Raw genomic sequence first — 72,089 nt, 5'->3', positions numbered from 1 at the left:
GGTTGAAAGCTTTTTGCTACATCCTCATGTGTGTTTTCAAGTTTTTCTCAGTAAAATTCCCCTCCCCACCACCAATATCATTGTTTACTGGCCATTGGCACATATCATTACCTGCCAGAGTTGAACACATTTCCTTTGGGAAATTACTATGAATCTCTCAGCCACCTATGTATTTGCTTCAAATACCATTAGCTTTTTTCAATTTGTGAATGGGTACAAGAAGTTGCCTGATTTTAAGTCCTTGCATAAGGACAACTGTATGTGTGTATATGTATCTCCTCAATATTTATTCCACTCTGTATGCATCCGAAGAAGTGGGCTGTAGTCCACGAAAGCTTATGCTCTAATAAATTTGTTAGTCTCTAAAGTGCCACAAGTACTCCTGTTCTTTTTGCGGATACAGACTAACACGGCTGTTACTCTGAAACCTGTTCCTCTGTTGAGTCACCCAGTTCTAAAGTGCTTGAACTCCCACATGGAAGTTCAGTGTAATTACTGCTGCTTACTTTTAACAATGATAAATGGGTGTAGGCATCTCTCTGAGCCCTGGGAACTGAGATCTAGGACAGAAACAACCAGCAGGGATATCTGTAGAAACACTGAGCCTCTGAGAGAAAGCTTCAGATGAGGTTTATGATGGTGATTATTTGAGTTACTAATAGAATCAGAGCTTAGGAAGCAAGCTCAGTGGCAGTGGCGCTCAGACTGCCCAGCTCTAACAGAATAAAATAGAGAGGCATCAGGCGCTCAAGGCAGAGGGTGAGCTACAGTATAAATAAAAAGAAGTTCTTACTTTCAACCCTTCTTCTTCTACAAGTGAAGAGTTATAACATCTTAATTTAATCTAAATATATCCCCCAAAGGCCAATCTCCTCAGTCCTTTCAACATACCATATCTCTTTGTGGTGTATTCTGCAATGACTGTTTTATCTAGGGAAGGGAAATAAAGGGAATAGATCTTTATAATCTCAAAGTTTTTTTCTGTGCTCAGACAGCTGGAGAGGATGAGTAAATTCAACAGTTCCCCACTTCAGCAAGAAGTTCTCTGTACTTCTTGATATGCTCTTACTCTACATCCTCCTACATAATAAGCTCAACACAGGATTTGATTCCCGAGTTACACATCCATCTTTAAGCTTCAGAACAAAGCATATAACACAGGACCTAGGAAAATAGTTCAAAATAAAGCTGGCATTTTGAAAAATAGTGATTTGTTAATGTTATGCAGGACACAGTATAAGGGCCCTTTAATCAAAAAGGGTAAGCACTCCTGGATTCAAAGGAGGGGGTTCTGATCTCACTTATACTGGTTCAAATCAGGGGGGAAAAAACAAATGAAGTCAGTGAGTTACACTGCTGTGAAATCACTGTCAGTTAGATCATAATCTAACCCAAAGTGTTGCTTCAGTACCTTCTGAACAGTTTGTAGCACAGTGGACCAGAAACTCATTTTGGACCACCTCAGTGCCACTAGATGAAGTGAACCAGTGGGTGAAGAATGAGAGGCAGTAAAAAAAAAAAAATGCAATAAATAGTAACAGGAAATATCAAAGGCAGAGGTAATCTCAGAGCAGGAAGATGAAAACTCAGTCTCATTTAATTCCTCCCTCTCATCTCACTGTGCTGCTGATTTCAGAATTACATGTTAGAGTAATGCCATGTGCATGTTATTCTGATTGTAAAGATGCAGCAATGATGATGAATGAGATAGCAAAAGATTAATGAAGGTGATGTGCAATACTGAAGTATACTTGAAAGAGAGTAGTCTTTTATGGAAGAAACATAATACAAGGGCTCTATTTTGAAATCCTTATTCATGTGAGTAGTCCCATTAACGACAACTGGATTACTTATGTGAGTAAGAACTATTTGCACAAGGAATGGTTTACAAGACCAAGCCTCAATCATTTGACAAATTTCATTTTCTTCCCGCTGAGTGCAGCTTTCCCTTTGGTTCTACTCCCATTTAGCCTGTTCCTGAATTGTAGCCATATATGAAAGGTTTTGACATCCTAACAATGTAATGTTTTTATGTGTAGGAAATATGTCTAGGATGCAGAGGATAGACAATAGCTTAACATGTCTTTTTGCCATTGTAGACCTAGTCAACTATTACAAATTGGGAGAACTTCAGGAAGTTTGAAGTTTACATTTCAAGCCTAAAAATGTGGATGTTTATCCAAACCCTTCCCAAACTCATCTCAGCCTGGTTTCCTCTGGTCTAGGAGTTCTGCAAGAACAGCTCTTCTCGTGGTATTTTGGTACTTCCTATTCTTGCCATCGCAAGATACATATATATCTGTACTTCCTAGCGATGGCAAAAATTTGAAGGGGAAGTACCAAAATACCACAAGAAGAGCTGTTCTTGCTTATTAACACAATGGAGCTTCTGAAATCTATTTAACAAACAGTTAAATTCTGCCTTCTACTCCTGGATGAATACAAGGATTTGACACATGGGGTCTCGGGAACTAGAAAGGATTTTTCCTCATCCCAGATAATGGAGTAATAAAAATGATTTCACTGCCTCGCCCTCTCCTAGACCAACTTTGCTGCCAAGTCTTCTTGCATTGGTATATGCAGGGAGCATTCTGGGACCTTGTGTGGCTACAGAGAAGGGATAAGATTTGCTCCAAATAGCTGAAATGTTAAGAAACTTTTGGTAGAGGACTGAAATTCTTATTTCAGAATGATCATCATTCACATACACTGTTAACCATGAAATGTTACAACTGGTGCCCCCTGTCTGAAAAGGGTCCCATGTGCATTCAGCTGTATGTGTTTGGGGGTGGGGGAAGAATTCTTAATTAATTCAAACAGAAAAAATAATACTTTCTGAAGTACGGCCAAATACTTAGGAGACATGAACAAACTGCTTTTTATATATGAATACTTGAGGGGTGAAAACTGGTAGCGTTGTACAGGTTTTGTGCTCAGATTCCCTTTACAGTGCTCCCATCTAACATGCTAATGAGATGAGACATCAGATAAGAAGCAACAACACATCCTATATTTAGATTGATAAAAGAGCCTCATCTCACTCACTAACAAGGCTTTCCTTCCCATGTTAAATCTGCTGGTGCTTTTGAGAGGCAGCTTGGATCATTATTTTCTTAATTTTTTTCCATAAACTCCAGATGGCTACCATCCCACTAAAGCATTTTTCTTTGTCACTATATTATGCTGCAGCATGCACTGGTCAATAATGAATACTTAAATAATTTTTCTGGTTGCTTTGTTTTTTTCATTTCTAAGTAACAATTTCAAGTTGAATGAATCTGTTTAGTTACTCTAATGAGCATTATCTTTAATGTAAGCCAATGGGAGAAGGAAAACTAACCAAGAAATCATTTTCTTAAAGGGATCAGAAGAACACAGAAAGAGGTAACAATATTCCTTCTCATGAATAATAGTGTAGCTCTTTCTTCTGACACTGTTTCATTTTCGACACCAGTGCTGACCCTCTGCAAAGTGGCAGATTAGGTTCCCAGTAGAGAAGAAATCAGTGTGACATGAGGGTTGACTATATTCTCAGTGTCATCTGGTTTATATACACCAGTCCTGAACAGAGGCAGTCACAAACGGTATGCAGGCTCTTCTCTGCACCAAAATCTTAGCCCAAACATCCATGTTCAGTTCTCAAGATGGCACTCTGCCATCAAATTTGCCTTGAAATACAGAGAATAACACAAAGAGACAACCTTCTGCCATCTGGCACAGCTTATCTCAAAGAACTACTGCATAACAAAACAGTATTAGAGCTGGTTGGGAATTTTCCAAAGAAACAAGGAGCTGAAAGTCTAAAATTGTGGGACCCACGGATGAGCCATAAGCACCACTGCTTGGACTCCAGGATTAATATTGTTTCAACATTTAAAAAAAAAATTCTGATTATTTCAAAATTATATTTTTTTCAGATTTCCTTTCCACTTTACATTTAAAAATTCTGCTTTTAATTCCAAAATGGAATTAAGTGTCCTTCAGATTTTCAGAATGTCCCATTGAACAGAAATTCTGTCTTTAAACCAGTTCTACAATACAACATTTCTTCAACTACTAAAAACATTCTTGTAAATTAAGAAAAAGTTCTTGTAATACTATGTAACATCACCATCCAGTGACCCCCACCATAACATTAAGGAGAAAACAGAGGAGTCTGCAATTGTACCTATAGTGACGCATCTATCACCTATTCAACAGCTAATGTCAATAGTATCTTCTTTATTTGAAGCCAAACAATGTTTCTTCATTTGTGTAAATTGACCCCAAAGGTAAAGAGGGAAGCTCAATTTATTGTAGAAATCAAACAACCAAGTGTTCCAAAAATACAGCACATGCTTGTCACTAGTAGTATTTAAGTGTTACACAGACACTTATCTAGGGACAAAAGGACCTTGAGGAATAAAATGAGTCTTTTTGCTTAATGCTATGACATTTTCTCACTTTGATCTTTTAAGGGAATTCAGGAGAGTTATTTGACATATGTAAAGATGTTTACTAAACAGGAGAACAATAAATAAAATCTTACAAAGGCAAATGTCATGTTTTCCTTTACTCCATTATGTTCCTTCAAATGTGTAAAACTCTAGCATGTCTCCTTGTAATGACCTAACTGATAATCTGCATGTAGAATTTTAAGGAGTCATTAGTGACAGAAATAATTGATTTAGCGCAGAGAAGTTGGCACCAGTACTTCATGCTACCTTGGCCTTATTCTAATCATCCTGTCTCGTGTCTAAAGAAATAGGATGTTACGTTACAGGTTAAGTTAAGCAAAATGAAGAGCTCTCACAAGTCATTATTCATTTATTTATTTTCAGTAGTGCTTTTGAGCCCCTGTCATGGACCAGAGCCCCCATTGTTCTAGGTGCTGTACAAACACATAACAAAGAGATGGTCCCTGCCCCACTCTGAATAGGTGATGGACAGACATTCAGGATTTCATAATGACCTTGAGCCTTTTCCTTACAAGGTGACTGAGGTCTGACCCAACTAGCATCTTAATCTAAACTGGGTTAGGTGGTCGCACCTCCAAGTAGGACCAGGCAACCAACTCCCTTGAATTGGAGATTGACCAATCTATAGAGACACTACTGCTACTTGAATGATCCAAACCATGGGTAGGGTTTAGTGGATGGGTGAGATAGTGCAGCCACAGGCCTGTTACCTTATGAGACATTCTCACTGGTGGGTGGGAAGGGAGTTAGCCTACTGTTAAAGTTAGTGAAGTGGGAGAGGTATTTTACTCTATATTTGCATATATATTTTCTGTTGCTGTGTCTCCCAAGTTTATGACTGTGTTCCCATTCCCCTGTGTTCCCTTGTTTTATACAGTCTCAGACTGCTTGTGAGTGGGGAAGTTCTGCCTGTTAAGTGAATGCAGGGACCATGTACTTAGTTTTCTGAGGTTTCTGAGCTGGTTTAGTCATTGTCAAACGAGACCCTTGCTGCCCTGCTTCCTCCTGTTAACCACTTGGCAGATAGTCATATATGGAATAAACAGCTATTGGAAGAATCATTTGCTCTGTCCATATCCAAATGGAAACCAACCGGTTGCATTCACAAATTCAAAAAAAATGTGCTAGTTTTCAATTAGCTATGAAAATTGCTGATCAGTAGAAAGAACGCTGCTAATACCTTCTAAAGAGATTTTTAAATCCTTTGATTAATGCAAATCAAAATTCTTAATCAAGAAACAATTCTAAAAATACCTCCAACTCACAGACATTATAAAACTCAGACCCATAGAATGCCATTAAAAGATCTTTTTAGAAAGGATTCTCTTTAATAATCTTTGCTTACAAAGCAAAATATTTTACAAAATCTGTTCAGTTTTGATGGCAAAAAGGAAATGGATGTAAATCTGGATGTGGTTAATAAGAATTGGTCCAAAATCCATGAGCAAATTTTAAAAAGTACTAAGCACTATTAAGCAGTGTTTTATAAGAGAATACTCTCCACCATGCACATTCAGTCCTAAAAATGTTAATTGATTATTGGTGTTGGGTTTCTTATCACAGCGTGCTACTTTTATGTTGCTGCTAAGATATTGTGATAAGGAGGCAACTGATGGAGAATACTGATTTGTAGAAACGTGGGTGAGATCCTTCAAATCCCAGTCACTGAGACACAGACCCACCAGTTGCCAGGGGTCTGCCTAACCACCTCCCTGTGCCATGTACTCCTCAGTTCAGTTCTCCGAAGTTGCATACTGCTATTGAGGGGACACCAGGGAGTTAGTCAGCCACATGGACAGAGTACTGCACAGATTTAAAGTACTATTTGTTCAACTTTACCTGCATTCAGCTTCACTCTTTGCAAATGAAACAGGTTTATGGATTTGTATGTAATGAAAACCAATCCAAACCCTAGGCCATAAATTGAAACAAATACAAACTGAACTACTGAAGTTTTGAAAAAAACCTGGCCCACTTCTAAAAACCAATTTTCATTTTTGCATGCATCTGAGCTTCCTGATTCAAGCTGAGCCTGGAAGCAGAAGTGCTGAAATATCCCAAAGTCACTGCTTATAGTAGTTTCAACCTGACCAGAAACATCAGGTACTAGAAATCTCACATCAGGTGAGAGATCCTTGTCTAATTAAATTAGTTTGAGCCCAGCTCTGAATACCCAGTAAGCTTGGATAGTTCCGGTGAATATGTTTCTAAACTTTTGGGTGCATGTCTGAATCAAATCTAATAACTACTGTAGGCTAGATGCTGCCTGGCCCTTCTGTGGGTTCATGGTGTGAGGTAGAAAAGATTGTCAGGAGCCTGCCCTCCCCTTGTAAGTGATGCTTAAGGTGCAGGTAATCCTTGGATGCCATACCTACTGCCTTAGGAGTGCACATCCACCCAAAGAAGACAAGGAGAAGGTGAACTCATGGCTCTGCCCTCCCCACAACCCAGCCATAGTATACAGTGCGAAAGATAAGCAACACCTCATAAACGGTTGTAGTAATGTGGGTAAAACTCTCCTGGCATGCCAGGGAGTTCAGGGCATCATTGTGTTCCTGTGGTTCCTCACAGTGGCACTGGGCTATCCTTAATCTGGGTTGAATCTAAGTAGAAAACAAATAAACAAACAAACCAAAAAGCAGGGAAATGCACACCTAAGGCAGAAAAGCAGGATCACCCAGCTTTTTCTGTAAGTATCTACCTTCCAACATATCTAGGGCTTCTGATTTTGGTTTTAACCACAAAACATCAATAACACAATAAATAAATAAATAAAATAATTAAATCTGTGTGTTTATCCAAAAAACACCAGAAAACCAGCAGCAATTGTTATTTGTCTCTAAGGACTTGTCTAGGTGAAGCAGTAACGTGGACTACACCGGCATGATTTCTAAAATGCACTAACGTTTTGTGTATTAATTGATCAATGTAGATCTTACTGGTGCTCATCAAAGATTCCCTGGTGCACTTTTACATAGTGCTGTTTGAAACTAGGGAACATTACGAAGAGATTACTCACTAGAGTATATATATTGCTCATTAAAATTTATACAAAGAGACAGCCCCAGACCCAACCCCTCCCTGCAATTTTTGGATATCTAGATAAAACACTTTAAAATAGCTAAAAATAAACTCCAAAAATGAAATTAATAAACCCTGGAAGACAGAATCCCTAACCATATCATATGTCTGGAATAGCTTCATCACTGCTATTGTTTCTCTGCTTTTTTGACTTCTCTAAAATAGGAAATCTCCACAGCATTGCGAGAATATGGAAACAGGCTATAGAAGTCCTGCTGAAAGTGGCTGTAAATCTAGTAATTTGTTAAAGGGATTTTCCATTCCAAACTGGTCATTTTACACCACTTAAATTAAAGCATGGTACTGAACAATGTCTTTTGTTCAATTCTCATGTTATGGAGATTCTAGCTGATGTTAAGACCCTGTGCATTACACCAAAGCTAAGGATTCCTCTGGCAATGAATATTTTGACTGGGGTAACATCAATCCTAATTCTATGGGAGCATTCCAGAGATGGGAAGGGGTACAGTAAGAGTGCAGTGTGGTCTGGGGACCCCAAGCAGCATAATGGTCTTTCGGAGTTCATGACAATTTATATGATAATTTAGATAAATCCATTTTAGAGCCTACTTTAAGTTGCACCTGAGGCCAAACAAGCCCAGAGCCAGTTCCAGAACTGGAGGGAGCTATAGGGAAAGGTACAAGGAATGCTGCTCCAGAGCACTTGAGGACTGAGTCCCAACTCTCCTAGGTTTTACCAGTTTAATTCCACTGATTTCAAGGGAGTCATTCTGGTGTTAATGAGAGGAAAATATGGCCCAGAGTCAAGATTTTATTTGAAAACTTCTATAGAGATTCATAACATCAAAAACTACTTTAGATAAATGAACACAATCCTGAACTCTCAGTTTTTGAACTATAGTGGATAGACTATATATATTAGCCAATCAATAAACATACAGTGAAATACAGTAAACCTACAACTAAACATTTTGTATGCTGTCTGCAAGCACTGTCTTTGAAATTGCAACACATAGGAAAACAAAAACCAGAAAATGGTGAGCTCCCAAAGTGCACACACTACCTGTCTGCTGAAAGCAGAAGAAACTTGCTTTGGGGAGATATCTAAAGTAATGAAAAGACCTTTTGTATTTTACTTTTTTTTTTTTAAATCAAGTTTCTTCCCCCAAAACCATCTGCCATGTAATCAGATTCTGTGGTCATCACAGACCGTTTCAGTAAAATCAAAGTACAGATGGTGGCTTATTACAAAACAACATAGCAGGCTTAGAATAGATGATACATTTGGTCATTTTTGCACACAAACTCCCTGATTAAGTATGAAAAATGTGAATGTTTGTTTATCTTGGAAAAAGTGCTATTACTTATCAAGCATGACCAATTAGGTATTTCTAAACAGTTACCCATATAATTAAGAAAAACAGCCATCTGTAAAGTTAGAAGTTTTGTCTCTCCTTTTTTCTGATCCACATGTAAATGTAATTTCTCTAATCTGATTTACTCACAAGACAGTTACCAGACAGAGCACAGAAGCTGATGATAGAAACTGGTCTAATTTACTTTAACTTTTCCTTATTTTCCACTTACATTTTTCTTATGACAGATGTTGGCTGCTAATAAGAGCAGACAGGAGGAAATCTTCTCAAAATATTTACCACTTCATCCTCTACTGCACTTGAGGGATGTACAAGACTGAGAAAGCAACAAAAGTTTCTTTTACATTATTATACAGTGTTTGATAGTTTGAATTTTAAAATTCAGAGAGAAAAACAAACACATGTTCGGTCCATTTCTGAATTCTGTAAGATTAAAGCAAAGATGGGACATGGAAATAGATCTATTTTGACTCTTTTCAAGTAATAACAAACAGATAGGACTTTTTTAATCCACAACCCCTGGTGGAGAAGTAAGCGTGAGAAGAGGCAGAGATGCCCCATGCCAGTGGGAGTCCCTAGAAGCAGTTCAACTCAGCTAGAAGTTATTTTACACTTGGAGAACACTCACTGAAGCAAAGGCTGAAACACACTTGCACCAGAAACTCTGTGCACCATCATTTACATACAAATACTGAGAGCATCCATGCACAGAATTCATATGGACTCAATTTTACACATTAAGGGCTCTCATCCAGCTCTTGCTGAAATCAATAGGACTCTTCTAATTGACACAAATAAGAGCTGGATCTGGCTGCCAGGGAAAATCCTGATATGATTTCACTGTGCAGGATTTTGTAAAACCACATAAATGTGAGCTCAGTCAGCTCTTCTTGGTGCAGGGTAGCTAGAAATCTTCCTTGTTACTTTATGAAAATCTAAAAGAGTATTTCTTTTTCTTTCTTAAACAACCCTAAATTTAGCAGGATAAAATAGTTCCATTTAGCACTGTAACAGCACCCTTCTGGCTCCTCCACAAAATTCAGTCAGAGACCACCTCAAGTGTATGCACCAGTGCTCTTTTATTCCTTTGTGCTAGTTCCCACCACCAGCTATATACACTTTCTTCAGGCCAACACCCTGGGGGATGGCTAGCTTTCCCTATCAGCAGGGACCTGGAGCCTTGCACTCCTCCCCCTTCCTGTTCCCACCCCCCTTAGTTGCCCCCTGCCAGCTTTATATGGCCAGCTGGCTGATTAGGCCCGCAGGTGCTGATACTCAAGTAATCAGGGCATGGTCTCCCCTGCCAGCCCCAACTAATCCCCTTAATTGGAGAGGGGCTAACAGGAACCTGGCCAGGCTCTCCTGGCCAGCACCCTGTAACAAGCATCAAGCTTAAATTTTAATAGTTCAGTTTAGGTCACCAAATCTGAGACCTCCAGGTACATGAAAAAACATAATAATGGTACATTTTCCTGAAAATATTAACTTTACCCCCTAAATCAAAGGGAGGGAGAGTCCGTCCTGCTCCACCAAGGAACAAAGAGTTTGACCAATAAGACTTCAACAACATTCTCAAAACAAAACAACAACAACAAAAGCCATTCAGAATACCAGTCGCTAATCTTTTAAACCCAGAAACTGAATCAAGAATGGTTATATTTGTACAGGAGGTACACATATAAAAAGCCATTTAAAAAAAATCAGGAAGAATGGTTAAATGATCAGATCCCTAAAAATCTCCTTCTTTAACACCCCAGAATGCATACAGTGTATTTCTTTCCGAAATTACTCTCAAGAAATTTGAACTTAATTTCTCAAAAGATACATTCCTTAGTAAGTGTGCCATCAAGTGGTTTCAAATTTAGAATTAATCTTTTCCTAGTTTCCATATCTAAAGTGGTTTGAAAATTCCTTTAAAACCATAACAAATAAACTTAATGTCCTAGCACCACCCATTTCAATTTGGAAGTTAATAGTCTTAATTCATACAAAATAGTTAAAGAAATGTTATCAGATTCACTTTCTACAAAAGCAGTTGTTCCAGAAAGACTCTCCAGCTATAAAGAGAAGGAATCCATTTCGGAGAACATATAAGCATCTTTGGTCATGCCCCAGCTTCACATGAATCCAGCCTGAATTGATCAAGCATTATTTATATTAATGGAGATTTTCCAGTGTTTTTCTTTTCCTTCAGATCATTACCATTCATTATTTACTAGCTACAACTAAACTCAAAACATTAAAAATAAGTTATACTTAGAAAAGCCATGTCAAAACAAAACAAAAAAACCCTCCTCAAAAAACTGGAATTTCAAAGCAAGTGAATTAATTAAAATAGTACCATTGTCCTTATCCTATCCAGAGGACTGATTCTGAGGATTTCTACTTCAACCTCTCTATTCCTCAAAATTCTCATATTACAAAAAAAAAAAAAAAAAAATCACAATACAAAAAGATCTGTCAGTAAACCAGGAGCACATATTATGGTCTCAGCTCCTATTAGCAACCAGTCACATCAACCAATGAAGGTTGTGTCTAGGGATGCAGAGGGGTGAATCCTAATGTGCTGCCTCACACAAGTTTTGGAAGGGAGTGAAATCCGTGGAGAAGCAAACAGATGGCACGATGGAAGAGTAGGTCAGCCACAACAGCCAAGAATACAAGGGAGTGAATCCTTTCTTTATGCTCATTCTAAGCAAAGAAGTAGCATGAGAGGGGAAGCAAGTAAGGGCCACAATAGAGGTACACTTCAGCAAGCCACGTTTAAAAAAAAAATCCGAAAAGTTTCAGATAGTCTGGATAAGAATCAGAAATTTTGGGTGCTTATCCCAGCCAAATCACTAAACTGTTTAAGAGTCACCTTTCAGGAGTTTTGCAATTTATTCATCTGAATTGCTCATCAACAGAAGGTCATATTAAGTTCAGTCATACAGATAGTACATTATGTAAATTATAATTATGCTTTCCAACCAAAGCCCTAGTTCAGCAAGGTAAATTTAAATATGTGAGTAGTCTCACTGAACTCTATGAATACTTTTGTGCTTACATGTAGCCAGATGCTTAAATGCCTGTCTGTATTGGGGCCAAAACATGGATGTGAACCAAAGGGAATATACAAAGTATAAGTGAACCTGATGTACCAGTTGCTCTTTGAACAATCATCTAAAAGTTATAGGATATTGACATCATTCTTTTGAAAGAAATTTGGAAAAATGTGTTTTGGGGTTCAGTAATGTTAAAGGAGCCTGTGAAATGCTACTGAAAAAATGTTAATGACTACAAAAGTCTAATAATGTAAGAAAACATAGTTTACTTAGAATACAGAAACTATCAAATGAAATAGGAAGTTGGCATCATTTTTTGGCAGAGGGAGAATAAGTCTTCTTTAAGTCTTGGATTTTTAGAAGACTGTGTATTATTGAGCAGTTGGGGTGAGAGAAACACAAGGTGGTGACATGCTGCCTGTTAGACAACAGCATAAAATGTTTCATAAAGTTATTAATCATTCTGAATAATTAAGATGGAAACTATAACATTATTCATAGAATCATAGAATATCAGGGTTGGAAGGGACCTCAGGAGGTCATCTAGTCCAACCCCCTGCTCAAAGCAGGACCAATTCCCAACTAAATCATCTAAGCCAGGGCTTTGTCAAGCCTGACCTTAAAAACCTCTAAGGAAGGAGATTCCACCACCTCCCTCGGAAACCCATTCCAGTGCTTCACCACCCTCCTAGTGACCCCTCTTGCAACTTGAGACCATTACTCCTTGTTCTGTCATCTGGTCCCACTGAGAACAGTGTAGATCCATCCTCTTTGGAACCCCCGTTCAGGTAGTTGAAAGCAGCTATCAAATCCCACCTCATTCTTCTCTTCTGCAGACTAAACAATCCCAGTTCCCTCAGCCTCTCCTCGTAAGTCATGTGCTCCAGCCTCCTAATCATTTTTGTTGCCCTCCACTGGACTCTTTCCAATTTTTCCATATCCTTCTTGTAGTGTGGGGCCAGAACTGGACCCAGTACTCCAGATGAGGCCTCACCAGTGTTGAATAGAGGGGAATGATCACGTCCCTCGATCTGCTGGCAATGCCTCTACTTATACAGCCCAAAATGCCATTAGCCTTCATGGCAAGAAGGGCACACTGTTGACTCATATCCAGTTTCTCGTCCACTGTAACCTTTAGGTCCTTTTCTGCAGAACTGCTGCCTAGCCATTCGGTCCCTAGTCTGTAGCAGTGCAGGGGATTCTTCCGTCCTAAGTGCAGGACTCTGCACTTGTCCTTGTTGAACCTCATCAGGTTTCTTTTGGCCCAATCCTCTAATTCGTCTAGGTCCCTCTGTATCCTATCCCTACTCTCCAGCATATCTATGGGGGAAGGGATTGCTCAGTGGTTTGAGCGTTGGCCTGCTAAACCCAGCGTTGTGAGTTCAATCCTTGAGGAGGCCACTTAGGGATCTGGGGCAAAAAATCAGTACTTGCTCCTCCTAGTGAAGGCAGGGAGCTAACCCTGATGACCTTTCGGGGTCCCTTGCAGTCCTATGAAATAGGTATATCTCTATATATTACTACTCCTCCCAGTTTAGTGTCATCTGCAAACTTGCTAAGAGTGCAGTCCATGCCATCCTCTAGCTCATTAATGAAGATATTGAACAAAACCAGTTCCAGGATTGAACCTTGGGGCACTCTGTTTGATACCAGCTGCCAACTAGACATGGAGCCATTGATAACTACCCGACAATCTAGACAGCTTTCTATCCACCTTATAGCCCATTCATCCAGCCCATACTTCTTTAACTTGCTGGCAAGAATACTGTGGGAGACCATATCAAAAGCTTTGCTAAAGTCAAGGAATAACACGTTCACTGCTTTCCCCTCATCCACAGACCCAGTTATCTCCTCATAAAAGGCAATTAGATTAGTCAGGCATGACTTGCCCTTGGTGAATCTATGCTGACTGTTCCTGATCACTTTCCTCTCTTCTAAGTGCTTCAGAATTGATTCCTTGAGAACTTGTTCCATGATTTTTCCAGGGACTGAGGTGAGGCTGACTGGCCTGTAGTTCCCCGGATCCTCCTTCTTCCCTTTTTTAAAGATGGGCACTACATTAGCCTTTTCCCAGTCATCCGGGACCTCCCCGATAGCCATGAGTTTTCAAAGATAATGGCCAATCGCTCTGCAATCACATCCGCCAACTCCTTTAGCATCCTTGGATGCAGCGCATCCAGCCCCATGGATTTGTGCTCATCCAGCTTTTCTAAATAGTCCCGAACCACTTCTTTCTCCACAGAGGGCTGGTCACCTCCTCCCCATGCTGTGCTGCCCAGAGCAGCAGTCTGGGAGCTGTCCTTGTTTGTGAAGACAGAGGCAAAAAAAAGCTTTGAGTACATTAGCTTTTTCCACATCCTCTGTCACTAGGTTGTCTCCCCCATTCAGTAAGGGACCCACACTTACCTTGACTTTCTTCTTGTTGCTAACATACCTGAAGAAACCCTTCTTGTTACTCTTAACATCTCTTGCTAGCTGCAACTCCAAGTGTGATTTGGCCTTCCTGATTTCACTTTTGCATGCCTGAGCAATATTTTTATACTCCTCCCTGGTAATTTGTCCAATCTTCCACTACTTGTAAGCTTCTTTTTGGTGTTTAAGATCAGCAAGGATTTCACAGTTAAGCCAAGCTGATTGCCTGCCATATTTATTATTCTTTCTACACATCAGGATGGTTTGTTCCTGCAACCTCAATAAGGATTCTTTAAAATACAGCCAGCTCTCCTGGACCCCTTTGCCCCTCATGTTATTCGCTCAAGGGATCCTGCCCTTCAGTTCCCTGAGGGAGTGAAAGTCTGTTTTTCTGAAGCCCAGGGTCTATATACTGCTGCTTTCCTTTCTTGGTTGTGTCAGGATCCTTAACTCAACCATCTCATGGTCACTGCCTCCCAGGTTCCCATCCACTTTTGCGTCCCCTACTGATTCTTCCCAGTTTGTGAGCAGCAGGTCGAGAATAGCTCTGCCCCTACTTGGTTCCTCCAGCACTTGCAGCACTTGTCCCCTACACTTTCCAAAAACTTCCTGGATTGTCTGTGCACTGCTGTATTTCTCTCCCAGCAGATATCAGGGTGATTAACGTCTCCGATGAGAACCACTTAATCCAGAGACTCTCAGGTTTTTCTGCAGTTTCATACTGGAGCTCTGAGCAGTCATACTGCTCTCTTACATACAATCCAACTCCCCCACCTTTTCTGCCCTGCCTGTCCTACCTGAACAGTTTATATCCGTCCATTATTTTGCCTATGGAATAAAGTTCATCATCATCTGCTACAAGGATGATGTCTGCCAGGGGGAAAAAGTTATTGATGAGACTTAAGATGGCTGAGGAGTCCAATCTGTGCTCTACATGTTTTTCCACATATATGTCAAATGGTTGCTTGACGAAAGCACAACTGCTGGCCAGGATGCTGTACCCTTTCCTTCCTCCTCTGCCATTTCTCAGCCTCATGAACAAATCAATTCTCTTCAAAAGGGGATGTGGCTTGATGTATGATGAAACTCCATTGCATTCTATTGCCAGCCAGCTCTTCCCAATTTGTGTCTCAATGCCTCCCTTCTTAAGAAATATTTTCAGGGTGTCCTTGTAGCATTTCCTCTGTCCCCCGTGAGTCCTCTTACCATGAGTATATTGAGAAAAGAGGAGTTGCTTTGGAAGATGAGTATCAGTCATCCTCACACAATGGCCAGCCCAGCGAAGTTGATGTTTCATAATCTTCACCGCAACACTTGTGATGTTAACTGCAGAGAGAACACTGGCATTGGTGTGATGATCTTCCCATCTGATATAGAGAATCTTCCTAAGGTAGTGCTGGTGGTACCACTCCAGATGCTTAAGAGGGCTTTGCTATGTCACACATGACTTGCACCCATTAATAAGAGTGGGGATGACTACTACATTGTAAACCAGGACCTTAGTTTCCATCCACAGATCTCTCTCAATAAAAACACAACAAAGCAACTTTCCAAAGGATGCGCTGGCACAACAAATTCTGTGTTTGATCTCCACATCAAGATTGGCTATCAAGGAGAAGTGGCTACCAAGGTAAGGGAAATGCTCAATGTTTTCCAGGGGTTCTTCACCAATGACAATTTGTGGGAGATTGGGACAACTTGTGCTGGGGCAGGTTGATGGAGCACCTTAGCCTTGCCAATATTGAGGGAAAGTCCCAGGCTATGACAGGCATCTGGGAAAAGATATAGTGTGGATTGCAAGTCAGCCTTGGTATGCAAGAAAATAGCACAGTCGTCAGCATATTGAAGGTCAGTGATAACTGTTGTGATTATCTTAGTTTTAGAATGAAGATGCTGTAGGTTGAAGAGCTGGCCATCAATGCAATACTCAATCCCATTCCAGAAGAAAGGCAATCATAAATGAGAATCAAGATAACGGCAAGATAGATGGAAAAAAGAGTTATGGCAATAACACAGCCCTGCTTAACACTATCTGGGCCTGGCCCCTTGGTGTTTCTAGTCTGAGTGATGGCACCCTAAACTCCACTGGCTGAAGGTGGCTGCTCAGGATTGCTGCTCTGTGCAGAAATTTCCTTCCAATGTGTTTGGATATCATTGATTTTTGTCAGGTAGGTCAGAGAGCCTCTCTACCACAACAATGTAATGGTCCAAGATGAGGGGAAGGAAATGGTTATTTTCAGGGAATTTGAACTATCTGAAGGCTACTTAACTGTAGTTTCAATTTGATAATTTATTTTTCTATATTTCCTCTCCTAAAGGGTCCCATAGAAACATGGTGTGAAATCCCAGCCCAAGTTCAAGTCAATGGGAGTTTTGTGTAACTCACTATATGTTCTGATAGCCAACCTGTATTTTCCCTTTCTAATTTGCATTCCATTGTTCCTAATTATGCCCCTTTATGTCCTATGCCCTAAATACTTTTCCTTCCTGCATCATGTTTATATTGCATAATAACATCTCAGCTTTCTACTCCTCAGCTGAGCTATAAATACAGATATTTTAATTTCCATGCATATGTCAAGTCTTCCAGCCCTCTGCTTATTGTTTGTTGCTCTTAAAGCTACTTCCAGTTTGTCAAAACTTGCAGATAATGTGGTGCCTACAATGGAATGAGATATTCCAGATGGGTTGCATCAACATCATACAGAAAGCAACTGATCCAGAGTCACATAGGACATAAGACAAGATGTGATACCTGAGTATGCAGACCCAAAATGGCATTAGCCTCTTTTGCTGCGATATCATATAGCAAAATCATTGATGTTCACTATCAGCCCTAAGTCTCTTTCAGCATCACAGTTTCCTAGGTTTCTTGCACCCATTGAGAAACTAGATTTCAGATTATTTTTTCCACAGATGCATTATCTTGTATTTTTCCTATTTAAATCTCATGCTAATTTCTGCCCATGTTTCCAACCTCTAAGGTCCCTTTGTATTATTACTTTATTCTCACAATTTGCAATTCTTTGCAGTTTAGAATCCTCTGCAAATTTCACTTAAATGCTTCTTACTCATTTTTTAACAAACAATTTGTGAAGATGTTAGATACTATCACAGCCAATGTGGATCCCTTCAGTTTCCCACTAGTATCTCCCTCTAGCTTAATACACTGCCTTTTATCATTCATTGTATTTCTTCTATAGCAGTTTTCTTCTAAATTTCCATATTTCAAGGGTGTGGCTAAATTCCAGCATGGTACACTAGCATATATAGTCACATGATGATCGCTAAATTCAGCTGGAGATGTGCAATTAAATCCCCGCATGACAAGTTGATATATAGGGGTTAGAGTTTACTATATAAAGTAGTTGACTAAACAATCTAGAGTAATGAGTTAGAATTTTGTTGGTAGCTATTAGCAATTCTGCTGTGAAGCAGCTGCTTGATTTAATTGGCAGACACTTGTTCTTTTCATTTACAGGCAGAATTAGCACCTCTCCCCTTGCCAACAAGTTAAAGATTGTATGAGTTCTGAAATAGGCACTACTTAACATGGTTCATAATTAATGCAGAAAAATCCCTCCTCACATAGTTAGCCCTGCCTAGTATGGGCACTTAAAAATGAGAAGGTAATTAATGCTCAGCACATGATTTAGCTAGCAGGAACTCACTTTAAATGAATCCTTGGAATCTCATCCTCTGCCCCCCCTCTACCCTCCACAACGGTTTCTATTTTTTAAAACTGAGCAAATTCAACTGAGTCAAATTTTGGAGAAAGTAGTTTAGATGGGGAATATCAGCCACGTTACAGGGGGGGAATGGATCAGCATTCACGTTGCACTCCCCATCCGTACCCAGCCCAGCCTGGAAAAACTAATGATCCAACCAGCAGACCAAATTCAGTGATGAATCCTGGTCATGTGCGACCTGAGGCATGTTGCACATACGCTAAGAAGTAATGTTACAGAAACTTTAAATGATGACTGATACTACCCAATTGAATTGTGATGTGTAAGCTCCAAATTTCTTCATGATTTTATTACTATTTCCCCTTCAATCCCTGCTGTACTCTATAATATATTGTGTTATTCTTCCAGCAGTGGCTGGTCTCCTCTTAGTTCCTGCAGAGAATTCTTCCCTTCTAATCATTAAGCTAAACATAGGCTGGAAGTTGGACAAAATGAACTTAAGGTTACATTTTGAAAACTGGATGCCTAAGTTAGGCACATAACTCTAAAATGTGCATTGGGACATAAAAATTGCATTTTTCCATAGTGCTCTTACAAGTGCTAATTCATTTGAGATTGTGGAAAAGGACTATGTACATGCCTAGTGTCTGGCTTGGGATGTGAGACAACTAGGTTCAAGTCCCTGCTCTACCTGAATGAGAACTATCTGGGGTGAAAAAACTCTACTCTGAATTAGGCAGTGCAGGGAATTGAAGCCAGGTTACTCACAACCCAAAGCAGTACCCTAAATACCAGACTCTAGAGCACAGGCATGCACACACACTATTTTGACACAATTTCATTTTTACCAACATTCTAAAGGCGAATAAAAACAAGTTTTGATACTGCAAAAGTTGCCATGTAACAAAATTGGTGTCATCTGGTGAGCTGTAATAAAGACCCTTGTGTCCAAGGACCTCATACATAAAGTCTGTCATTGACCATTTTGTCAAGTCCTAACGCCACAGTGGTCTAGTGAGATGTTCCATGATTTCCTTTCAGTTAGTGTTATATCCTGGATACAACTGTAGTCTGATGAACTATAATTTTCAACAGCTACTGATCCTGCAATCCCCCTTCAGATTTGTTTACACAGTCATTGTGCAGGAATTATTGTTGTTGGGAGCTGTAGTTGCAGTGGAACATAGGGTGTCTCTTGCTAATCCTCTAGCCACTATCAGGTTACAAAAAATCCGGGCAAGATAAGATCTTTTGGTCTTGTAAACTCAGAAGTACAACACTTAAGAAAATAAGAATGGCCATACTGGGTCAGACCAATGGTCCATCTAGCTAAGTATCCTGTCTTCTAACAGTAGCCAGTGCCAGATGCTTCAAAGGGAATGAACAGAATAGGGGCAATTTTGAGTGATCCAACCCTTGTTGTTCATTCTCAGCTTCTGGGAGTCAGAGACTTAGGGACACCCCAAGCATGGGATTGCATCCCTGACCAGCTTGGCAAATAGCCATTAATGGACCTATCCTTAATATCTTTCCTAGAGCAAAGTTTAATTTTGTAATTTGGTGCAGGCCTCATATGTTTTCAGTCAGGTAAGGGAATCAAGGAAGATTAAAAGGTCATCAAAATGTTTTCCAATTACAAAAAGCTGTATTTTTAACTAGTTTGGGTAATACTGGAAAAAAAATGGCATCCAAAAGGTGAACTGAAGGACAATCACAGTGATGGATTTAACATCTTTGTATTATCTCATCCATTTACTGAAAGGCAACAAAACAGCCCAAACTTCCAAAAAGCAGCACAACCCTCCTACACCTCAAGTCTGGCCCTATATTTGCCATGACAGAAGTTTGGCTAACAACAGCAAAGGTAATATCTAGTTTGTGAATGCCCAATAAGGGCTTGTTCTTTGGGAGCAGGCTATTTAATTGTCTCCTTGTTGGAAAAGAAATAGACTCAGACTTTAAGGCCAGAAGAGACTATCATGATCATCTAGTCTGACCTCCTGCACATTGCAGGCCACAGAACCTCGCCCACTGACTACTGTAATAGACCCATAACATCTGGCTGAGTTACTGAAGTCCTCAAATCATGATTTAAAGATTTCAAGCTACAGAGAACCCACCATTTACACTAGTTTAAACCTGCAAGTGACCTATGTGTCATGATGCAGAGGAAGGCAAAAATCCTGAAGTTTCTCTGCCAATCTGAACCAGGGAAAATTCCTCCCTGACCCCAAATATGGTGATCAGTTAGACCCTGAGCATGTGGGCAAGACCAATCTGCCAGACACCTGGGAAAGAATTCTCTGCATTAACTTATTTAATATTTGCACCTAGCAGTCACAGATTGCTTACAATGGCATGTAGCCTGTCTCATCAAACTATCCCTTCCATAAACATATCAAGCTCTGTCTTGAAGCCAGTTAAGTGTTTTGCCCCAACTACTCTCCTTGGAAATGAATGAAGTCAGACTCAGAATATTCCTTCTTAGTTTATTTTTATTTACATTTCAAATTGTGAATATGGATGGCTAAACCTTGCAAAAACAAACAGCAAAATGGACACAGATATAGCATCACATTCAGAGCTCCAGAAGAAGAGCTCTTTATTCATGTTCTTCAGCCAAACACTGACAAGATACAGCATAGCACAGTGAATTTACTGATTCAATATTTTCACCACTCTTGTTTACTATACAGCTACTACACAGCACGTGGGCCTCTTCACTTTAAAGTCTTAGTATTAAAATCATAGGGTTTTCCCCAAAGTTACTGCTAAAGATTTAACAAAAGATACACATTCTATTTGATTTACCTTAACTTTCATGTCTTTAGTCTCCCACATTTTCACTTATTTCTGAACCAATTTCTTGACAACTCTCATGTGGGAACAGTTGCCAGCATGTTTTGATACTGCCAGGGAAGGAATGCAAAGGAAAACTCATTTTCGTTCACCACCTTAAAATTGGAAATGAATTGCTGTGTGTTCTTTTGAATAGGATTTACAGTGTAATTTAAGAAGAAGATTTCATCTGCTGTTCTTGTTAACTTCTATATGGTCACCAGTCTTGTCTGACACAGTAGACAGCTAAATCTCCCTCCAGAGCTGGCTGTAATCTTAATATGTCAAAAAGACAACCAGGGACCATTTAAATGTTACATTTTCCTTTAAACAGTATTACACTGAAATATACAGAGAGGCATCTGTTTGCTGTTCCTGTTAACATCACTACAGGGCTGCATCTTTCACACGTCAACAGTGCTACCATCTCTTTTGGAGGCTGTAGCATGTGTCAGAACTTGAACATAAGACCCAGGTCAGGAAAACAAGATTAATTTTAACAGGAATATCTGTTAAATCAAATGTGCTTTGTGGTTATTTTAAATGAAGGCAACTTTTACAACGTTAAGAAAATATTTGTAATAATAAATAATTTTTGCTACATCACATGAGCTTTTTTCCATTTTAGGTTTAGTAGGTATTCTGTAGTGCAGGCTCTTTCTCTGGGAGATTCAGATACTTGCATATACTTGTAAAAAGTTCTCATGGTGCTGCACCCTACTCTGCAAACCATTTTCTGAATCAGGACTAGTTTGTTTACAATTATCAATTCAATAGATTCTTAATGAAGAGTAATCATTTGTTTAAAGAAGAGTTTTCAATTTCACTGAGCAGATGGGCTACACAGCAATTGAACCTTGCACAGTGCATTGACATACAGTTCTAAACCCAATGCTTCCAGGGGGTTATTGAAAATTACAGGGTTTTCTATTAAATTATAATTCTAATGGACAGCAGGTCAGATATTTTACTTCAAAGGAAGAAGGAAATCAAGGAAATCATTCTACAATATTGAGAAGAACACAGAAAATAAAGATTTTCTGGAGGGTTTTTTTTTTTTTTTTACATTTTTATTTGTTTATCCTTTAGAGTATACTGAAAAAATAAGTAAAACAAACAGCATAAGAAAAAAATGGATTCCACTTATCCCTATTTGTAGACTGCAGCCTCCCGTGTCACAGAATGGGGAGATTAATATTACCATTAGGGTGTGTGTATGTATATATACGTATATATGTGTATATGTATATATATATATGGGCTGTCAAGCAATTAAAAAATATAATCGCAATTAATCACACTGTTAAACAATAATAGAGTACCATTTATTTAAATATTGTTGATGTTTTCCACATTTTCAAATATATTGATTTCAATTTCAACACAGAATACCCTATGTACAGTGCTCACTTTATATTTATTTTTCTTATAAATATTTGCTCTGTAAAATAAAAGAAATAGTATTTTTCAATTCACTTAATATAAGTATTGTAGTACAACTTCTTTACCATGAAAGTTGAACTTACAAATGTAGATTTATGCACAAAATCTAACTGCACTCAAAAATAAAACAATGCCAAACTTTAAAGCATACAAGTCCACTCAGTCCTACTTCTTGTTCAGGCAATCGTTCAGATAAACAAGTTTGTTTACATGTGCAGGAGATAATGCTGCACATTTCTTTTTTACAGTGTCACCTGAAAGTGAGAACAGGCATTTGCGTTGCATGATATCTACGTGCCAGTTGTGCTAAAGATTCATACAACCCTTCATGCTTCAACCACCATTCCAGGGGACATGCATCCATGCTTATGATGGATCCTGCTTGATAATGATCCAAAGCAATGCAGACCAATGCATGTTCATTTTCATCGTCTGAGTCACATGCCACCAACAGAAGGTTGATTTTCTTTTTGGTTGTTCGGGTTCTGTAGTTTCTACATTGCTCTTTTAAGACTTCTGAAAGCATGCTCAATACCTCATTCCTCTCAGATTTTGGAAGGCACTTCAGATTCTTAAACCTTGGCTCAAGTGCTGTAGCTATCTTTAGAAATCTCACATTGGGACCTTCTTTGTGTTTTGTCAAATCTGCAGGGAAAAGTCTTCTTAAAATGAACAACATGCTGGGTCATTATCCAAGACTGCTATAACACGAAATATATGGCAGAATGTGGGTAAAACACAGAGAAGGAAATATACAATTCTCCCCCAAGGAATTCAGTCAAAAATTTAATTAATGCATTATTTTTATGCATTAATTAAATTTTTGACTGAATTCCTTGGGGGCATTCATGAAGGGGCATAAGAATGTTTAGCATATCTGGCATGTAAATACCTTGCACTGCCAGCTACAAAAGTGCCATGTGAACACCTGTTCTCACTTTCAGGTGACATTGTTCATAAGAAGTGGGCAGTATTATCTCCCATAAACATGAACAAACTTGTTTGTTTTAGAGATTGCCTGAACAACTCATAGACTCATAGACTTTAAGGTCAGAAGGGACCATTATGATCATCTGGTCTGACCCCCTGCATGCTGCAGGCCATAAAACCGTCCCTACCCCTTCCCTGGACTCTGCTGTTGAAGTCCCCAATCCTGTTTTTAGTGACTTCAATCGGCAGAGACCCTCCTGCTAGAGATCCCTGCCCCATGCTGCGGAGGAAGGCGAAAATCCTCCAGAGGCTCAGCCAATCTGCCCTGGAGGAAAATTCCTTCCCGACCCCAAATGTGGCGATCAGTAAGACCCCGAGCATATAGGCAAGAGTCTCCAGCCTGACCCCGTTAGCCATTATACTATTTACCCACCATTGCTTGGCTTTCCTTGACTACTATGTTTTACCATTAAACCATTCCCTCCATAAACTTATCTAACTTTATCTTAAAACCAGACAGGTCCGTCGCCCCCACCGTTTCCCTCGGTAGGCCGTTCCAATATTTCACCCCTCTGACGGTCAGAAACCTTCGTCTAATTTCAAGTCTGAACTTCCCCACGGCCAGTTTGTATCCATTCGTTCTGGTATCCACGTTAGTACTAAGCTGGAATAATTCTTCTCCCTCCCTTGTATTAATCCCTCTAATATATTTAAAGATAGCAATCATATCCCCTCTCAGCCTTCGCTTTGTCAGACTAAACAACCCAAGCTCCTCTAGTCTCCTTTCGTACGACAGCTTTTCCATTCCTCTGATCATCCTAGTGGCCCTTCTCTGCACCCGTTCCAGTTTGAGTTCATCTTTTTTAAACATGGGAGACCAGAACTGCACACAGTGCTCCAAATGAGGTCTCACCAGCGCCTTGTACAACGGAAGCAGGACCTCCTTATCCCTACTAGATATACCTCGCCTAATGCATCCCAAGACAGCATTGGCTTTTTTCACCGCCACGTCACATTGTCGACTCATAGTCATCCTGCGGTCTACAAGAACCCCTAGGTCCTTCTCCTCTTCCGTAACTTCTAACCAATGCGTCCCCATCTTGTAACTAAAATTGTTATTAGTCATCCCCAAATGCATCACCTTACACTTACAAGAAGTAGGACTGAGTGGACTTGTATGCTCTAAAGTTTACATTGTTTTGTTTTTGAGTGCAGTTATTTAACAAAAAAAATCTACATTTGTAAGTTGCACTTCCACAGTAAAGAGATTGCACTATAGTACTTGTATGAGGTGAACTGAAAAAAAATACTATTTCTTTTGTTTATAATTTTTACAGTGCAAATATTTGTAATAAAATAATAAAAGGTGAGCACTGCACACTTTGTATTATATTATTGTAATTGAAATCAATATGTTTGAACATTTAGAAAAATATCCAAAAATATTTAATACATTTCAATTGGTATTCTATTTTTTAACAGTGTGATTAAAGCTGCGATTAACCGTGATTAATTTTTTTAATCACGATTAATTTTTTTGAGTTAATCGCATGAGTTAACTGTGATTAATCGACAGCCCTAACATATATAGGTTATATTTTATAAAATGCATTAAGGGCTCAATTATGTCACCTTTACTTATGCCAAGTCATCATTAATCTGCAAGTAGTGCCACTGAAATTCCATTAATATCTAGATAAACTTTATATAAAACATTACATATTTGCTATTTTTCATTATATTTGCAAACGCATTTTGCCATGTCATTTCTGAAAATATAAATATATTCACAGATAACCTTATATAATAATCATTTTCCATTCACTTGCAATGCCTGTTGAGCCCAGTCTCGGTCCCACTCTCATCTCTCAAGTATTCTTGACATAAGAAAATAATATGTACCCACTGTAACTGTTCAAGAAACAGGTCTGAACAACTAAAATAAGAGGGAGGAAACATGAAAAATATAGTCTAATGAGTTGAGAAAAGTTAGATTTCTACTAATTGGGGACTGGGGCATAGAGTCAAAGGTGGGGTGAACTGGAACACAAAGAACAGAATGGAGAGATTGGCACATGAAGCTGGCAAGGGAGAACTGGCACTGACACAAGGAGAGGCTGGAGGAGTCAGGGGAGAAGGGTCTGTAATCACTACAATAAACTTGCCTCAGACCCTGTACTAGAACATAGGATTTCAGAGTCTCAACATTTTTTTGCTGTCAGCAATTAGTTATGAAACCCATTGGCAGAGCTTGCCTTTTCTACTGTCTTGTTCACATACAGGATGGCTCTCCTGTTATCAGCTATTCTGTTAGCTCCAGAGGTTTGTATTGTGGATCTATAGGTTCCATCTCTGCTGACCATTAACCATGGAGGTGTCAATGTGATGCCACATGAGGGGATTAATGTTTTTGTTGTTTTTGTTTTTTTTCTTTTCAGTTTGTTTTTTCAAAATCCTAGGAAATAAAAAATAATACATTAAAAGAATGTTAAGTTTACAAACTCAAATACTCAAAATTAGGAAATGCCAGAATTAAGGTTGAAATTTTAATTCAGTTCCCTTGTGAATATGCATTATGATGCAGTTTTTAATTACATGACCACATCCTTCTTTTTCCCTGCAGTAACCCTGCCTCATTCAGTGCACAGGATGGACTCTGAGGATGAATCAGGGTGGTACAATGAAGGTGTCTTTCTGTACGATCCCTGACTTATTTGGTGAAGAACATGGAAGGTGTGCAGTGAACAAAACAGGAAAATAACTCTATGTTGTTGAATTTCATCTGGGAGAATTAACTTCTGTCCCTGATTTTGCCACAGAGTTCCTATGTGATGCTTGGCAACTTATTTAAACCAAACTTTTCAGAGAGGTCCACTAATTGCATATTCTTCAATTTCTGGGTATCCAATCTGAGACAATTTGATTTGAAGAAGTCCTGAGCATTTACAGGTGCAAATTAAGTTAATGACAGCTGCGCTTTAAACAATGTGTTATAAAACTATTTATCCTGTAAAAGAGGCCATACCCATCCATCATAAAAATGTCTGTGTTTCAGTTTCCCCATCTCTAAAATGGGAATAAAAATATCACCTTACCTCAGAGGGGTATTGTGAAGATAAACTCAGGAAAATTTGAGAAGAACTCACATACTATAATGATGAGTGCCTGAGAAAAGCCCATAAGGAAATTAATAATGCAAAGCACATTTGAATTGTGTGTAGGCACAAAAGGCATTGGGCCAAACATTCAATGGTGTGGGCAAAACAAAATACTGACTAGCTGTTCATTCAGTGAACACTATCCATTTTGTGCACTGAGTGAAGCAGGAGTCCTGTGGAGAAAATAGTATGTCATCATATAATTAAAGTCTGTATCATAATCAGTGGTGCAAGTATGGTGGTACAGTCCCTGGTACGCCATACCAGGAATATATTTATAGCCAGTACTCCATACCAGAAACACACAGGAGGAGCAGAACGTGGGGCCGCCGGGCAGCTCCAGGCCTACAGCTCCTCTGGTGCGGCTGTACCTCCCTCAGCCCTTCCACGCAGCTGCATCTCCTGTCTGGGATCTGTATGGTAGCCCCACCAGAAGACAGGGCTTGGGGTGGTACAGCCATGCTGGAGGAGCTGCCGGCTACCCTATGTTCTGCTCTTTTCACTGCTGCAGTTCCCAGGAGAGCCCTGAGATTCAGAAGTCTCTGGTGCAGCAGGAGGAGGACAGAGCTCCCCCACCTGAAGGTAACGTGAGATGGATCATGGGGAGGGGACAGGGAGAGTGCAGGGGCCCTGGGCTGGGGGCAGGAGGAGTCACATGGGGGAGGGGTCATGGGGGAAGGTCACATGCCCTCCTTTAGCTGGTGCCCCATCTTTGTGTCCCTCCCATGAGTGTAGTGTACCAGTAAGAAATGAATTCTACTTGCATTACTTTTAATATATATGCACAAGAGGGCCAAATTAAGTTTGCACAGGTTAACTTCATTCTGGCATTTCCTAACTCGAGTGTAACCCCCATGCTTTATACGGCAACGTTTGACTGTTTCTCAAGAGGATGGGAAGATAAATGGATTTTAGCTAGATACTCTGTCTTTGCACATCTGCAGAAAGCAAAGTAAGGCAACTCAGAATGACCAGAAACTTCCAGAACAGGGTAACCAGACATGCTTAGTAGTTGTTCTGATGCTGTACAGGAAGTTTTCATTGTGGGCAACCTACCTTACAGTTCATATCCTATTCAGTCTGAGAATTGAGTCAATCAGTGGATGTGTGATGGGAATAAACAGAGATGAAAATAGGCTTGTGGACCCAGCTGCTGATTAAGATAGCACCAAGATTTATGTTTGCTCTGAGTGCTGGTCCCAATATCTGTTTGATTTTAGATACAGATAAGTGCTATTTCAGATATATTTATTAAGGAAGCCCCCCATTAGGATAATGTTTGGTCCACAGCAGTGGACTAAAGGGAAAGATAGATGTAAGCATTTGTGACCCCATAGTGGCTAAAGAGTCTGGTGGAATTTACATGTGGCTATCAGCTCACTGCTTTAAACTGGGAATCTGTCTCGGTTAAAAAAGAATGGGGGACAGTATTTAATGAAGTGAGGGTTTGTGAATTTTTTCTGATTTAGATGGACTTATGGGGAGAAGAGAGCACTCTATAGAGTGAGAATCTTGTAGAGATTGAAGGAATGGATGTTTTATATGCTGTTCTGAATCCCTATACAACTTTTGATACAGATTTCTGTTTCACCAGCAACTGAGATGACTAGTTAGCTATTAACCCAAGGGCTGAAATGCTGCTACCTGTGGAGATTCCCAGACTGCTTGTTTTCTGACAGGTTCTGAAGCATTTGAAAGGACTGATATGCTACTGTTCTCCTCAAACTTGGAGAACACAAGGTAACAAACACTACATATGATGATCACACTATAAAGACTGAGAAATCATCTCTGAGGGGAAAAAATCAGAGGGAATGATAGTATTGATATTTATGCTAAGTATATATAATGTTATGTATTTGCATGCTTGTAACACAAACAAAAGGGGGAAGTCAGTGTAAGTAAGAGTAGATCTATTGTTTGAAAGCTTTTGCTTAAAAGCTATTAATAATATTCCAAATACTATTTACAATGTGTTGTGAGTGTATTACGTGTTTGTTTTACTAAGAAAGTTTATGGTACTCTTCAAAATTGACTGGAACTATTAACATTGATTTATCAGGGTTTTACATACAATAGCTCAGAGGTTAAATTCTTTGTAATGCTTTTTGAAAATCCTGGAAAGGCAAAACTGTGGTCCGTGCTTCAGCAAAGTGTTAAGCTCTGGTGCAGGAAGAAGGGAAATATCATAGATGTGGACAGAATAGTGCATTCCCTCATCAGTTACATGCACACTTGGCTTTGCAACCTTAATGTTCTGTTAATGTAGGATGGTTGTTTTTAATATAATTTAACATATATATTGAATTAGCATTAGTGGTCTCAGCTACATTGGACCCTATTATGCTGAACATGACACAAGATTCAGAAAATAACAGTCCCCTTATTGTTGACAGTCTAAAAAGATACACAATCTCATGTGGATGAGACAAACAAGAGGCTTTGGGTTAAGGCAGGGGAGACAAAGTAACAAAACTAATAAGACAAACACCATACTTAATCGCTCAGAAGCAGTATTCACAACTGGCTATTTGACTAGCCATTATCTATGCAGATAGTTTCCTATTTGTAGGAGAAAAACAATACATTGAAGGAAAAGGCACTAACAATTTTGCCAGAAATGTAGGAAAGTTCTCTTTTTGAGCAAAAATAAAATATTTTGCTTTCTGAAAACAAGCTGTGCACCTCAGTCAAAGAGCACTGCAAAAAGTCAAGGGTAAATTCCAATTACTGTGACTTGTTCTTTGAAAACTGAATCTTAACCTTTGAAAAGGTTCAGATGAAACATTTACCAGCTGAATTAATCATGACATGTAAGTGATGGGGAAACCTCAAAGTTCAACTTACAAAAGTTTATCTGAACTATCCAAAATATTAGAGCCAGCAAAACCAGCTGGAAGTCTGTAAAAAGAGACTCTTGAGATTTCCCCATTTCCACTTCCAATAGCCACCAGAAATACCATGAGGGCAGATATGCTATTTTTGGTACTTCTAGCTCCAGCTCTACCTGGAAGCCAAAGTGAAAAGACCTTGTTTGGACTTTCCAGAATGTCAAATATGGATAATTTAAAAATTGGTTTTAAGCAATTTGGAGCAGGGATTGTGCATGATTGGTAATTAGCAAATTATAGGAACTACTGGAATTCTTCTGTTGCTACTACTAAGTAATAATAAGACAAGATTTTGGGGTAGTTCCTCTTCCTCCCTTCCCAAAATAGCCACCACTTCAAAAGATCTTTTGGATCACCTTCTTTCAAACTCTCCCCCCTCAACCACCCAATAGATAGCTGCTTCAAACATTGAAAAACTATGTTTGGAACTATGATTATAAGTTTGAGAACAACAAAACTGGGGCAATGTGACTGGAAGGGGGGGGATTTCTACTGTCCTACTGCCCACAAGTATCAAGTTTTATTCCATTGACTAGGTAAGGCAAGGAACATGCTAATGTGATATTGGGATAGCTGTAAAGGTAATATCAGCTGTAAGGGTGCCATTGTACACCATCTTTTCCTCACTCTAATAGTTGTCAGCAACTCATAATGTTCTTCCTTGCCCCAGCCCAATTCCTTTTCTATAATCCACCATCACCTGTGTCCAGGGGCGGCTCTATGTTTTTTGCCGCCCCAAGCACGGCAGGCAGGTGGCTTTCGGCGGTGCGCCTGCAGGAGGTCCGGTGGTAAAACGGATTCAGTGGCATGCCTGTGGGACGTCCACTGGTCCTGCGGCTAGCCGCCGTCAAATTGCCGCCGAAGCCACGGGACTGGCGGACCTCCCGCAGGCATTCCGCTGAAGGCTGCCTTACTGCTTCCCTCACGGCAATCGGCGGGCCACCCCCCGCCACATGCCGCCCCAGGCACATTCTTGGTGCGCTGGTGCCTGGAGCTGCCCCTGCCTGTGCCACATCCCACAGTAGTCTAAAGAAGGATATTGTATTGCAAGAATCAAATAAACATAATCCTAATGAGTAATTTATTAGTGTTTTTATGTATTTTACAGGTTGTGACGTGTTGATATTCTAGAAGTATCTATCTTACTTTTTTTATAACACCTGTCATAGTAATTTCTAACTGCTTCCCAAGTAAATTAGACACTCAATGAAGTCCCTAAGAGCACCTGAGGTGAGGGCAAAGGCACTGCATCCTTCACTTCTACACCCTTCTCTCTCCAGCATCACTGACTTTGTCGCCATTCCTTTTGCAGAAATAGTAGTAAGCATTTTAGTGCTCAATAAGGAGAGAAGTGTTAATGGAAAATTTTGAATATGCAAACTTGTAACAACTTACGCTATGTTCAGTTTAAATATTTTAGAAAGTGGCAGTACAGAAAAATATCAGAAGCAAAAGCATTTTGGATAAATGGTCGAATTTGTCGCATTTAAAAAGGTACATTAGCATGATGAATCTCCTTGATTAATTCCCTAATGATGTTTTATTAGTCTCCTTGTATTGCTTATGTAATGTTATTTTAAGTGCATTCGTTAGTGTATAGTATTTATTTTTCACCAATAACTCCTTCAACTGTCTTATTTTCTTCTCTTTGTACAGATCAAAAGCTTTCAACACAAAGTATTAACACAAAAGACAGATGAATGAGATTCAAATAAAAATTGGGAAGCTGACTCGGTTACCAGGTTTGTAAGCTTTGGCCTGTGGACTCTAATTGAGATGGTTAGTGGAAAATTTTATTACTTTTCAAAAGTGGCTGAAATTAATTGCAGTTTTGAGGATGGCTACAACCCGGTCATTCTTCCTGTGAGAGAAGACTGAATTCCTAGAGAATAATGTGGATAGCAACACATAAACTAGTAAGCATGTCCATACTGATTGGTAGACTTAATCTGCAAAACTATTATAGGCATGCAGTGAATCACCCTTGCTGAAACTAACATATCTTTAGAATAATAAAACAAGGCTAATATGGGGGGAAGCACCTGACATGCGTCCTTCCTGATTTAGGTATAGGTCTATTGATCCCCAAATGGGAATGTTTTGAAAGTGTGTTGTATATTCTAGAGCAGGGGTGGGCAAACTTTTTGGCCCAATGGCCACATCTGGGTATGGAAATTGTATGGCGGGCCATGAATGCTCACAAAATTGGGGTTGGAGGGCTGGAGGTGGTGACGACTCTGGCTGGAGTTGCAGGATCCGGGGTGGGGCTGGGGATGAGGGACTTGGTGTATGGGAGGGGGATCAAGGATGGGGAAAGAGGTTGGGGCATGTGGGGGTGAGGGCTCCGGCTGGGGGTGTAGACTCTGGGATGGGGCCGGGGATGAGGGGTTTGTGATGCAGGAGGGGGCTCCGGTCTGGAACCAAGAGGTTTGGGGGGTGGGAGGGGGATCAGGGCTGGGGCAGGGGCACAGGGGGAGGGGGAGTGGCTCATGGGTGCAGGCTCCAGGCAGCGCTTACTTCAAGTAGCTCCCGGAAGCAGCAGCATGTCGCTTTTCCAGCTCCTACCTGGAGTTGCAGCCAGGCAGCTCTGCTGTGTGCTGCCCCTCCACAAGCACCACCCCTGCAGCTCCCATTGGCCATGGGTCCTGGCCAATGGGAGCTGTGGGGTAGCACTTGGGGCAGGGACAGTGTGCAGAGCTGAGCCCTCTGGCTGCCCCTATGCATAGGAGCCAGAGTGGGGACATGCTGCTGTTTCCGGGAGCCGCGCAGAGTGGCCCCCGACCCTGCTCCCCATCTGGAGCAGGACAAGCCCCAGATCCTGCTCCCCAGCAGGAGCTCAAGGGCCGGATTAAAACAGCTGGTGGTCCAGATGCAGCCTGCAGGCTGTAGTTTGCCCAGCCCTGCTCTAGAGGTATGATAAAGGGCCCTATCCTGCTATTCCACTGCACACAGAACTCCAATTCACTTCTCTGAGAGATATGTGTGCTGAGATGATACAAGATTAGTCTCTATGTTTATTTCTGGGAATTACATTATCATCAGAGCTAGGCAAAATATTTTGGACACATTTATTCACTGAAAAATGCAGTTTCTGTAGACTCAAAACTGCACAGTACTTTGACATATATGCTCTAAATAGTTTTGGCCAAAAATGGATTTTATGGGGACTTAGAGGCCATTCAAAATGGCCGGAGAATGAGAAGATGGTGTTGGCACAACCTTTAGCCCAATGATTAGGACAATCATCTAGGATATGGGAGATCTAAGTTCATGAACCCGCTCCAATGACTGTGTTTATTTATACAAAGCTGAACAGCTTTAACAGGGAAGAATGATAGAGACCCAGATCAGAATATCCTATTGCCCAGTGGGAGACTAGAGTTCAAATCCTTTCTCCACATCAGGCAGACATGGGCATAGAACCCATATCTCCCACATCCCACTTGACTGCACTAGCCACTGGGCCAAAGGTTAAAATAGAGGCAGCAGCCTCCTCCAGCCATTCCATTTCTTTTGATTTAATGTCCAAAAGTGCCAGGAAACAAAACTATTCATTTTGAGTCAAACAATGTTTTGTTTGACATAGAACAAAATTTGTGTTGACCCTTTTGATTTGACAAAAGTTTCTGGAATTTTCAGATTTAGGTTGGGTCAACGTGAATTTTTCAGAACAGTTAGTGAAATTAAAAGTCAATGATTCCTACAGCTGGAGTTATTGGATAGTTTCCAGGAACAAACACGGGTGTCAGTCTTGTAGCCAATGTGCAGAACAGTTGCAGAATATGACCCTCGGCTGTATCTAGCACATTTTCAAAACATTGGCAATTCCATTTTGTGATCTTGGGGGCACATTCACCAGGAGGATGCCTTGGGCTGGGAATTAGCTCTTTCCAGGTCCGATACACCCTTCCACTGCTTGTTCATATGCCCTACTACCTCACTGCAATTCAGGGTGCTCTCTCTTCATGGCTTGGCCCTCTAGTCAGGTCACTATAGTCCTCCCCTTCTGGGGTGTCACTAGACAACTGTTCTAGGCAGTCTTCTGCACCACTGCCTGATCTGTGCTACTTCCCCAGCAGCTGGTCAGAGAACCCAGGTCCACCCACCACTCCAGATTCCAGCCCAGGGTTCCTACATTTGGCAGCCAAGATTTTCACTGTCCCAAACTTTGCAACTCTTTTCCTGGGCTGTTTCCTACTTCACCTCTGTCAGGCTCCTTCTCCACCCTCCTCTGGGTACTCCCTTCTCCCAAGGCCAAGATCCTAGGGCCTCTATTCTCCACATGGTTTTAGCCTTTCCCTCTCTAAGGCTAGAGAGTAACTGCAGGCCATCACCTGGCAACCCTCTCTATTCTCAGCTTCCTGGTTTTATACAAGCTCTGCCTGTTCTGGCCCAGTAAGGCTCCATCTTCTATTGGGGCTTGCCTATCCAACCTAATCCTCCCCCAGGTGCACCCTATCAGGTTAATTAGCCCCTTCCCAGCTACCTTAACCCTCTCAGGTGAGGGGTGGAGTGGACTCCATAGCACACATCCCTGTATAGTAGGGACACAATGTGGGGGAAAGCACCCAGTATAACTGTCATCAAACTATTTATTGCTCTAAGCATATAAGTTAGTTTTGGTGAGGATGGTACACTTCATGTCCCTAATAGCCACACAGGTTCAGCCTACTAATCAAAACAAATATTTTATTGTAGATTCCATTTGATTGACAGTTTATGCTGACAGAAAGCATACACATCTCTCTGAGGAAGTCTTCAAAAGGAAAGGGGATTGACTTGTTAAAATAATGCTTTTAAAAACACTTTTTACTGTAACAAATAACATAAATGACCTGCTAATGTCAACAAAGAGACATTTTAATTAACTGAAAGTCATCCATCTCTTTTAGACCTCAGTTTAAAAGTTCTGTACTGAGAGGCATGCTCATTAAGTCTCTATGCCATCTTTGCACTTATCACTTCCCACACACAATTGTGGGAGTAGAATCATAATTTATTCCAGATTTTTTTAGATAGCAAAACTTACATTTCATTTTCACTTTGACTCATACATCTGTGAAACTTCCCTTGGAATTGTTTTTAGACTGGGGAGAGGGTGGAGACTTTCAAAAATATTTACCAAAAAAATACATACCAAAATTGTGTGCCAGAGACTGGAGTTACTATTTTTGGAAACTGAAGTTGGACTCCTAAATACATTTAAACTCTTAAATAAATGCCCAGAAAGCTGAAAATGAAATCAATTGGAGCTGAAGGCATTCTGCATTTTTCAGGTCAAACTTAAATAGGAGCCACAGTATGGTCTTTCGCACCTATTTTAAAGCTCTAATGTTTGAAAATCTTGGCCTGTATATTTTTAAATGTCTCTTCCCTTGCTCTTTATAACTAAGGACTAGGGGACTGGGACTTTCCTAACTGGCACCTTGAGTGGTTATTTACACATATGCAAAATGAGTGGAAATGCTACCAAATCAGAATTCTTCACTCACAGTGGCAATAACATTCTGTGCAGTCTTGACAAGATGTAAATGAAAACACAAGGTGCACAGGTGGGGAAAATTAGGTCCAGAATACTGTATGTTAAGAATTCATCTGCTCTTTTTGCTGAATCTGGATCTCTTAAAATCCTGTCTAACATCATACTTATTTCTAAAGTATCTGGGCATATCACAGGATATTGAATAAACAGCAGGATCAGATCAAATTTTAAAATACAAAGATCCTCTTTTTATGAAGACTTTATAAAGGCTAATGAAACAAAAAAATATTTTTCAAACTCATCAAACCATTTGTCAGCTGAGAATGATCAATTATATACAGGCCAAGATTAGGAATAATCAGTATTTTTCAAAACAAAAATAAATAGTAATTTTACGACCAGAGCATGTGGAATAGTCTTTTGCCAAGTGTAGGTGCATTGGAGGCCGATGTTTGAATTTCTTTTATAAAAAAATATAGAGTAGAACTAATAGCTTCATATCTCCTACAGGTACATTACCTAGGATGACTTTTTCATCTTTTTTTTTTTTTTAAGCAGACAATATATTTTTGTAATTGACTAAAGAACCATCAGGACTCATTGTTTGTCATACAACATATTAACTGAGGAGAGAAAAAAAGACTCTAGTACATCCATTTTTTCTTTTTTAGTGACCAACATTCTACCTTGGAACCACGCTGCCTTGTTACCAAGAAATGTTCACTTATCCAGAATATATCCAAGAATCAAACTTAAAGGGAAGTCTCCAACTTACCATCCAATATCAAATTGGTCCTTTGATCCACCTCATACCAGAAATTCTTGATACAGGGTCACTCCCTAAACATATGAGCTAATGTAGCACCAAGGGAGTTACATTTTCAACAGTGGTCAGGATTTATGAAGCCCATTACCATTAGCCTATGTGGAGACCAGTAGATTTGAATGTGCCTTTTGGTAAATAAGCTGTACTCTCAGGCCTATACTTGCTTTTTAACATTAGATACAATTGTATTCCATTAGGTTGGAGATAGTTGTGTATCCAAATCCCTTTTCCAAGCAACTCACAAATTATCAACCTTTGGCAGAGTTTTTTGGCCCAGAAAATCATAAAAGGATACCGCTGGCTATGTAAATCCAGGAAGTTTCTGGACGTTCTGGAGCTCCCAATGCATCTGGTCCAAATACATTTGTAAGTGCATGCTTTAACTGGAGGTACTACCATGCTCCAGAGCAGGGCAAGCAATATTGTTGCTGAAGATCTACAAATGATCTAAATTTATCATTGTCAATTAGCTGCAACACAGTGAAATTTCCTCTGTCCATCAAATCCCTCTACATTAATGTTTTGCCACCAATTTTAAGGAGAGGATTGCTTCATAGTATTGCCTCTACCTAGAAGAATAGATGGAAGCAGAACTTTCTAGCCAAGTTTGACCAAGCTTGCCTCACAGCCATTGTGGAAGCTCAGGAACCATCAAATCTGTAATAATTTGATCCTACAATGCCTGAAAGAGAAAGAAGGTATAGCAATTCTCATTCAATCTGAATCCAATGTGGGGTTACATCTAATAGCCACAAAGATGCCAGGCTTAACAAAAAGAAATAATTTTCCAAGTTGGGAAAATGAAGAGATGGGGGATCTGTAATTTGTTCAGAGCCAGTCTAGATTTCTTACTTGCACCTCAAACATTCTGAAAATGGGTATTGAGTTTATTAAAATAAATTTAGGGAATAGAAATAGGGAGACCCCTTCAGGACATATCAAATTCTGGGAAAGACGTTCATTTTCAATATATTAATTTTGCCGCACAAACAGGGTTAAGGAATTACCTTTCCCCAAATTTGTAGTCACTTGGGCAACAATTGGTTCTATGTTTATCTTAGATATGTCCTGAATATTTTTGGGATTCAGTATTCTTAACTATTTCATATAAGAGGATTGCCATTGAAAATCCCCATTTGAGGAAAGGCCTTTGTGGCATATTTGTTAATGCCTAAGACTTCTGATTTATTCCAATTAATTTTATATCCTGAGAGGAGTCCAGTCTTAATAGTGATTAGAAGTTAAGAAATGGTAACCTCAAGCTTAGATACAAATACCTTATAGAGCATAATTTTTGTGCTCTTTTTCTCACTCTCATACCATGAGTATGTTGATTTGCTTAGATGACAATGGCTAAAGGTTCTATCACTAAATCAATAAAAGAGGAGAAAGGGGGCAGCCCTCCCTCATACCTCTCTTTAATGGAAATGGAGCAAAAATAATACTATTGGTAACTACCCAAAAAGTTGAATTAGAGTATAAAAGCTTAATTCAAGCAATAAATTGGTTACCAAATCCAAATTTTGCTAACACATGAAAAAGATTATGTGGTCAAAGTCCTTTTCGACATCTAAAGAAATGATAGCTAAGGTTCTTTAGAATGTCTCGAAGTGGCAATAATATCAATCAATCGACACAAATTACCTGAGCCATGTCTATTATGAAGGAAGCCTATCTAATTTATGTGTATAATGTGAGGGAGAACTTTATCCAGCCGCATAGCAAGACCTTTAGCTAAAATTTTAGCATCACAATCGATTAAAGCAATTGGTCTATAACTACGACGTAGTCCAAGGTCTTTCCCAGGTTTAGGAATAACTGAAAGTAAGAGTAAGCAGGAGAGTTTGCACATTCTTGGCTTCATTGAACATATCCAATAATCTAGGTGTTAAAGTTTCAGAAAACTTTTCGTAAAATTAATCTGGGAACCCATCTATACCAGGAGTCTTTCCAATCTTAATTTCTTGTATAGCCTAAATTGGTTCTGCAATTTCTAGAGAAACATCTAAAAGTTCCTTTTGAGATTGAGAGATCAGTGGCAGAGACAATCCACTAAATAGATAGATAGATATAGATAACATCTTTACTGATTCCCTCTTCAGCTAAATAACTTAATAAAACTGTTGAAACTGTTTATTAATATCTGACCGTTATATATAATTTATTGCTACTATCACAAATAGCAGTAATTTTATTTCTGTTAGTCTTTTGCTTAAGTCTGTCTGCCAACATTTTGCCGGCTCCTTGCCAGATTCCCAGTAGTTTCGCTTCAAATAGAATAAAGAAAACTCAGCCTTTGGGGACAGAAGTTTGTTAATTAAGTTTTCAGTTTCCCTGGTGAGGGGACAGAAGCATAGTCTACATCCCAGGACTTAGTTTCCTTCACAAGAGTATCAATTCTATGTTCACTCCATTTCTTTTTAAAGGTGGCATAAGAGATAATATGGCCTCTAATGAAGGCTTTAAAAGCTTCCTATAGTGTGGTAATTGATGAAGCAGTGGGGGTATTTGTTTTTTTTAAATGTTCTAAGTCCCCCTGGATAGAGTTAACAAATGATGTATCAAACAGCAGAGATGTATTTGATCTCCATATTTTAGTTGAGGATACGTACCCTGGGGGCCTAAAAGACCTATTGATATAACGTGGTCAGATGTAACAATGTCACAGTCAGTGACAGAACTGATCAAGTCTTGTGACACTAAGAAATAGTCCAATCTTGAATATACTGAATGAGCTGAAGAGAAAAAAAAACTATAGTCTCTGGCTGTAGGATTACTCAGTCTCCACACATCTTGTAAACCTAAATCATCTATGTATGTATAAAGTACCTGAGGAGTAGTTATGTTCTTACATGAAGATGGAAAAAATTTGTCTAGGCTTCATTTAAGTCTCCAGCAATAATAATAGGATGGTGGTCCATGTCTTTTATACTCAAAAAATTATGAAAAAATCTGGGATCGTCCTGGTTTGGTCCATAGAGACTGGCAAAGATGATGATCAAATTGCCAATTTTAGAACCTTAAATCTGCACTCACCATTAGACCTTGTGTGCAGAATGTTAACATTCAACTTTTTTTTTAATGTATTAGTATACCAGTGCCCTTTATTTTAGAATTAAAGTAATTAGTTGAGAGGGCTACCCAACCTCTGTTCAGTTTACAAGCTTTAAATTCTGTCATATGTGTCTCCTGGAGCACGGCAATGTCAGCATTCCCTTTTTTAAGCATTGAGTATATATCTTTTAAGAGGGTTATTAAAAACCTTTATATTCCAGGAGCCACATTTAATTGCTGGAACCAACATTGTCAAAATACACCAGATAAAATATAAAGTCACTTTGTGAATAAATGAGAAATTGCAGATTTTCCTGAGCTGCATACAGTTCTTACATAGCTATGCAGTGCAAGTTATATAATCCAAGGATAGGGTGTTGCTTCCCAATACATTTCCTATAAGAGTAAGAAGAGAAATCCCAGCATGTAAAGGGGCAGAAAAGGGAATTAAAGAAGTGAAAAAACAAAATGGAAAAGATAGTGAAAGAAGAAATACACATTTGACACCCAGAGAGGGTTGGCAAATCAGGTGAAACTTGGAGATCCTCACACCTACTTGGGCCCCAAACATTACAAATATGGTAATCACATATAACCCATAGAACCTTGATACATTAGTCAATAAGGAAGTACCATCTAATAAGGCAATTAATTATATATATATATATATATATATATATACACTAACCAAATTATAAATTTTATATTGATTCTCCTTTCCCATGAGTTAATGCAATAGGAAGTAAATTCATATCAACCCTTTAATCTTCAACTCCAATGAGAGAGAAAAAAGAGAAAAGGAGCTAACAAATACACTTCTACCCCGATAGAACGTGACCCGATATAACATGAATTTGGATATGATGCGATAAAGCAGCAGGGAGCTCCAGGCCCTTTAAAGTGTCACCCGAGCCCCTCTGCTTTACCGCGTTATATCCGAATTCGTGTGGAGCCCTGGGCCCTTTAAATCACTGCCCAAGCCCTGCTGCCGGAGCGGCTGGAGCACATGTTTAGTTTATTGTGTGATTTCTTTTCTAATTTGGCCAGAACATTTAATCCAGTGTGTCACTGTGTATCATTGGGCTCGGGGATTGATATTAAGAATTAAGAAATATATTTACTGATTTTTAGTAATAATACATAACATACAAATGAACTTTAATGTTCAAAAAGTAAAATTGGATATGGTAACTGCACTGTTTACAGTGGTTGCTCTTAATGAGCACCATTGTTGAAGTACTGCATTCAGTAGTTTAAACAATAGCAATCCCATTTCAAGAGGTTATCAGTGGTGTGTGAGAACAACAGTGACGGAAATAAGTGTTATAACAAATTCACATGCAGTGGTGATCAATAATCCAACTCTGTTATGAGGAAGTGCAAGCTGCAAACCAGCACAACATATCAACTGTCAGACAGAGTGAGAGTGCATTATGAACTCCAATACGTTTCTGGGCATTAAATAGATATTGGGATTCAGCTTGCATTCCTTGTGTTCCTAAAACAACCATCAATCCAACTGCTCTCCCCCCATCCCTGCAGCCTCACAAGAGAAGAGGTTTTTTTCTGAGATAGCAACAGGGAAATAAAACCCTTGGATCCTGTAAGGTTTGCGCACACACATATACACACACACACACACACCCCTCTTATTGGCACTCACTCTCCTTGTAAGGTTGAAGAGGGGAGCTTTGTGGCTGAATGACTGGACAGAAGGGTGCAGAATAAGCCTCTTGGCTTCTCCACAAACAAAGGGGAGGGTTATAAGTCCTACCCCCTGTCCACACATTCTGTGCAGGAAGTAAAGCTCCCTACCAGGGGCATCATTTCAGAAAAATTCAGCAGGCAAAGGGAGGGGAAATTTATGTTAACATATAGAACATTATATGTAATTACATTATATTTTGCAAAGTCAGGGTGGGGGGCAGGGTGGAAGTCATAATGGAGTACACAGCTATATGAAAAGTCAGGGCACATACCAAGGTCTAGGGGGAAACTGCCTGACTTGCCCCACTGCAAATGATGCCCCTGCTCCCCATTCCCCCCTCCTTACTATCCCCCTCAGAAGTAAAGCAGGATGGGTTTGGGGGTCTTGCTGTGAGCATCTTGTTAGTTGCATTTTGGGGAATGGGAAGGGATTTTTTTTTCTTTCACTTCTAGATTGGCCAGGTTTTTTCACTGCCCTCTCAGAAGCCCAGGAGCCTGGTGAGTAGGTTAGGTTGTAAAACACATTTTGTCACAACTTGGCCGGTGATCAGTGTTTCTTCAGCCTTTATAAATATGTCAGCTCTTTCCAAGTGGTTGCCTTTCTAAAATATTTCTCCTTTAGAGCTTCATCTTGGAATGCTATTTTTTTTTCTTTATACTAGTAGATGGTTTATTTTAATATTAGCAAATTTTTAGTGTGACTTGTGTGTAGTTCTTTTACATGAACTAGATACATAGCTTTGTGCTGAATGCCCCAAATAGAAAAGGCAAGAGGGGCTTTCAGCATAATTTTTAGTGCTATGCCCTATCCTACAACAAGTAAAAATGACATTATTTTTAAGTTAGTATTAAAAAATGCAGAGTCCGCTTCATTAAAAACAAAAATCCCCAAGCCCTGTCCACAACATTCAAAAGATTCAAGTAGGATAGCTCAACACATGGCTTTCACAAATACGTGGGGGAATTTTTATGACACTTACCTACCTAAAAATAATTTCAATGTACAATAGCTTTAGCAATGCTAGCCACATTGTAACTACCTCAGTGAAGTATTTTGTTGATAGATTTGCTGTCCTCTGAGAAACAGCTGCTTCAGCTTCTTCAGTTAACACTTGGGCAATGGGTCAAGGGGGCACCACTTGGTTCCTCATTCTGCAAGTCAATAATGCCCAGCATCCGTCTTCAGAGGATGGAACATCTGCTGCACAATACTGCTAATCACTAGTTGCTCTCATGGCACTGGAGTGGTAAATGGTGGGGAAAGAAAAAAAAAAAAGACATGGATAAGGAATAAACAAACTGCAATGAGCCAGTGATCTAGAATGCTTAATCAGGGAATATTTGGAGGAGAGAAAACATAGACAAACTGAGACAGATGGATTTTCACTATATTTTTCAAAATAAATATGTGTGAGGAGCGTACAAAAGGAAAATAAAGATGAAACATGAACAATTATTTGACTGACATTGAAACATATTTGAAATAATAGAGAGAAAATGATTTCTCTGAAGCAGAACTGCCCATTTTAGAAGTTATCTAGTTTAATAACTATGATCTAGTAATAAAAGAACAGGATTGGGATTAGGGACAACTGAATTCTATTCACTTCTCTGCCACTGATTTGCTCCATGATTTTGAGCAAGTCACTTAGTTTCTCTGTGCTGCCAGACAAAGGTGTTATTAGTCTTAATATCTGTAACACAGTGAAAGGTACTATGTAAATACAACAGTTTGTTTATGCATGCAAAGTAGATGCTATATTGAAAAAAGAATCCCTTAGTAATTCTGGACAAGTGAATTTTAAGATTATTTGATGTGCCATATGGATACTATTCGTATTTTACAATATAAATTAGAAATACTGTACTCATTTTCCAGTTTAATAAGCAAGTTGGACATTTCTAAGAATTTTGCTTCATGTTGTTAATACCACAATTCTACTTATACTGCAGTCTATGTGATACGATTCTTCTGTTCCATGTTTAAATCAATTTTCTTTATATGTTTCATTGTTTTTGAACAAAAAGTTAAAATGCTTAACTGCAGCTTTTCTGAACTACCTGAAACTCTTAACTCTTTTTCTATATGATCATCTAGTAATCTCCCAGTTCTGTCCCCTTTGAATAGGTTTTGTTTTATTGAACATTGTCCCAAATTCCTCTGTGTGTTTTATGAGGCCCAATTCAGTGGCTCTGGTCCCATTATGAGGAAGGGATTAAACACACACAGTTTGCCTTTACAGCTAGCAGGAAATTTGTGTGTCTCCCTGAAATGTTGAGTACTACCCAGGGTGGCTGCTTCCATTGTGGGTCATGGGTTGTTTCAAATGTGTTTTTATAAATCCATCAGCTCTGCCTTTGATTCTATTTAACTTTAACATCAATATTGCAAAATTTGAGATTAGATTATAATCTACGCTTGTTTGTGAATACTGTCTAAACGCAAATATTCCTGGAAATAAGTATCACTCACGCCTGTTTGGCCTTTATTCCTTTGCCTCCATACATACACTCCAAATGTCCTTTTTTCCTTTTATTTCCCATACATGGCAGGGCAGACCTCAGCTGTCCTGTTTTCCATTCACATTACCACAATTCTAGAGAGAGAACTCAATTCTCTTAAAAGGCAATTTTTATAGCATTCCTTTTTTTCCACGAAGGAAATCTTTTCCTTGTTAATTCTTGCACTGTTTCTACTCCTCTGTTGCTGGGCAACCTGTGTTTTCATTTAATAACATGTAAGTGATATTTTTAAACATATAGGCTATTAAGCAGCTCAAGGGGACATCAGAATGAGGGGATTGGAGCAGAAAGTCAGTTTTAAATTCTCCCTGCTCTTCCAAGGTGCCAGGCTCAAGGATTCCGGCCATTTAACCCTCTTGCATTCCCAATTCAGTTTTCCCAAAAGGAAGCAGAGCTTTTCAGAAAAATTCACCAAAATTAGAGTGTGTGTGTTGGGGGGTAGGTTATTATTTCTAATAGAAAGTAAGTTGGAAGTGACTGTTTTGCAACAAACTGCTTCTGAAAGAGAAGTCAGACTTGTAAAGAAATGAGGGGAGAGATTCCAAATAATCTAGCGGAGCCTCTAAAGTGGGTGAAAAAAACAATATATTCAACAATATAGATAAAATATTAAGGAACATTACATGCTTTTCTTCTCTTAGCCTTTTACTGTGATCTACTTTTTGTAGTGGAAAGATATATTGAATATAACTTCTGAAGTATGGTTTGTTTTTTAAAGAAACTTAAAATTAAAGAGCCACCGTATAATAGCAATAAACTCCATTGGTCTATTTATGAGGCTACACCTACACAACGGGTGCTACAACATCATATCTACAACACCATAGCCATGCCAGCATAATCTTGTGGGTGTAGAGGATGACCTAGCTACATCTACACCGGAGATTAGGTCAGCACAGCTATGGCACTCAGAGGTATGGATTTTTCACACCCCTGAGCACCAGAGTTGTGTCAACCTAAATTTTAAGTGCAGATTATGCCTTAGTAAGACATTGGTAAACTTTGCTCTTTTGCCGTGCAGCATGCTTGATGCATGCACACACAGTCTACTAATGCACATCTGCTGTGGCGTATTACTATGTTGTGGCCAGATTTTCAGGAGTGTTCAATTCAAAGTCCCATTGTTCTCTGTGGGAAGTGAGCATTTTTGAAAATCTGGTCTCTTGTGACCAAAGGCACCATAATGTACATGTGTTAAAGGGCAGTGTTGCAAAAGAGGAAGTCCTACATTCTAATACCAAAATGGCCCTGTCATCTGTTCAATATAAAGCCTTGAGCAAGTTGCTTCTTAATGCCTAAGTTTCCTCACCTGTAAAATGGGGATAGTATTTACCCTACAGCGATATTTAGTAATGCTTTGAACATAATACAGTACATAAAATTATGATTAGAGCTGTACAGAAAACAGTTTTCCCATCCTATCAAAAGGTTTAAGATATTTTTAAAAAAATCCCATTCAACCTAGGGATGAAATGGATGTTTTTTTTAAAAAAAGAAAACAAAACAGAAAGTAAGAGAGGAGGGACATGCACCCTGGAATAGCCAACAGCCTGGTGGTCAAGTTACTCACATGGGATGTGGGAGACTAGGTTCAAGTGAGTGACTAGGTTCATATCCCAGTAATCTAACCACCAGCCATTCAGGGAACTCCCTCTCTAAATTCCATCCCAGACCTCAAAAAACTTTGTGATCAAAGTTTCATTGTCACAAATAGTTTAAATTTTGACAAATCTGCATTTTCCAACAAAAAAGCCTTGTCAAAAAATTCTGAACCTTTGGACAAATTCTTCCCTTCTGTGCATATCTAAAGTCAAATGGGAGTTGCATGCGCATGTGGGCAAAATCCACAAATCTTACTGTCCCATACTCTTATTTTCTACCTCTTATTTTATTTGTGTACATCATACTCTTATTTTCTACCTCTTATTTTATTTGTGTACGGTGCAAGGGACGATAGGGATGATGAATCATAGAAAAAAAGTAGTAATTTACTAGAACAATCACCTCCCAGGCTCTCTCATATAAAGTCTATGAAATGTACTTGCCTGACTGGAGCATTTTTTCATGAATAAATCTTAATCTCTCTTACAAGTGTAGTACATTCTAAACAATCTAATTATGCATTTGTATTGCTCATGCAATTTTGAACTAATTAGACTGCATCTAGATTAATCTCTTTCATACTTGTTAAACTTCAATAACTGTTCTTTTAACAATCAATACCCATTTAATTAATAGGAAAACAATTGGCCTATTAAATTAAAGTTACTTCCCCATGTTTTGCTGACTATATGCATTGTGTTGCCATTTCCCTTCCAGCAAAGAAGTTCAATTTAGAGATGACAGGATCGAATCCTACAGGCCATTTTTCAGGCATTGAAGCCAATGGGAGTTTTCATGCATAGCAAATGCAAGACTGAGCCTGTTGTACATCTGATCCACTTTCTTTAAACCCATTATCAGATCAGTAAAGTTTTTGTAATAGATAATAGCAAATAAAGCATATACTATGGATCCAGTAGAACTCTGTAGATATTCTGTATGTGGAGCACATATTTTAATACCAGTCACATGAGTATTAACATCCACATTAAAGCTCCTACTTTAAACAAATATCTAGGACACTTTCCTCTGCAAACACTGGGAAAGTGGGAAATAAACAGTTCATGAGATGCCCTTAGCATTTGTTCCTCCACTCTCACTGAAAATACTGCCACTAGGAGCTCATGGATACATTGTTGTTATGCAAAGATATAACCGCATTTGCTCCAATCCCTCAGATAGAGACAAGCACCTACAAGATCTCTATCAAGCATTCTTAAAACTACAATACCCACCTGCTGAAGTGAAAAAACAGATTGACAGAGCCAGACGAGTACCCAGAAGTCACCTCCTACAAGACAGGCCCAACAAAGAAAATAACAGAACACCACTAGCTGTCACCTTCAGCCCCCAACTAAAACCTCTCCAGCGCATCATCAGAGATCTACAACCTATCCTGAAAGATGATCCTTTACTCTCACAGATCTTGGGAGACAGACCTGTCCTCGCTTACAAACAACCCCCCAACCTAAAGCAAATACTCACCAGCAACCACACATCACTGAACAAAACCACTGACCCAGGAACCTATCCTTGTAACAAAGCCCGATGCCAACTCTGTCCACATATCTAATCAAGTGACATCAGCATAGGACCTAATCACATCAGCCATACCATCAGGGGCTCGTTCACCTGCACATCTACCAATGTGATATATGCCATCATGTGCCAGCAATGCCCCTCTGTCATGTACATTGGCCAAACCGGACAGTCTCTACGCAAAAGAATTAATGGACACAAATCTGACATCAGGAATCATAATACTCAAAAACCAGTGGGAGAACACTTTAACCTGTCTGGTCATTCAATGACAGACCTGCGGGTGGCTATATTACAACAGAAAAACTTCAAAAACAGACTCCAACGAGAGACTGCTGAGCTGGAATTGATATGCAAACTAGACACAATCAACTCAGGATTGAATAAGGACTGGGAATGGCTGAGCCATTACAAACATTGAATCTATCTCCCCTTGTAAGTATTCTCACACTTCTCATCAAACTGTCTGTACTGGGCTAGCTTGATTATCGCTTCAAAAGTTTTTTTTCTCTTACTTAATTGGCCTCTCAGAGTTGGTAAGACAACTCCCACCTGTTTATGCTCTCTGTATGTGTGTATATATATCTCCTCAATATTTATTCCACTCTGTATGCATCCGAAGAAGTGGGCTGTAGTCCACGAAAGCTTATGCTCTAATAAATTTGTTAGTCTCTAAGGTGCCACAAGTACTCCTGTTCTTTTTGCGGATACAGACTCACACGGCTGCTACTCTGAAACCCGATTGTTGTTATGGCCTTTGCTGCTTTGAGATACTAGTTAATACAAAAGCTCTTTTGTCCACTGCTGATGGGAATGGGGTCATAGCCACTCCATAGTATTGAAAGTGGAGAAGAAACACGTGTGCAGTGCAAATGAAGGCAATTCTGTAATTTGGGTGCCGACTTCACTTGCATTGTAGGAAAATTGAACCAAAAGCCCCCATCTTATTTTTATAATCTTTTAAGTCGCATTCTAACTTTATCTTGTTGATATGCAGAACATCTCAAAATCTCTCTCTATCACTTAATTCTGCTTATATAGTGTGTACAATCAAACTAAGCCTTTTGCTAATGAGTAGATAATGAACTGATTTTATGAATGAATTGATCTTATTAATTAGTAACAACTAACCAATTTGGTAGCCCCTTTAATGAGCTTAGCTGCAATACAAAGCTTCAGCATTTTGGAGGACTGAATATACAATTAGAAGAGCAATACCAACTGACCTGGCTAGGTTATTAAAGAATTTCAGGCATAAACTAAACTAAATTCCAATTAACCTACCTTTGGCCTGAGAAACTGCTCAGCAGATCTGCGAATCAAGCAGTGAAAAGTTAATTGGGGGAGAAAACTTGATGTGTAGAAGTTGTTAAAAATATTACAAATTCACTATTCCTATAACTTACTACTTCCATTAGAGTATGCACATCTTTGAAGAAGACCCCTATTCACAAATGCGTGAATGGAAAGATGACCTCAGTGCTTCATGGGAGTCTGTTCAAAATATGATTGTTCAACCAATATACGCTTCCATCTGAATTTGGGTAACATTTTCAAAAGTGCCTAAGTGACATAAGATTCTAACCCCTATTGACTTTCAATGAGACTTAGGCTTCTAAATGCATAAGTCACTTTGGAATTGGGACTTGGGCACAAGCATATTTTATGAGAATGGAATCGGGCTAGAGGTTTGAGGGGCTAGATCTGCTGAGGAAAACTGGTGTACTTCCATTAATTTCAATGGAGCTATCCCAATTTACATCAGCTGTGGATTCGACTGAATTATTTTAAAAATGCTGTCTACACCACAGCTTAACTGTCAAAACATATGCCTTAAAAGTACTAACATTTAATTTGAAAAGATGGACAAAGCTTCTTCTTTTATCTGGAACAAAAGAAAAGCTTAAATTAAAATGTTCAAAACTGCAGGCACCAGTAAGGAAGCGACATTTTAAGCTGTTGTCTAGTTTTATCTCAAAAGGTATTCATGCTCCAGCAGCAAAGTTCACTCTGGATTCCAGAGACAAATCATCTCATCTAAGTTTCAATGAAATAGCACCTTTCTAATTCACATAAGCATGGTGCTTATTTGCTGCTATCATCTGAGGATTTTAAAACCAATAACCCAGTTATCCAGAATTGTAGGAACATTTGGTCTGTGGTTTTACAACATTGAACCTTGAACAAAAGCAAAACAAAACAAAATCAGGGTACAGTGCAAGGCACAGATCTGCAGTAATTCATAGATTAGAACTGAAAGTGTCAGCAACAATTGCTACACTTTTTTTTCTGTCTTTACTTCAGTGGCTATCAAAAAGGAATTATATACATCTTGGCTCTCTATTCACAGAGTTATTTTGACTCCCTGAAGATCTGCAGGCAGCCAAAGGCCCTTTAGGAGTTAAATATCAGAGGGGTAGCCATGTAGTCTGGATCTGTAAAAAGCAACAAAAAGTCCCATGGCACCTTAAAGACTAACAGATGTATTGGAGCATAAGCTTTCGTGAGCGAATGCCCACTTCGTCAGACGCATGTGCCACAGGACTCTTTGTTGCTTTTAGGAGTTGTTGTCTAAGGGTAGATCTGGCCTGCCTTGTGCACAGCACTTTTTTTAGAATGTGGCCTAAATATTAGGATAACGTTTACAAAGGGGAAGACCTCAAAAATGAGTTGTGGTTAAACTGTGTGGGTAGGAGGAGTGACTAGCTATGATCTCCATTCACAAAATATACATCAGTCAAGCCATGAGTCTCCCCAGTCCTGGGGGTCGATGACCATTGGCTGGAGGAATTTGCTCCTGTGGACAACCAATTCCATGGGCCATTTCTTACAAGGGGCTGAACACACTTACACCGGTCTCCAAATGGACATGATTCAGACAGATTTGTGTGTGTGTGTGTGGAGAGAATGGAAGGAGGTGGCAATGATACAAACCAAACTATTGATTGCATCAAAAGGGAGGGAAGTAAAGCACGAGCACCTTTGTTCTCCATGCTCCAGCTAAGGCATCCAAGATGTTAAGGATAGTCATGGAAGATGGAAACCAAATACTACTCTTAAATTCCCCACCACCTCGACAGCTGCACATGCACCCTTTCCCATTGTTGCTTTTTATGTTTTCATAACTTGTCTTAAAGACTGAAAATAGGGATGGATCAGAATGGGCTGCAAGGCCATCAGAGAAAACTTTCAAGGTGTCAACAGAATCTTTTCAGAAATCCACTTAAAATGATGGTCTATTCTGCCATAGAGAACATAGTGTATCTACTAACAGGTGGTGATCATCAAAAAGAAAATATTTTTTCTTTTATTTGGCATTAGTAAGTTTTAATTATATTAATTAAAACATGAAGGTGGAAAAATAAAATTGCTCTAGTGGGAATTACCACTTTTCATTACATATGTAAAAACAGCACTTAAAATATCAGATTTCACTGTTATATCTCCATATGTCAGGGTTTATATTAATTTCACATCATTATTAATTAATTATTATAATTATTTGTGCTCGAGTTTGGATTTTAACAAAGAACAAGGCTAGTAATATGCAATACAGTGGGTTTATGCTAGTAATATGCAATACTGTGGTGCATACCTGGGTTTGCAAGGTCAGCTGCAGAGAGGGAAATTCAGCCACAGGACAGGATAGGCAAGTGTAAGTACTGACTCTGCCTTCTCCCAGGATTCCTCCAGTTAAGAGAAAATTTAGTTTATGGCTTGGGCTCCATGGTAATCTAGCTGTTGCATGTGGAATGTGTTGTCTCACTCAGAGTCAATTGGTGAACCAAAGGTACATCAGGTACAACTGAACAAGAAATGGTCCCATGATAATATGAGACTTCAAAACAAATTCCCATCTGAAATCAGAATGAAAACTTTTAATATCAGACATTTTACAAAAAAAGAATTCAGTTTGGGTCAACTGAAATTAAACATTTTGTTTTGATTTAATTTAATTATCTTTAACTCTAAACAATGTATTTTTGAACCAGACAAGCAGATTTTTTATTCTGAAAATAATTTTAAAACTTTTTAAAAACTTTAAGAAAAAAATTGAGTCAAGAAAAGTTTTGGTTTAAGCAAATCAGATTTTTCTGATAAAAAATGCTTTGTTAAAAATTCCTGACCAGCTCCAGTTGCATTGATTTGTGCTGAGTTTCTTCAAGAAGCCTTTCCAGAATATAGCAGAACTGAATCCACTCACAGAACTGAATCCTACATACAGCAATGAATACAGTTTTGAGATCAGTATCCTAGTAGAGGTGATAAGCTTTAGTGTTGCAAAGAGTTCTTGGATCAGGCTTGAAGAAGTTTCTGCCATCACTGGTTAAGTCTCTGGTTGCTCCCAAATGATTGGAAGATCCTCAGTCCCTTGGTTAGAATGCTCCCATTAGTATAAATCCATAATCCAGAGATCAGAGCAGGAAAAAGGCAAAATGGAGATGTCTCCAGGGCCTTTCATAGCTTCTGTCCTGTGGAGGGAAACCCATTGTTGTAGTTTGTGGAAAATTACAGGTAACAAGATGGAGTTTGGAATCACATGGGCAAGCATTGGCCACCGCTTCCCATAGCTCCCACTGGCCGGGACCGGTGAACTGCGGCCACTGGGAGCTGCAGGCAGCCGTGCTTCTGGATGGTCAATTTTCAACAAACTGTCTCGCGGCCTGCCAGTGCATTACCCTGACGGACTGCAGATTGCCCACCACTGCTTTAAGGGGCTTGCAGATGTCATAACAATCTCATCATGTGTCAGTGAAAGTCTGTTGAGACCACACATTATAATGTCATGATGAAATGAAACAATGTCCATACAAGTCTACAGAGGCCTGCTCCTATATAACATTACAGTGACAAAATTAACTTTAATACAATTCTGTGAGAGCTACATTCAAAACACGATATACTGCTATTCCAAGAATGTCCAAACTGTGTTAGTATAAAAATGTGTAAACTTGCAATATCAAGAGAATTCTATGATTATCACAAAATTCTTAAACTAGTCTATTATTCCTTTTTGTGTCATCACATACATTTGTCCTCCACTGAATTCTAGAAGAGAAGACAGTATTACATACAGACTGGAAGACTGCTTTTCAACTGTACAAATGATATTTTCTATGCTTTTGTATTTTAATATCATAATCTACTTGTAGAGAAATAGGAAGTTTCATATTAGGATGATATAGATTTTTTCAGTATTTTTACTCAAAATATATTTTATCTGTACTCTTATAGTAAGGTCATTACTGTCAATATTTATATTCACCGTGCTTAGAAAGACAGTTGCATTGCTTTATATGGGCCCCAAGCTGAAATTTCAGATCCATTTTTTAGCCCAAACTTCATTCATGTTTGCAATAGACTTTTCTCTTCTACATACTTTCATATCCTTCCACTGTAATTTCTTTCATGTTAATGGAGTTACAGGAAGAATGGTTTGGTCTATTGTTTTAAAGTCTGTTAACTTTTGAAAACCTTTCCCATTTCAAACTCATAACTTTTAAATTGACATCAGTGCCATCCATGTGAACGTCACGTAAGCCTAATATTATAACAGGATGTTTGTCAGTGATCAGTCCTCTGAGTTCACTACTGCTCAGCCCCTAGACTCACATCTATCAGAAAGACCACTATACTAGACATTAAGCTTGGTGGTATGGTCCCAGGGTAAATCAGCCAGATGGGATTTGTACAAAGAAGTACTAGTCAACTGGGCAGGAGCATTAGCAAATATTTGTTTTCTCTTTATTGTGCCAAATCATATAAGAATACAATTTAGAACAAAATATCTATCATAGAAAAGTAAATAAAAAAGGCGGGGGGGAAGGGTCCTTTCATTAGTGCATCATATATCAAATCCTAAAATCAACTCATCACCACTTAGTGAGCTATTTTTTTAATAAGAACAGACAAACATAAATCTTACAACAATTATACAAAATATATCTGTGAATAGGATTACAAATTGAAGTCAGAGTGAGACTGTAAAATAAGAAATTGGGGTGAAATTCACCTACATGTAGAGAGTTGTACGCTACTTAAACCTATTTAAAACTCTCAACAGGTGACTAAAGTGTTGCATTTGTTTTATGCTAGCCCCTTCAATAGGGATGAATTTTATTCTCACAGGTAATGAGGGAATGCATTATTTGAAATGATGGGTATAAGTAGGTTATCTCTATTTATATTTCTCATTCTTCCCTGTTCTACTCATTCCCTCTGAAGCCTCTGGCACTGGCCACTGTCAGAACAAAGAATACTGGGCTAGATGGACCATTGGTCTGACCTAGTATGGCTATTCTTATGCCATTTGAAAAGCACTGGGTATGAAACTTCAAAATGGCAGGGGAAGAAAGGCAGATTAGAAAGACAGCATAAAGTCAGAGACAAACTCTGATACTCCTCAAGGTTGTGTAGCACCTGATTCCAAAACTGATCCCATTGACTTAAATGAGTGGCTCACCTATGTAGTCCTCACTCAGGAAGGAGAATGGTAATGTTGACCTTGCAGTGTTCTCTTTACAGGATGCAGGAGCACATCTGAGCCCAGAGCCCTGGCTGGGAGGTCATGAATAGCCTTAATTAAAGAGCCACACCAGCAGGTTAGGAAGATGGTACACTTTGGTACACTTTGGCCTGGCAGAGTGATGAGCTGGGGACCCATTCCTTCCTAGCCCAATGAAGTCCCTGAGTGATGACTCAAAGCTCTCTCTCTCTCTCTCTCTCTCCCCGTACTCACAACACTGGGGCCTGCAACAGAGCACAGGGTTGGGAAGGCCCCCTCCACTTGGCCCACCTGAAAAGTAGCCTTGACAGCAGCAACCAGAGCTGTGATTGAAGACACACATATGGTAGGGTACTTGTCTGAGAGAGAAGGACATTAAACATGGTTTTATTTTGTACTATTTCTGTCAGAAGAGCAGAGCAAACGCACCCATTGGTGGGTCAGCTGGAATCTGTTCTGGTTTCCACACCACCAACAAAATTGTTGGACTTAGCTGTGACTGCACAGTCTTTATTTCTGTCGAGAATACTTGATCCAGAAACAAAACGCTTTCAGCTCCCAGGTGAGTTTACAGGATTGACAGTTAGAACAAGGTTTTCATTGTCAAAGCAGATTTGCGAGTCATTGAGAAACAGTAAACATGGAACTTCATGATACACTTTTCACAGAGTAGTTTTTCCAGAGTAGAACTTCATTAAACAGTTCTAGTCCACACTTCCACAGTCTGAAAGTATAAAGATACAAAGGACTGATGAAAACTGGACCATCATGTGAAGCTAAGATTAACAAGAAACAGAAAAGAGCTCCGTGTAGCTCTAAAGCTTGTAATTTTCATTAACAGAAGTTGGTCCAATAAGATATTATTACCTCAACTTCTTTGTCTCTCAGGGCTCAGGAACCCTGTGAAGTGGGAGGGTGCCAGAGCCTGGGCTCCAGACTAAACCTGGAAGTTTTCACAGCAAAGAAAAACCTGCAAGCTAGCCTGTGCCAGCAGGCTTGGGGTCGTGGGGCTGTTTCATTGCTGTGTAGATTTCCAGGCTCAGTCTGGAGCTTGGGCTCTGGCACCCTCCCGTCACACAGAGTCCCCAAAACCGGAAGTCTACACAGCAATGAAACAGCCCCATGAGCCCGCCGCCCCAGCCCAAGTCAATTAGCACAGGCCAGCCATGAGTTTTTCTTTGCTGTGTAGGCATACTCTTAGCCAAATACTGCTTTACTTTGATTATTTGTCTATACCCAATTATTGCCTGGTTCTGCATTCATAATTACAGAATGTTTCAAAAAAATTCTTCATGCAAATTGACTGTGGGGTTAGGTTTTACTCTCTAAATGCTGTGCACTGCAGCTATTTGCTGCTCACTTTTTAGTGTTCACACTTTCATCATCTGCAGTACTAGAAACCAGTCTTGCACAGACACGAGTATTTTTTCTTTCTATTGAATTCAATGGGACTACCCATATGAGTAGAGTTCCTCATGTCAGTGTTTCTATAATTGGTCTCTTATATTATATAAAAGAGCAAATGCTTTACAATCTGAGCATATCTTTATGTGTTTTCCTCAAAGCTCAATAAAATGTCTAAAGAAAAAAAAAAACAATAAATATCAAGGCTTCCCAAAATCTTGATTTCTATTAATTGCAAAGGTTATGGAAGTTGGCTTTCAGAAAAATAAGGTAATTCTATTTGTAGGAAAGACTTATATCACTGTAGTTTATCAGCAAGGTTTCCAAGCTGGTTTCTCCTGAGAAATATTGTGGCTATTAAGCAGATTATCTCTGTTATAAATAGATATTTGTTCTAGACATTGCTAGGTGAACTATAAATTGTCATGTTAAATGTGCCCACACAGGTCAACATTTTTAAGTGTTAATTGTGTTCATATTTAAATTTAAACATTGATGAGTTCAATTATTTTTCCCTAAGGAAGAAGGAATCAGCATCTAAGATTTACTGGAAGAGTACAAAATATGAGTGAAATAGATTTTTCAAAAGTCAGGGAACACATTACAAGAATTTGAGTTGTTAGGATGAATAAAGAGCTTCACACTTTACAACAAACCATTACAGCTAACAGTAAAAGATTTCAGTGTGTTCAAATTAGTTGTCAGGATACACATTTCAGACAAAAATGACATTTGCAAAAACAATATATACAAAACATTAAAATCTACTGAAATTTTTAGATTTGTACATTGTTGAACCAATGCAGTTAAAGAAGAGTTATTGTCTTGTAAAGAGACTATCACAATCCAGGATAGAAATAGAGCTCTATGTATTGAAGAAAATAAGTACGTCTATTACATTTCTAATTAATACTCATCTGTAAATATTCCTCCAAATAAAGATTCCTAGAAATCAAATATATCAGGGGTCGGCAACCTCTGGCATGCGGCTTGCCAGGTAAGCACGCTGGCAGTCCGGGCCAGTTTGTTTACCTGCTGTGTCAGCAGGTTCGGCCGATTGCGGCTCCCACTGGCCGCAGTTCGCCATCCCAGGCCAATGGGGGAGGCGGGAAGCAGCGCGGGCAAGGGATGTTCTGGCTGCGGCTTCCCGCCGCCCCCATTGGCCTGGGATGGCGAACCACGGCCAGTGGGAGCCGTGATTGGCTGAACCTGCCAATGCGGCAGATAAATAAACTAGTCCAGCCTGCCGGGGGCTTACCCTGGTGAGCCACGTGCCAGAGGTTGCCGACCCCTGAAATAGATCTTAACTTGATCTTACATCAAGTTTAACCAGTAATTAGCAGATAGCCAGCTCTGCTTATTCTTGTTTCCAGAAAGTTGCCTTTCATAGAATATCAGGATTGGAAGGGACCTCAGGAGGTCATCTAGTCCAACCCCCTGCTCAAAGCTCAGGACTTTCCTATTTGCTATGTCAGGTGCTTCTCTTTGTGTTGTATCTCAAACAACTAATCAATTATCAACAGTTAAAGCACTTTTGAAAGATATGAACCAAAGAAGCAGGCAACTATGGAACTTTATTAAGCTATAGAAAATTGGGAACTGGAAGCCCAAGCACATACAGGCAGCACACATAACAATGCCTACAGTTAAGGCTGTCCAACTCTTTACATTAGAAGATCTAGTTTTCAGTTCCTTATACTTTTGCTTTGAAATTTTCCGAGCCAGGTATCTGCGTCAGGATTGTGAGGTATTTATGTTTTTGTTTTAATTTTGTAAAAACAGTTCAGCCTTCTCTCAGAAATGATGACTAAGTGCAAAGAAGTGGAGACACAGAAATAGTCTTCCTATGTACTGGGTGTTTTACTGACTGGATTTTACCCCCATTTCTAGACTCGGGTAAGCTGTTCAACCACCTAATGATTCTAATGTAATAGTGACATAGATGAGCATTATCCATGTATTGGTGATATTGCAGGACATATCACTTCACTACTTCCCCATCAACTTTGCACACTTTTTGAACAATAAAGAAGAAACAGGAGAGCCCTGTGGTACCCTGCATGGCAAGGCCCTCACCACTAGCCTTTGAATTCACCCCGCAATCATAATTCTTTCAATCCCAGCGAGGAACACTGCCATGACAGCAGGATGATCAATATTATCCAGGCCAGCTAACAATTCTCAGGAAACCTGATTGTGACCTCTTGGGGGCCAGGACTGTCTTCATTCCATGTTTGGCAAACCACTGACCACATTAATAAAAAAATTAAAACAAAACAAAACATGGACAATTGTATTTTTCTCCGTCACTTGCAGGTTACTGACTCATAAAACCAGTCTATGTTCTAAATCATAATATCTGATTGACCAGTGTTAATAAAATCAGAGAGGACTCTAGGTATTGCCCAAATCCATCCCTGCCTGTTGAACAATCACCTCCTTAACTGAAGGTGACATCTTGCCCTGCTATGGGGAGGCACTGGAAGATTCACTGTCTCTCCACAAGATTTTACCAGCTAGGAAAGGTATGCCTTTAATTTGAGCATGGTAGCCTGAAGTTCACCCAGCATCTCCAGAATTTCAGTGAGTGATACTGGATATAAGTCAAGCAGAGAAAATCCCACATTTCCCATTTTTAAGAACTGGCTTTACTGCCAAAGAGATTGACTCTGCCTAATCTGCACTGTAAGAAATTATTCACTCTCATCTTTTGACAGTTTTTTCTCTTATAAATATTATTTATTTTGCTTAGTTAAGTATTGATGGTGTGTTCTTCACTCTAGAAGGAAAAAATAAAGTAAGCCCCTGCCACAGAGAGCTTAGAATCTGATAAGAGACAAGACAAAATGGAAGACATAACCTAGAGTGTTAATTTGGACATTTTTCCCCTTATAATGTATTTTGTGAGTTAGGAGAGTGTTTGAGGGATATGGGTTAGAGCCTGTGTGTCTTTCAGAGAAGTCAGTCTATAGGTGATAGTAAATGAGAAAAGGATGGGCATTAGGTGCACTAGTACTAAAAGGGTCATTATCTATATAAATGCAGGAAAGAAAAAGGCAACTTTTTCATTTTTAATTTAGGGTCTAATCCTGTACCACGGGCATTAATGTGGCTTTTCCATTAACATCAATGGGAGTGTTAGAAGGCCCATGGAAAATGATCATTTCATAGGAACAATTTCTTTAGACCAGAACATTTTCTGTGAAATAGTGCCCAAATAGTCCTTTTTAATTAATGCAAATTCCAGTCTAATTAAATGATAAAACATTTTAATGTAACTCTTTTTGAATATTATTTTATATTTTTACTATATTTCAGCAAAGCTTTCAGTTTATCATAAATTCTTTTGACCTCAGCAGAAACATAAAATCTCAACCTTTAAATGCCTTTCCAAATTTCAGTTTAAAGAACCAGAAACTAAAGCCAAGTGTTATGAAATTACAGTAATTTAATGAGATTGAAAGCCAATATATCTATTTTTGTTGCTTTTTTTTATACCTGCCTTTTCCTAGAAGTCAGTGCCAGCAGACCATCTATAAGTGTCTAGTCAGCAGAAAATAAGAATATTACTTATCTGTTCAAAATGATTATTTTACCATTCAGTTGCAGACATAGGTATTCATTGTTTGTTTGTAGGGATTTTGCATTTTAATTGTAACAGACTTGTTTAGATCTTGTATATAGAGTTTTTTTTTCCATATAAAATTCAACCTTATGCTTTTCCCCACTTGTCCTATAATAATCTGAGTCTGAGGAATGTGAAATAATGGTATTCATACATCTTTAACAGAGAAAGACAAATGCCTGATGGGATTCTTTGCTTTCCTTGACTATAATATAGCAGCTTGTTAAAATAATTCAGTGTTGTAGAATGATAGCATTCACTTGTTACAAATATAGGGTGCTCTAACTGGTTATTTTCCAGGCATCACTCATTTTAATGAGAAGGGATTGAATGAATGAACCCATTTATTTATTTATTACTTTAGAGCCTGCAACAAAGAATCCTTTACAAATATTCTGGGTGGATTTATTATTTTGTATTTGCATTTACCTGCACTCCATAGCTTTGCCATAGCAAAACTAGACCTTTCAATTATAAACAAAATATTACAGAAGGGAGGAGTTATTATTTGTATTTCATTCCTCCTCGTGTTTTTGGTAGCAAAACAAAAACAAAGTGGGGGAGGGGAAAGTGATTGGTTTCTAATAAAATGGATTTAGACTAAAACCACAAGGGGCCTCATTTTTATTGATGGGGGGGGGGGGATTAACGTTTTGGAAATTGGGAACAAATGCAAGCTATTATGCAGGATTATGGCTATAGAGAACAATCATGCAGAATCTAGTCTATTCAGTACTGTTCACATTAATCAGAAATGCTCCACAAACATAAATTAAAATGCTGATGAATCAAGCCACTGAAAAAGAATACTACTATACTACCTAGATCAGTTTGCATCAGAGAAAACAGATCAAAGTGAGAGACAAAGAAAACAAAGTAGAAACATATAGATATATATATAAAAACTATCTGGCTATAAAATAGAGTACAATTTTAAAAATCAGCAACATATTATGTGTCCCAAATTCACAAATTCCTTGGATTACATTGCAAAGCTACTGGAATGAAATACAAATGAAATACAAATACAAACTAGTTTTCACAGACTACTTTTTTTTAAAACATTCCATGAGCTTCGGTAATATTCTTATTTCTAAAAGAATTAAGAAGGTATTTTTATCACCATCTAGGGCTTTTTTTGTTTTTGTAGGTAAATAATCCCAAGTGAACTAGTTGGATCCCAAGAAAATAACCATCCATACCCCCGCATATACGCCAGCATACACAAACACCCCAATAAAAAGTGTTTGTCATGGAGTAGTATCACATGACTTAGACCAGAGCATGTCCAAAGTTTGAAATTTACCAAACAAAAGAACAATGCTTTCTGCTCTCAGCACAACTCATTTTATATATAATGTTTTTAGAAATACAAACCTGTGAACTGTCTGTCTGTCCCAGGAGGCCATGGGTAGAACAAAATCAAAAAGTGTGAAAAGATGAAATAATGAAAAATACAAAGGAAAAAAAAATCACCACTCAAAAGTCATCCTCCCACTGAAATCCATAAATTCTAAATCAGCCAGATATTTATTCTTCATTTCAGTAATTCAATGTAGTAATTTATTAATAATAATCTCTCCTGAACCTATCAACGTGTAGAGGGTAGATTTTCCTGACCCTCCAGTGGGTGCTGTTGAGTACTTAACACTTCCCAAAGTCAGGCTGCTTATATGCATCTAACTATGGATTTAGGAGTCCACTTTGAAAAAAAAAAAGGGCTTGATCTAGAGGACTGTGAAGGTAGAGGTAACATGTTACTGGGCTCAATACAGAGGTCACTGCGTGAAAGTGAATGGCCTATGCTTTGTAGATCAAACTAGGTGATCTAATAGTGCTTCTGGCTTTAAACTCTATGAAATATGTAAACCTGTATGAAATGACAAGAGCTAGGGTACTATAAACTTACTGTTGCAGTAAGAAGAAATTGGAGGTGTTATGGGATACCATCTTTCTGGAATGGTCCAGTTTTCACAGTAGGACCTGAGTGAGTGGCTGGCATACTGCTGGATTTTGCTGACCACTTCAAAAGACAGAAAAAGAGGACAGAGTATCTGTTATCTGGAGTACAATGTGATTTGGTCTATTGCATTAGCCTTATAAGAAATAATGGAACACTTGCTGATTAATGGCATGATCCTACAAGCGGCTGAGAACTCTGGCCTGAGTCTGACAAAGCATTTAATCACACAATTCACTTAAAGAATGTGAGTAGTCCCATTAGATATTATGCAGTTGCTTATAAGTCAGATTTTCAGACGAATTTTGAGCCAGATATTCAAAAGTGCTCATACTTACAAGGAACAGATATTTATAGAGTTCTGCACCTATCATCTCTCATTGTGACACTTATGACCAGATTTTCAAAAATCTTACCACCCAATTAGTTGATCTTTTTATGGAACCACCGTAAGTCTCTAAATAAGAATTGAGCACTTTTGAAAATCTTGTTCCACGTGTTTTGTTGGATCATGGACAGAGTATTCCTCTAACATTTGGATATAGCAAAAATGTAATTTTTACTATATGTTTGTATTCTCTTTTATTTCCCCCTCTATCTTTTATATAATTATGATCCCAGAACATTTTCAAGGACTGCTGTGCTTTATTTGTGTTTAAATGGCTCAAATATACATAAGTAATTCACATTGCAATTAATCAGAAAAAGAACAAACAACTTTTTACGATGTATATGTGGGCAAAGTTAACCTCAATGAGGCTGTTATGCTTCTATTGTAATGGATACTATCTATGATTCCTGAATAACAGAAGAACAAACATAATTGTGTATTTCTCTTATATTAAGCCTGTTCATGACTCCATATTTTGAATAGCACCACTCCAGTTGTTTAAAAAGAAAATCTTGATTACATAGACTGTACTGCTTAATCTCAAATTATGTCTACCTTACAATGAACTAAAGTTAATACATTTAGCATCTTATGGGAGTTGAAACAGCATCAGATCAATTTTGTCCCCTCTGATTTCAGCCTTTGACTGCAGAATTATTACAAACTGCCTTGAGACATACCTTTCTTTTTAATAACATGCAGAAAATGCAAACCTTCAACTGTAGTTATTGCTCAAAATTATGTAGTGGAAGAGAAGTGGCATATAGTTATTAAATTGTCAGAACATTAAAAGTGCATAAATCATAACAAACCTTGTAACACATTGTGCACCAGCCAAGGTTTATGATTTTTCAGGAGAAATTCCAGGAGATGGCAAAACCACTTGAGTGTGAAAAATGCAACTGACAACTGTCTGCACACACAAACATATACAAAGGAACAAAAATAAAGAAAACTAAACCAGAGATAATGTGATCTAATATAATATGCAACAACAACCATAACTCATAGAGGAAGCAAAATGGAGAAGGAGTTACTCTTATTCCTGGTGCAGTAAATAACATTTTCTTTATTTAATAAATGCATTTGAGCTCATCAAGACAGAGGCTGTTTTTTCAGTTGTCATTATACAGTGCCTAGCATAATGGGGTCTAGATCATATCTGGAGCAATTGGGCACTACTGAAATATAAATATTATTAATAAAAAGGAGAGCATGCTTATGTAATAAGTATTTGAAAAAAAACGTCACTGCGAGCAAAACAATATTACAAGAAAAACTGAGGAGTCAAAGAAGACCTTGCACAATATATATTGAATATGTATATACTGCACACAGACATATATATATTTACACAGAGGCAACACAGACAGTGAATAGAGCACTGGACCACGGGTCAAGAAACTGGGTTTTGTTCTTGGCTTTACCACTAGCCTGCTGTATGACTCTTGACAAATTTCCTCCCAATTTTTGTCTGTCTTGTCTATTTAGGTTGTAAACTCTTTGGAGAAGGTCCATCTTTTACTACATGCTTGTACAGTGCTTATCACAATGGGGTCCTGATCTCAGCTGACACAGCTAGGTGCTACTGTAATATAAATATATGAGAGACATGTCTTATATTTAATCAGTTTTTGTATCAAACATGTCACACAATGAAGTTTTAAATGTGTATCTTTCAAAGAAACTGTTAATTACATAGACACGCAAGGCATTGAAGAGACTTAAGATGTCCTATAGTAGTAATATATTTCTACATCATTTAAGAACTGCCATTGCCAACTGATCCTTCAGTCAAATCTCTCATGCTGCTTGCATGATACATGTATTTTTCTCTCTGTCAATTGTCTAACATCTTCAGTAGTAGCTTGCTACCTTTTCTGAGTCCCTATCAACATGACACGTTACCACAGCTGTCGATAGATAGCGAGTATGATCCATGCCAAGGAATTAAATGTCAGTAGCTTCTTCTCACCACGAGACTGGTGTTGTTTGACAATTAGTCTGTCCTTTTATGTACATTTGTTTTAATATCTAGGATAACTTCTGACAAGTTGTGCTTGCAAAATTGACTTACAGAGTCAAAGTGAGATTCTGAAATGTGTTAATCTATGTGAATATGGCTTACAACTGCTTTATGGGTGCTAATTCTGTTAAAATAGACACCAGAATAAAGGCAAAACTTTATATTGCATGTCAAGATCAAATTCCAGGATAATGATATTAGAGAGACAAGGTGGGAGAGGTAATATAATTTATTGGACCAAGGCTATGACTACACTGCATAGGCTAAGGCTAGATATTTAATACCAGCACTATTGAACATGTAATGTGACCCTAAAAAGAGGAATGGAAAGGATGTAATCAGCAAGGAATGGCAATTATTTTCAGTGTTTTATTTTCCTAGATAAATTATATTTAGCATCAAACTGTTCAATGGTTATTTACTTGATAGAGACTTCTCTCTAGAAAATGAACTAACCTCAGTTTTGTATTTACTTAGGAGCTAAGATGTTTAAAATCAATGCTGTCCCCAAAGTAATACCCTGGCTATCATTTCCTGAAAGATGCAATTTCTCAACCACAAACTTCAATAACCCATCTTGTTTATGTAGGTGAAATGCACGTGTGCTGGCAGTGCATTTCTCCAGCTCTTAGGGAGAGTATGGTATGGCAGCATAACCACTTCCTCCCTCCACCACTGCTACTACTTTAGCCTATAGACTATAACAGTTGCCATTTTTTCCTTTGCAGCACTTGTGCAAAGACTTGTGACTACTGGATCCACACACAAAAAAAAACCACCTCTCACCCCAGCTTGATCCTAGTCATATCCTTGCACCAGTCTACACGAAGCAGATACAATGAGTTTCAGAAACATACAAAGGGTATGGAAGTTATTATCTGGGGTGGCTACACCAGTATCCTCCTCTCCCTCAGACAGAAACATATAGTCCTCCTGCATCAGAGTACAATTTACCCAACTGCACAACAGTTTTAAAAGGTGTCATATTTTGCCATCATAGCTAGGTTTTGGCAAAACCTTGCTATATGCTCTAAGCAGCAAAAACCGCTTTGTCTACTAAGGTTAGCATTTGATAGGCTGTAAACTAGAGATTCCTAGAGATCAAGGGGTAACATTAACTTTGTGCCATATGGTTTTTTTAACCAGAATCATTTGTTGCTTACATGATCATTGCATTTATATCCTAATCAACATTTGATGGGGCAGGAAGAATTTGTATTCAGATCATTGAACACCACTAAAGTAGAGAGAGCTTAGAAAAGGAAATAAGGTTAGTAATAAGACTATCAATAATAAAATGAAAAATTATTCAAAGTAAAAGCATTTAAAGAAAAACATCCTGTTTTTGTTATCTAAAAAGTTACTGTAGAATATTTTGTTATGTTATTACAAAGGAATTTCAGCTACTTCAACATTGCTACATAACATTGTGGAAACCTGAGATTTCTTGAAGTATTGAATCAGAACAAGATTTTCACCCTTGTTTTGCCTCAATGTAGGGTCCTTCACTGTCTCGGGGGGAAAAAACCCAGAACACATTTCAAAAGCTTCCTACTTATTATTTTAATAAATATTAAGATGAATATTGGCATAATGTTGTCAAAAGGAATACATCATATTATAGTTTTTTTGAGTGCAGTAATATCAGGCACTTTCTGAAGAAGGGAGAAAATAGTATACCAATTTTAAATGTCTTAGTAATTAAACTTGCCATTTATAGCTCTTCTAAATTAAAGAAAGTTTGAACTTATTACAGTAAAATATTGAACACATTTGAATACACTAATAATTGATAGACATGAGCATACTCTACAATTTTTAACATTTAGTCACGAAAGCAAGATAAACATTTCAAACTATGAAGCTACTGGCATCAGCACTTGTAAGTATTTGATCCTATTCAGGTTTGTGGCATTATTTCATGCACTTTATAATTATTCATGATAGGTGAGTCTCAAAAGTTTTTGAAGGTCAGTTCACATACGTTATTTTATTTAACCTTTATCCCTTTTCAGCCTCCCCAGAATCTCCTCCCCATTTACTTCCCCAAGGTGCTCCCATTATAGTTGCTGTTGCCAGAAACTCCAGGGCAGGACCGGCTCTAGGCACCAGCAAAACAAGCAGGTGCATGGGGCAGCACATTTGCAGGGGGGCGGCATTCTGGCCATCCTTTTTTTTTTAAACTCACTTCCTCCCCTCTCACAATGCTGCAGAAGCTGTAGTTCCTTGCCTAGCTCCCTGCCTATAGAGCCAGCCCTGGAGCAGGGCAAGAATTACATTTCCCAGCAATCTCTTGGCAGCTATCAACATGAAAGGGAGGGGGAGGGAGTGAGGTAGCTGAGCCATGCTGCAGCTTGCTGTGAATGGAGAGCTGGCTGCTAGAACGGGGTGGCAAGTGTGCCCAGCCCAAGGAGTAGAAGGTTTTGCCCCAGATATTCCCTTCAGAAGACTTCCCCAGACTGGATTAGGGATACTGGTGTGACCTCACCTTGCAACCCCCAAAGAAGGATTTGGGTGGACTAAAGGGACAGTGCACCTCTCTATTTGAAGCCTAGCAAGGGAGGTACGTGGATCCCACTAGACTTTAAAATGAAAAGTAAGGGAGGAGAGGCTCTGCTATAGGACCTGGGCAGCTTTAGATACAGTACCAGGCACGTGGGAGGATTTCCACTTCTGAGCCACGGAAGCAGAAAGTGACTTTTCCTTTCCAGATATAGCTAATATTCAGAAAGGGAATCTAGCACTTGCCTTCCAGATTTGAACACCCTCAAAATTCAGGAGTGCTCAAGCTCAATTTGGGCAGCTGTTACTTCATTTCTCCCAAATCAAATATACTGATCCACTGTAACTTGCTGTAGAAAAAGTAGGATAAAATTGAGCAAGCAATGCTTCCCAGTGATTTTTAGGACTGGAATTGCTATTTTCAACAGCCATTGCTTTTTTTTTTTTTTAGTTTTATTTGTTTAAAAGGAAGACAGTGATTGCATTGGCAAATTCCCTATAGAAACAAAGTGTGGAACAAAAGAATAATAAAGGCACCTCAACTTTTCCTCATTTATGTAGGACAGTCTTATAACATGCATCCAGACATCTTCCAATCACACAAGCTGAAAATTGTTCCACTTTACTGCAGTTCTGGAACCATATGGGAACCAATCCTGTCTGCATTCTGTGCACATCCAAAATTGCTGCTGAATGACCCACCCTGGGAGTGAGTTACCAGTGACCCAGGGCTGGGACAGCAGGAGGGTGCAGGTTGGGGGGAGAGCCCAGGGCTGGGGTAGGGGACAGCCAAAATTTTTTTTGCTTGGGGCGGCAAAAAACCTAAAGCCGGTCCTACTCCAGGGGTCTCTGTAGTTCCCTTCCTTGATCCCCCTGGTCCCCAACACACACTCTAGTAGCATGAACAATCTTAAAAGAAGCTTTATGAATCCTTCCAAAAGAAGGTCACTTCAGGGGATGTTCTGTCTTCAGGGGATGCTCTGTTTAGTGCACAGTGAACTACAAATGCATTTTTTTTTTTTTTTTTTTTTGGTCTGTAGAGTGAAACATTCTGAGAAACAAATACTGGAGGATTAGAAAGTTAAGACAGGTAAAGTTTCATGAGGGGAATCTTTCTATTATGAAGCTGTCAGTAGAAAGAAAGAGAAGGAGGCAAAAAGAAAATAAGCCTTTTGCCCATTCTTGATGCTGCACCATTAAATATGTCATCACTCACTGTGAGGCTTCTGTTAGTCATGTTTCAAGGGAATAGCTCACTATGCTGAAGTAAGACTAAAAAAGATGCTCCAAAGGGTATTTGAAGGTATCAGTGATATAAAGCAGTCACAAGACCCTTACCCCAAGACCCTTAACTAGCCAGTCTGTTCTACTGATCGCCATATGTTCTACTGATCGCCATATTTGGGGTCGGGAAGGAATTTTCCTCCAGGGTAGATTGGCAGAGGCCCTGGAGGTTTTTCGCCTTCCTCCGCAGTATGGGGCGGGGGTCGCTAGCTGTGGGATACTCTGCAACTTGAAGTCTTTAAATCACAGGATGTGGGGATTTCAACAGCTGAGTTAAGGGAAAGGGGGTGGGTCAGCTTTTGTGGCCTGCATCATGCGGAAGGTCAGACTAGATGATCATAATGGTCCCTTCTGACCTTAAAGTCTATGAGTCTATGAGTCTAACCAACCATGACTGTTGCTTTGTCTGAAGTTCACCCACTGAAAATAGCTATCAACAACTGTGCATTAGCAGTTAATGCACACATAAAAACTCTTTGAATATGGATGCAAGCCCACTGGGGACACAAAGTGAATCCAGTCCATTCACTGTTTTCCCCAGTTAATAAAATAACTAAATGCAAATAAAATTATTTACTGACAAATAGGAGGTGGCCATGCTCTGTCCGGCTCTTGGATGGATCAGGGAAGAGAAAGAAAAGGGAATGTGAGCAATGGGAACTGAAAAAGGAGAGGACTGTGGTGACTCTAATGGGAAGCAAGTAAGGAGGAGAGGGATTGAGGGGACCATATGTGGAAGTGATCAGAAGGAGGATATTTAGGGTTGAGATTATGAAGAAGTTAATTGTGAAAGAGGTTATGCTTGATAGAAGTTATTTTTCCCTCCCTGGGCAATTCAGTAATAGGAACATTGCTATGCTAGATCAAACCTGTCTGAACTCTCCATTCTGACAGTGGCCAATACCAGATACTTCAGAAAAAGGTACAAAAAACTGATTGCTGAACAGAGTGATTATTGCACAGTTCAATAATTTCACTTTAGGGAAGTTTCCCTGATGTGCACTCTAAATTTTCATCTACTTATTTTCATCCCATTGCCCCAAGTTTATACCCCCTGCCCCAGCTCATTTATAACACTAAATAAATCCATTCTTCCTTATTGAGGCTTACATACTTCAAACATATGTAGACTCTTACATTCATCCGCTTAGTCTGGACATACTCAGTTATTTTAACCTTTCCTTATAATTCAAATCCTCCTGATTACCAATGGAGTTGGGGAAAAAGCAGAAAAATATATACCCCAACTGTGTGGGGACTGGTGTTGGTGGGTTGTTATTGGAAGCTTTCAGAGCCTCCAACCTTTCTCAGGTTCACCATCAAACACGGATGCGTAAGCATCATGTTTCTGATTCATGGACACAAAGACAAACAGTATGATAATTTTACTCAACTGACAAACAGTTTTCTTGGAGAAGGATTTTTATATGAGCTCTTACTTTTGCAACTGTCAATTTAAAGTAATAAAATGTTACCTTAATTAGACATAAACCAACTTTGAATGTCCTTTGTCATATATTACAAATTTCTAGATATAACAATATTAAAAACAACACCAAAAAAATTAGTGTGCACACAGGGACATTTCCCTTCCTTCGCCCCCTCCCCCCGAACATATTTATTTGCCAGTTACATAGTCAATACTACAATTCATCCAGGAAATAAGTTTCTTTGCATTCCACAGTGCCCATTGTTTATATTGGTGAGACTCAGATGAGTACATATTTAAATGAGGAAATTTACTACAAAGATGGGATAACATTCTGCGTTTGCCAGTAAAGGACACCAGCAAAAGCTGGAATTTATGGATATCTGTATTTGATGCAAAAGCAATTGTTATACTTTACTAGATTGTTGTAATTGCAAGAGCTGGTGACTGAAAGGTTTATGTTTTGGGTGCAGTTTGAATCATGTGTATCTGCAGGATTACCATGGCCCAATATTTGTATTTGAATACTGTAAATAGCTGGATCTGAGACAAAACAGTAAAGCTCATAACTCAAATATATAGTAATGGCACCCAATTACCTATATAATATATAAGGTAGTGGATATTGAGTGTATGAGACTGTGACACTGACAGGCCAGCTGAGATCAAAACCATAGACTTATTCACTTGTGGGTGAATATCAAAGAAATGTCAATGTTATTGTCTCCACTTACATATAACCTGTTGTTTACTATCACATTCCATTATGTATACCTGGTAATTAGATACCCAAAAATTAAAGTGTGTGTTAGTGTTAAGATTTGAATTTACTGAATGTGTAATCTTCATGAAAACTAATGAAGGATTTCTTCTGGCTATCACATTATCTTTACATTACGTTTACCTATCATAGGAGATTGGAGCCTTGGAAATGTAAAAGATTGTTAACTTCAAAGCATGGGTCATTGTGTTCAACAATGGAAATTCACAGATTCTGTTTACTTTTAATCAACAAAGGAAGAGCCCATGCTGTGAATGAAAACACTTGCCAAATTGCCTTCCATGGAAAGATACTATAAGAACGGATCCAGGGATCGATCCTGTAGCTCTGAACTGTTTTGGATTCTAACAAGGTGGAATACTGAACAAGTGGACCGAGATCCCCAAACTTACTGGGTATCCCTAGGAATGTTTTTGGAAATTTAGCAGATTACTACAACTCTGTTAATATTTTGGACTTACAAAATTTGACTCATCTGTTAATGCATTTTACCTGCTTCAATCCCTCAATAACTCTCATTACTTTTTCTTAACTAATAATCCTTTAGTTAGTTTACTAGAAAAATTGGCTGCCAGCATTGTCTTTCGTGAGAGATCAAAAGTATTAATTGACCAGGGGTAAGTGACTGACCCTTTGGAGTTGGGTGTAATATCATGTGATCTGGTATTTAGTACAGCGACCAATATCACAAAATCCAGTTTGTCTATGTGGCAAGTAGGCTGGAGAGCTTAAGGGGACTGTTTGTGACTCCATGGTAAGACCAGGAGTGCACATGCGTTACACTCTGATTATAGAATATGCAACCAGTTTGGGACGTCTGCCCTGTTTTCTGACAGTCTGACCTGAAATTGGCACTCTCAATTGAGAGCAACTTGAGACAGCATGACAGAGACCACTTCTCTCTGCACCCTGGTGAGTCAACTGCAGTCAGTAGTGGACTTCAGTTGATTTAGCCCAGTATATACCTCAGAGTGTCAAGGGACAAAACATTCCCATCAAGTCATAGACCAAGCAAAGTGCCAGTCTTGCTATAGTCAGGGCATGGTACAAGATTAGTCTCTTAATGCACACATTTTCTGGACAGCTGTGTGGTCACCACACCACCATGTGGAATTGCTCTGTTCTGGTACAAGGTTCTGAGATAGCAGAGTGTGGGAGTTCATTTTCTGCAGTCCTGTACATTAAACTTTAGGAAAATAATACCCAGACACTATGGTGTGAGTGCTTTAAAAACATGTAATAATAATAACATAATAAATATAGAACAGTGGACATATTGCAATTTGCATCATTATTTTGATGAGATGACTGATGCGTGTAACAACTTCCGCCTCTGTCTGGTATTTCACAGCAGTGATGTGACCTTTGAAAGGAAGGCTGACAGCTTTATTGAGAGTGAATGTCTTACCACATATGTAATTTTTTCTTCCATATGGTGGTAAACACACCATCATTCAGCACATTAAAATTAGAAAAGAATCCATGATTATCTTACTACGGCAGTCTTCAAACAACAGGAAACTTTAGAAAAAATATTCTTCAAGCAATTTACATTAAAAGATATTAAAGGAAATGACAGTTTATAATATGAATTTGTAATATACTATTTAAACTGTAGAATAAAAAATGGCAGTGCACAAATTGGGACGGTGCTTTGACATTTCAGTGCATCATCAATTTTATACTGAAAAGTGGGTGGGTGGAAGCAAAACCTACAGTATATCTCTTCTTCTTCCCTTCCAGTGGCCATCACTATTGTTCTTTAGGTTTTGTTTTGTTTTTTTTGTTTTGTGTTTTTTTAAGAAACAGATTGCATGGGTCAAAGCAGGAGTATATCTGTGTTTGACAGAATCTGAAATGTGTAATATCCAGTAGCAGTTTCTTTCCAAGTCACTATAATTATTGCTGTTCTGAGGTAACTTAATAAATAGTGGACAGTGAGTATTTTATTGAATGATACCCTATTTCCTCATAACTTATAGATAATAAGCATGTGAATAACTCTTGGGTCAACCAAAACTAATGTTATCCTATACTGAAATCTCACAAATCTTTGCTTGCCTCAACCCTATCATCATGCCAGCATGCAACTGTACATTAAGCTTCTTTATAGGAAGAGTCCACACTAGGTCATGAATAAAGAGGGTGGTGCAATGGGACAAACTGTGCAAATTGTTTGTTTTACTTATTTGTTAGAAGTAGAACACAGGTATGAATATTTCAACAGATCATAAGTGTTCCTTTCTACTGGTAATTTTAAACTATTGTACAGTACACTTAAGTTAGTATAGATAGAAGGTGTTGAAAAAGCTAAAAATTATAATATTCTTTATTGCACAGATTGATTATAAAAAAAGATATTAGTAATAAGTGGACTGCCAAAGAAAAAAAGTAATTGCGTAAGTCCAACTTCAAAACATTGGGTTAAACAGATGAACTATAAATCCAAATTCTCTGTCCAAACGTATTTTAAATACTACCTCCTCCAGAGCAATTACTTTTCATAGAGTTCATATACCAGTACCTTTAGGTATTATAACTTGTAATGTTATTTGGCATTTCTTGTGTATGCTTTACTGTGACGTCACACTCCATATTCTTCATAGAAATATTGTTATGATATGAATACGGAATAACTGAGATATGTTTTAGGCAAGATAGGTCATGTGAGATATCATTGGAAAGGTTATGATTTACTGAATATGGTTGTCCAATTTGTATGCATGTATCATTTCTGTATCTAAAATTAGGAATATTGAGTATGTAATAATTACAACTGCGTGTGTACTTGGGAAACACCCACCAGACAGCAGTCCATCAGCCTTGATGGGCCATTAGGAAGAAACAACAAGACTTTGAAGATAATAATCTCTCTCCTTCCTGAGGGTGAGAAATTACTTCTTGAAACCAATCTCTTTAAGATCTTAAGCTTAGTATGCGTTTTGTTTTGTTTAGTAATCTGCTTTGTTCTGTTCCCTTCTAATCACTTTAAATCTGCCTTTTGTAGTTAATAAACTTGTTTTTGTTTATTATAAAACCCAGTTTGTGCAATCTATAATGATGGGGGTGGGGAGCAAGAAGTTGTGCATATCTTCCTCCACATTGGGGGGGGGGGAATTTATGAGTTTATGAATTTATTTACTTTTGCGAACAGGGGCTGCTAACAGGGAGTTTTGCAAGGGAGTTCTCCAGGTGGAGGAGGAGCAAATACAACACCCTTAGGGTAAGTGACTGTCTGTAGTGTATGTTTGTTTCTGTTTGGGGGTTACTCGCTGTGTGCTAAGCTTGTGTTTGTCCGTCTGTTTGGTTGTTTGAAGGACCGTATGCTGTGGCTGGCAGTTGGAAGCTATGACCTTCAAAGGAAGGTTTGAAGGCTAGAAGCCTCTGTTAATTGGCTGAGCCTTAGTCAGTGGGAGGGGCTATCAAGCAGGCCAGGGCTTTATAAAGCAGAGCGCAAGTGACCAGGGAGCTTTGCGACCAGGGGCTGCTAACAGGGAGTTTCCCAAGGGAGTTTGGAAGGGGAGCAGGAAGGAGGCAAGGGCCCCTTGCTGATTTTTTGCTTTAAAACCTATAAACTAAACCACAGTCAAAACTTCTTGCTTTAAAAAAACCCTTCATTAACTAGGAGACAATGCAGGCAGAAGCCCAGAAGCAGAATAGGGGCTATCCAGTTTATTGTGCTGAGTGCAGCATGTATGATTACCTGCGCTGTGGGTGGATGGCATATGTGCACAAGTGGTGTAAGGAGCTCCTGGCCCTCATAGACCGCATATGGGCGTTGGAGGCCAGGGTGGTGGAACTGGAGGAGCTAAGAGAGGCAGAAAGGTATGTTGATAAGGCTTTCCGGGACACTGTAGAATTGTCCCACCTCCGGTCAGACAGCCCCTGCGCTGTTGAGGAGGATGAAAGGCCCAGGGAAGCAGAGCAGTCTACGGGAGCAAAGGGAAACCTTCCCATAGTTGGGACCCTCCTTCCAGATGGTGTTGGGGTATCCTCTCGCACTTTGGTTACCTCTCTGGGGGAGGGAACTCCAGTTACTAGGAAAAGGCAGGTGTTAGTAATGGGAGAGTCGATCATTAGAAACATAGATAGCTGGGTTTGTGATGACCGGGAGAACCATATGGTGACTTGCCTGCCTGGTGCGAAGGTTGCGGATCTCTCGAAGCACC

General features: G+C 39.0%; 1 long non-coding RNA gene across 1 annotated transcript; it reads left to right on the top strand.

Annotated features, from left to right (window-relative positions):
- The first annotated feature begins 28,054 nt into the window (after positions 1-28,054).
- LOC128838274 (uncharacterized) lies at positions 28,055-46,700 on the top strand. Its single transcript, XR_008445143.1, has 3 exons — positions 28,055-28,129; positions 30,937-31,059; positions 45,653-46,700. It is a non-coding gene; the product is annotated as an uncharacterized LOC128838274 (long non-coding RNA).
- Positions 46,701-72,089: the final 25,389 nt, after the last annotated feature.

This window comes from Malaclemys terrapin, chromosome 5, assembly GCF_027887155.1.
Source record: "Malaclemys terrapin pileata isolate rMalTer1 chromosome 5, rMalTer1.hap1, whole genome shotgun sequence".
In the NCBI taxonomy this organism is placed as follows: domain Eukaryota; kingdom Metazoa; phylum Chordata; order Testudines; family Emydidae; genus Malaclemys; species Malaclemys terrapin.
The sequence above is the reverse complement of the archived record's forward strand: the minus strand, read 5'-3'. Positions and strand labels throughout refer to the sequence as shown.